Below are 72,089 nucleotides of genomic sequence, written 5' to 3'. Positions count from 1 at the left end.
TTCCCTGTTATTGTTTAGAAAAAGAAAAAGGTTTCCTAACCGATATGAAGTGTAAGTAGTAGGAGTTAGAGTATTTGCAAAAGACACCTAACAATTTTTTAAAAAATTTAAGGAATAAAATTACTTTTTGCTTTCTTATAAAAAAAATATTTTATAATAAATTCTCTTATATTTTCTTATATCAATTAAATACTTTTTATTTACTCTTATTTTATTTTATTTTTTCTTCACTTTCCTCTTTTTATCATTTTACTATTCAACCTTTACCAACAATAACTTTCCAACCGCTATACAGCATACACGTTCACACCAGTCTTTATCCTCTTTGCTTTGATTCTTTTTTTTATTATCAACTTTCCTTTGAATATCGTTTTTTTTCCTCTTTGCTTTGATTTTTTTTTTTTATCAACTTTTCTTTGAACAGTTTTTTTTTTTTTTTTTTTTTTTTTTTTCAAAAGCTCTAATAGCATTGAAATAGGAGCAAAACCCATTGAATGCCAGAGGAAATCTGATGGTACTCAACGACTAATTTGAAGATGGTGAGGCCGGAGGCGTAAGGTAACTTCAAAATTAAGGACTTGAATTAATGCATGTTTAAATTATAATTAAATTAGCCTGGGCTGGGGTTTCTTTGTATTAAACAAATAACTAGTTCCACTTAGATTGAGGGACCATTTTAGATAAGGGACCATACTGTGATTGAAGCAATTCCTTAGGATCATCCAATTTCCAAAAGATATATGTTAAAAAAAAAACAAAAGTTTGAGGACTTTTTATGAGTTGCTTGTATAAGTATCTAGGCGGTTATATATATATATATATATATATATATATATATATATATATATATATATATATATATATATATTATAATCATTGGTTGTGTTTAATTTTTACCTTGCAACATGTTAATCATAGCCTCATCAAGATGATTCAATTCTTACCTAACAATTTGGGATTTGTACACCTATTGCAGCAAACACTAGAAGCATAAATGAACAAGATGGTTGAAGCAAGTAATACATACAAGGTCGTAAATTGAATTCTCCTCGGGGCTTGCATGCATTAATGATTATAATGGTGCATGGAATATAGGTTTTAATTTTTTTAGATTTTAATTATGTATTTATATTTGAATTCTGTAATAGGTATACATGGATTTTTGAAATATGTAAGTTAATAGACCGTTGTTGTGAAGAGTTTGAATTTGGAAATAGATTTGGATTTGGATTTGAATTTGAATTTGGGATTTTGGAAATGGATTTGAAATTCTACATTAGGGATTTTTTTTTTGGATTTTTGTTATATATTAAAATATATATATATATATATACACAACTCTGGACGATTTGGGCCTAAACCGTCCACAACTTAAAATACCGACCAATTCTCCTGTACGGTTTAAAACAAAGCTCAAAATAACAATTGTTATAAATAACAGCTTTTCTCTTCACAATCAATAATTATATTTCAGCTACCTAAGAAATTTAAAACTATACTTTAATTAATGACACCACTATGTACATAATTAAATTAAGCGGGGGAAAAAAGTTATAAAAAACGTACACAGTCATGCATATGGATATTGCTTAATTGAATTTTATACACAAGGCTCAAGAAGAAACATATATAAATCTCTAGCACATAGTTGTAATAAGGCTTAGCTTGCACTTGCCTCGAGGATGAAGTTAAGCATTCGTATTCAATTTTCATCCACCATTATTTAACAGTACTTGTTCATTGAAAAATGAAGGCCGGCCAGTGTTACAAATCAAATTAACTTAATTTGTAATACAATTGTCATTATATTTTATAATATTTGTTTGTTTGTTTTTCTTTGCAATTAATTTATTTTATGATTGTCAGCTCGTTGAGATTAATGAACGATGAATGGTAAATAAAATTATGCACGTCCAGTAATATTTACTATTTAGCATTAAATATTGAATAGTTGGATATTGGATTAAAAAAAATAACAATGTATGAAAACCGATTACCTAGTTAAAAATCGGTTGTTAATTACCGAATAACTGGCAATTGGTAATAACCGGGTACCCCCGTTACGGTTATGTGAAATTAGGCTTTAAAGTTTAAGTATTTTCTGAAAAATGAATACCTTAAATTGAGGCGTTTTAAAATTTTTGTACTTTCTATAAAAAATGGTAAAAATTCAGAGATTATAAATGAAGTTCTCTTTAAAAACAAAAAACTTAAAAATTAAAAAAAATAAAATAAAATAAAAGAAGCACAAAAGTTGGTACAAAATTACTATTAATTAATGCAATTGTGGATTCATTATTGTAGTGTGAAATGGTTACCGTCATCTTTGGTATGCAATATTGGATTTGGAGCATTAACGGATCCTAATCATGCGTCCGTTGGCACTCAAAGTTCGATTAGTCGATTCGAATTGGTTGCGGTTTTGATCATCCTCAACGAACAGTACTGTGGACCCTCAGCATAACTTGTTTTGGCCGACAATTATATTATACGGCCATTTATTGTTTTTTAGAACTATTATCATATCTCAGCCTAGTTATCGTCACCATTTTTGTTTATCATTTTAAAATTGAAAATAACCTCAATTTCCAACTTCTACACCTCTCTTTCTCTATCTCTCTCTCTCGAATCAAAAAGTGTCATTGCAAAATAAAATTAAAAGTTAAATACCCTATTGGTATTTGAGTTTTAAATTTTTTTAAATTTAATATTTGAATTTTAATTTGTTTCATAGGAAGACCTGAGTTTAGGGGTAAAAACCACTTTGATACTTCTATTACATTTTTCGTCCAAATATTAACGGCTCAACACGTGTCAACCGCTGAGGTTGACATGTGACACTATCTAAAAAAAATTAAAATCTTTAAAAATTAATTATAAATAAATAAAAATTTAAAATTTAAAATTTTAAAAAAAAAAATTAAAAAAAAAAAAAAAAATTGAAGGGTTTTGGCCACAAAGGTGATCAAGCCAAAACCCTTCTTTCTTTCTTTCTTTTTTTGCCACACCCGTGGTGGCCAAGGAGGTGACTGAGCCACCCCTCCTTTTTTTTTTTTTTTAAATATATTTATTGTTTTTTTATTTTATATAATGCCACGTGTCAACCTCAGCGGTTGACACGTACGTAGCAGGTCGTTAATATTTGAACGAAAAATGTAATAAAAGTACCATAGTAGTTTTTACCCCTAAACTCAGGTCCTCCGATGAAACAAATGAAAACTTAGGTACTAAATTTAAAAACGCTTAAAACTCAGGTACCAATAAGGTATTTAACCCAAAATAAAGAGTAAAAAAGCCTTGTGAAAAATAAAAGAAGAGTGGTTGGGGGAGGAAGACAATTTCTCCTTTCTCTGCTGCTTTGTGGAATAAGAAAAATCTTTGTGTTTTTGACATTGAGAAGAAGAAAAAGAAAAAAGTGGTTGTTGGTAAGCAGGGAAATCCAGGCAGAACGCCGGGATGAATTTCAATTGATTTGTGGCCAATAGTTGTGATTTTAATTTCATGTTGGAACAAGCTAACCCGCCCGTAGTGGGTAGGGGATCCTTAAACCCCAAGGGTAAGGGGGCGTGCAATATAAGACTTCACCTGACCAGATATGTAATTGGGCAGCTCAATTTTTATTTAGTCATTCGGGTCCAATAAGTACTATCTAACAATCACCTGCCCGAATTCTCTCAAATTCGGGCATAGAATTTGAGGTGATCCTAATCCAGCATATACTAGCTGTGTCTGCATCTTATTTTTGTTTGTCGCAATTTCGATATGACAAAAATTAGCTACAAACCGGTTTAATAAGTTGACAAGTGTCCTAAAACATGTGAGATGCATATGTAACTTTTAATAGACTTTAATGGTGTTAACTTTCCATATTTTTTTTTCATGTTCTCTTTCCAATTAATTGGCTTTTACGTGATGATCAACAAGAGTTTAGTTGTGAGGGATCTTTTTTTCTAGGTTTTTTCTTCATAGTAGATTCATGATAATTTTTAATAGCAAGTTTATTTGATGGTTCTTTTATACTCATTAGTATTCCTTTTTTTAGCTAATTTTGTCCATTTTTCTTCCAAGGTTTTTTTTTTTTTTTTTTTTTTTTCCGGGTGGGTTGGCTTTCTCATGATGAGCAGTTTTAATTGTGAGTGATTTTTTTTATTATTATTATTGTCATTTTTTTCTAGTTAGGAACAGTTCCTAATTTATTTATTTTTTTTCTCCTAAACGGAGCAATTTTTTTCTTCCAGTTTTTTTTGTCCTAAACGGAACAATTTTTTTCTAGTTTTATTTTTTTCACATGCTCATCACGTGAAAGCTAATTAATTGGAAAAAGAACATGTAAAAAAAACGAAGAAAAAGGGTTAGAAGAAAGGACAAAAAAAAAAGGGGGGGGGGGGGGGGGTTAGAAGAATTAAAGGTCAAGTTGTTTTGAGAGAGATTAGATTAGAAGAATAATTAAATTAATGTTTAAGAAAAAAAAAAACAAACGGGAAGTTAACACAGTTAAAGTTTATTAAAAGTCACATGTGCATCTCACATGTTTTATGACACTTGTCAGCTTATTAAACCAGTTTGTAACTAATTTTTGTTCGCTTTGATGGGTTGATACTAGATAAACTTTTGAGATGGGTTTGATGTGTTTTCAAAAGTGTCTATAAGAATTAGTTTTTTATTTTTTCCTAATTTTCAAGGATAATATTAATGTGTAATTTCCAATTATTCCAACGGAAAAATGATCGGAATTGTTTGAAAAGAGTTACTTGTTATACATACATATTACATGGAGTTATTTGTCACTTTTGAAATACTATAAAGTTATTCGTCACAACCCTAAATCCTAAGGAGCAATTTTCCCATTTTCCCATTTACTTAATTTGTTGCAATTTTACCATGTGGACTGCCTAACAAATTAAAAAATTGATCAAACGTGCATGCTATCACAATCTAAATAAGATCTAAAGTCTAAACCCCATGGTAGGGTATGGATCGACTGATTAAGGGATATGACTTTTCAGTTAGGAGGTTTTGGTTCGATACCAATACAAAATAGAATAATAATAATAATAATAAAAGGAAAAAAAAAAAAAGAAAAAAAAAAAAGAAAAAAAAAGGGGAACCTAGGCTTGTGAAAATAAAAGAAGAGGGTTTGGGGGGAGAGGAAGAAGATTTCTCCGTCCTCTGCTGCTATATATGTGGAAGAAGAAAAATCTGAATTTTTTTTATGATGGAAAGAAGAAAAAAGAAAAAAGTGGTTGTTAATAAGCAGTGGAACCCAGACAGCACGCCGGGATGAATTCTAATTGATTTGTGGCCTGTAGTTGTAACTTTAATTTCATGTTGGAACAAGCTAGTCCACCCGTGGTGGGTAGGGGACCTTAAACCTTAAGGGTAAGGGGCGTGCATATAAGACCTCACGCTATGGTGAATAAATCAATTGAATGTCATCCAACCTGTGACCACATCCATACATTCAACCACGTTAATGTCCCACTTGGTTACAAGCTCGCGTTATTGAGCTCGACATTCGATGTGATTCATGCAATGACTTAAAAATAAAAAGATTTTGTTTTATTTTATCAATGTGGGACAATATACAACACATTAGCGCATATGCAGAGTGAGAATTTCGTATCATAATCTCGATCAGTAGAAGATGGAAGGGCGAGTCATTCATCATCTTCTTCGATAGACAGCAACAACCACTCATCTGCTGCATCCTCTTCTTCTTCTTCCCTCTCGCTTTCAATCCAAAGTAAAAGCAAAAGCGGCGGCAGCAGGGGAAGATTAGATTTGACAATTGACGACTGACATGAGACTTGGTCTAAGCATCTCACCCTCTTATTACATACAATGACGACTTCTCTGCCAGCCCAAGGTATGTACGTACGTGGTTCCCTTATTGCTTCCACTCAATTACTTCTTCTTTTTCTTCTCTGGTTTCTGACACAAATTTTCAAGAGAAAACTTTTGAGATTTTCCAGTTTGAGTTACTCGTTAATTAATGTTATAATTAACATTTCAGGCAGCAACCATATATTGAACTGGCTGCCAATCAGATCAATCTCGAGGAGCGCATATATATGCAGGGAAATCACACGATCTGCCGGAGCATCCTTCAATTCCTAGCTTGTTTATCAAGATTTACATGGAAGGCATTACTATTAATTAGGCCTTGTATTATGTTTCAATCTGCATATATTAGTCTGTTTTTATGCTCAGGAAGAATTTGGGTTTATGAAAACAAGATGCAAACGTACGTGTCTAGTACATGGGCAACGCATGCATGCATATAATACATGGGCAACGCATGAAAACAAGATGCATTAGTCTGCATCTTATTTTTGTTTGTAAAGCAATTTCGATGGTCTGGTAAAGTTTTGAGATGGGTTTGACAGTTTTGAAAAGTGTTTGGGAATTGATTCGAAAATTTAAAATAAATATTGGACAAATATTTTTACGTGTACGCGTGTGTGTATATATATTACGAAAAAGCATCAATAAAAATGTTGCTCCCTGTTGGTGATCCGATGGCCCTCGCATGAACAGTCCTTGTGGGGCTGTTGGATGGCCTTAGTGACCATTTAGGGCCGTCATACGGTGCTAGTGGTGCAGTGGCATGCGACAAAAAATAAAAAAATTGGAGAAATATTTTTATGTATTAAAAGATTTTTTATTAAAATAAAAATTATTAAGAAAAATGTTATTGCGTGTTGGTGATCTGGCGACCCTCGTATGAACGGCCCTCGTGGGGCTGTTAGACGACCTTAGTGACCATTACTGGCCGTCAAACGGTGTTGGTGGCACAGTGGCCGCCAAATAGCATTGGCAACCACTACGTGGCTGCCAGACGGCCTTGGCGATCACTCGGTCACTGTGCGTTTAATGTTCTCTAACCACCATCCCCTGTCGCAACTTTCGTCGATGTTGTTTTTGTGTTTTAATTTTAATTTTTTTTAATTATTTTATTTTTTTACTTTTGTATTTCTGTTATTCTTGTGGGTTTATGTCTTTCTGAACGTATGTGGTTTGATCTAGTAGAGAAGACTCTTGCTTCGGACGCCATGTTAGTGCCTCACGTTGTTGGCTTCGTTTCGACTTTTGTCAGTGCCGTCCTTGTTGTTATAAGGGTTTAGGAAGAGTTGAATAACCTTTCGAGGTTTGTGCCTATTGTTTGTGTCATTTCAAGTTCAATGCTTACCACCTTAACTGGCGGCCTATTCATAGGGTCATATCATTTATTTGGCATATCACCTTTTTATTTTTTGTTTTTTTGGACAAATCTGATTGTGTTGGAAGCTTATTATAAGGTTGCCCATACTTTTGTCTGTTTTTTATTTTTTATTTTTTTTCTTGTAATCATCCCTTCCCCGTTAGTGCATTTAGGGAACAAAATTACTTCGAGTGGCTGTTACACAAAAACTTCCTGGAGAAAATCAGCTGTTCAACTTGTGTAAAATCCTTGGTAGAAACCAAAAGAAATACTTTCTATTGTATTTTTTGCCATTTTTTGCCTCAAGTATCTTGCAAATAAAGAGTGTACAGAAATCTGTAAAACCTTGGGTAGTAGTTTCATAAAATATGTAAAATTAACGTTAAGAGCAGACAAATTAATGTGAGCTATATTTGGTACATCGCTATGCAGAAGAAAATCTCAGCCGTTTTCATGCTAAACTTGTTATATTTGTTGAATTAAGTCCTCCAAAAGAGACTCATGTTCATTCATATGGCATCCGACATATATGTAATTCCTAATGTAAATTGAATACATGTCAGTTTAATAGATTGGATTGAAAAAAAAAAACCGGATTCAGATTTATGAAGGACTTGCGACTCCATCACAAGTAAAAAAAATTAACATATTTTTACATTTTTAAATAAATGTCAATTTAATAGACTAAAATTGAAAGATGATAATAACTTTTATACGAATTTCGCACAAATCAAATCCTTTGTACCCTCCAATGAGAGGATTGATTACACGAACACTAAGCATAATAAACTCAAAAACACCAAAATTTTCCTGTCGTCAAAAACATGCAGATTTTTCCCAGCCTTGTTTGTTTCGCTAGAACCAAAATTGAATTGAAATAGGCCATTCGGCCATACCAAGAAAATCCCCCGAAATTATCATGAATTTGCTACTCAACTCAAAACTCCTAATCCCCAACAAAATCTCGACAAAACCCACAAAATTTTGAACCCAAAATTACCAAAATCGATCTCAACACCAAAATCGGCTAGACAAGAAATAGCTAAAAAATTCTCCCATTGCTTTGTTCCATCCTCCTTTGATTTAAAGCATAAAAACCTAAATAAAACTAGAAGAAAACTTCACCTTGATGAAATGGACCTTTCCACCTTCTCCCTCTGTCGCTCTCGTGAATCAAAAAGGAGCAGGGGCGAGGGGCCTTCTCGTTTGTTTCGTTCGTTGCAGAAGAAACAAAATAGTAGAAGGGGTTGGCTTCTTTAAATACACGCAGGGGAAGGAAGACGTGTTCTCCTTCCTCTGCTGCTCTATAGAAGAAAATTTTGGTTATGATTTCACAATTTCCTAGTGTTATTGAAAAAGAAAAAAGTGGTTGTTGGTCAGCAAGGGAACGCAGGCAGCACGCCGGGATGAATTCCAATTGATTTGTGGCCTGTAGTTGTGATTTTAACCTCATGTTGGACCAAGCTAACCTACCCGTGGTGGGTAGGAGACCCTTGAACCCCAAGGGTAAGGGGGCGTGCATGTAAGACCTCACACTGTGGTGAAGAAACCAATTGTATGTCACCCCACCTGTGACTACCTTCGTTCTTTCAACCACGTTAATGTCCCACTTGGTTACAAGCCCGCGTTACTGAGCTCGACATTAGCTGTGATACATGCAATGGCTTAAAAATTAAAAGATTTGATTTGATTTTATCAATGTGGGACAATATACAACACGTCAGTGGAGGCAGGGTGACGTTTTGTATTTCAGGCTATCAGTTACTTATGTTAGGCCTTGTATTATGTGTTTCAATCTGCATTAGTTTGTTTTTAAGCTCAGGAAGAATTTGGGTTTATGAAAACAAGATGCAAACGTGTCTAGCTAGTATATGGGCAGCCCATATAATACTAGCTCTGTCTGCATCTTATTTTTGTTTGTGGCAATTTCGATGGTTTGATAAAGTTTTAAGATATGTCTGACTTTGGCGGTTTTTAAAAAGTGTTTTTAAAAAACGTTAGAATATTGAGAATTGATTTTGGAGCGCTTACTGCACACAAAAAAAAAAGTTCAAAAGGTAAAATTTTAAGAGGTGTTTCTAAAAAATAAAAAATTGGAGAAACATTTTTATGTACCCCGTTTAATAACCCCCCTCCCCTCCCCTCATGGGGGAAATTTTTTTGTTGAATGAAAGTAAAAAGTGATTGATGTGATATAAAGTAGAAATAATTTATATGAAAAAGTGAAGAAAAAAAAAATTATATTGTAGTTGGTTTTTTTATTTAAATAATAATAAAAAATTGTTGATGTAATATAAAAAGTAAAAAATGTTTAAAATGTTTTGAAATTGATGTTTTTGGGGATATGTGAAAATACGGGGAGGAGGAGGGGAAGAGGTAATTAAACGGGGCCGTAGTAAAAGATTCTTTCTTTTAAAAAAAAAAATCATGAAAAATGTTGTTGCATGTTGGTGATTTGGCGACCCTCGCATGAACGAATATTAATTGTGGGGCTGTTGGACAGCCTTAGTGACCATTATGGGCCCGTCAGACAGTGATTGTGGCGCTGTGGTCGCTTCATAGGCTTGGCAACCACCGCATGGCTACCACACGGCCTTGATGATCGCATGGACACTGCGCCGGTTAGTGTTCTCCAACCACCATCCCCCGTCGCTCTTTTCACCAATGTTGCTGTTTTCTGGGGTTTTTTCTTTCTTTCTTTCTTTTATTATTTTTCTGTTTTTTCCTTTGTATTTCTTTATTGTTGTTGTTTGTTGTGGGTTTATATCTCCCTAAGGTTATGTGGTTTGATCTAGTAGAGAAGACTTTTGCTTTGGACACCATGTTAGTGCCTCTCGTTGTTGGCTTCATTCCGACCTTCATCCGTGTTGTCCTTGTTGTTGTGGGGGTTCAAGAAGGGTTGATAGACCTTTCAAGATTCATGCCTCTTGTTTGTGCAATTTTCTAGTTCGAAGCTTACTACCTTAACTAGTAGCCTAATGATAGGGTCGTGTCATTCATTTGTCACATCTCCTTCTATTTTTTGTTTTCTCGAACGGATCTGGTTGTGTTAGAGCTTATTGTAGGGTTGGCGAGCCATTCGTATGTGTTTTGTTTTCTTGTAATCATCCATTCCATGTTATTGTATAGAAAAAGAAAAAAAGTTTCCTAACGGTTATGAAGTGCAAGGAGTATGAGTTAGAGATTTCAATAGACACCCAACGATTTTTCTTAAATTTAGGAAACAAAATTACTTTTTACTTTTTTATAAAAAAACACTTCATAATAATATATTCTCTTATATTTCCCTATATTAATTAGATACTTTTTCTTACTCTTATTTTATTCTGTTTTTTTTTTTCCTCACTTTCTCCTTTTTATCGGTTTACTATTCAACCTTTACCAACTATAACTTTCCAACCGCTGTACAGTATACACGCTCATATCAGTCTTAGTCCTCCTTGCTTTGATTCTTGTTTTTATTATCAACTTTTCTTTGAATAGCGTTTTTTTTTTAATTTATTTATTTTTTATTTCAAAAGCTTGAATAGCGTTGAAATAGGAGCAAAACCCATTCAATGCCCAGGAGGAAATCTGACGGTAATCAACGGCTAATTTGAAGATGGTGAGGTGTAAGAGAACCTGGAGTTGCTATTCTCTGTCAGGTGCAAGGATGTGTTTTCATATGGAAGGAAAATGAAAGTTAAATGGGGACGCGTGAAGAAGAGAGGAGAAAGACGTCATTTTTATGATTATATAAACTACTGGATATCACTGTAACTACCGTAGGGTTTAGAAAAAATATACGAAAACTGATGTGAGTAACTTTATGTGGTTTTTTTCCTGATGGAAATAGGCTACTGAGTGTCTATTACTAATGTCTTACAAGTTACAAGTAAAATTGCAAAATTGAGGTCGAATAGAGGATCATTAGCTTTTTGTGATTCAACTAAAACACTGAAAGGAGGTCAGGCTAAAATTGTTAAAGCAATTCAGTGCACCATATTTGCAAGGGTTTATCACTCTGCAGGCGCAAGCATACTAGCATAGATCAAGTACGCCTCTCTTTTGTGCATGTTGAAGAACTCAGCTGGGATCTCAGCTAGAGTTATAATAAGATCTGTTTGGTTCCCGGAAATGGTATGTACATGTTTGTAAAATCAAATGTATTACAAGCTACGTGATTTGGTCATCTAAATCAAAAGGCTACAAGGTGCTTCACTTTGCATCCAAACAGATCAAAACATATTTGAACATGTAAAATACAGTAAAAGGCCAAAGCTGAAATTAGTTCCTTTCTTTAAAGGTTCTAGCTGAAGAATGTCTTTAGAATATTGGAAAGCATTGCTCACAATGTTTGTGTTTTTTCTTTTTTGAATAATAATTTATTAAAAAGAAAAAAAACAATTAAGAATGACTGTCTGCAATGTTTATGTTAACCTTGTCTGATGCAATATTATCAAATGCCTTCCATTAAGATGTCCTTGATCATCAGAATGCAACTAAGGGTTAGTATAATAATGTCAAAGCATGCTTGTAAACCAGCAATTAAGAATGGATCAATTTTAGTTTTCCATTAAAAACCACATTTAGAAAAAATGTAGGCTTACTAATCATAATTTGAGAGGTCAATCAAGGGTTTAGAAACAGAGATTGAGACATTCTTCCCAAAAGAATAATAATAATGACAAAAAACTGAATAATAAGTTACATGCTCTGTCAAAATTATAATTGAGCCAAGTTCAACAAACATATATGACACAAAACTGGAGCCCGAAACTAAATTAATGCCTCTCCCCAGCTAAAAAATAGTATATTCGCAACAAAAATTTGCGATGCCTCCCCGGGGACTCATTTTGTTTGCAGTATCTTTAGGAGATGTCACTTTACCTTCTTAATGACAGTAAAGTTTGATCACAGAATCAGCACCTGCGGTGAATAACCAGGGTTGCCTAGGATGGAACTTACAATCCATTACACCTGCAGTACAACCATAATCAATGACAATGGTATCAGTTTCTAATCAACATGACACAAGCAATGCCAAATAATACTATAACATAAAAATGATATCAAATGCAGACATAATTGTGACTCGACCGAGTACTGATATGACTAGGAATTTGACCCACTACATTTGCTTTTTATCTCTTGACAGTTGCATCAGTTACAATCCTATACTAATTGATCAAAATAAATCGCTTGTTATCTAGTTGGATAGAATTATGATGTCTAATACAATGAAGCATTTAATTAACGTTGACTTAATCCTGTCATCCACAGAGCATGCCAAAATCCAGAACCAGGTGAAACAGAATATTGTTGTGCAAGGTCATGATTTGAGCTGGGCCTGATACTCATAAAGAAAATTGGTCAATAGAATTGAGTCCCAAATCAAGTTCTGTATACTTGGTTTCCAACCAAGATTTTAATACAGAAATACATACAAGCACAGATGTGTTCGTGTGTGCGCGACTATCTTCAGTATGGTAAAAATATATATTTTCTTTAGACAGTCCAACCATTGCTATTTATCCTTGCAATCTTCATTCCCTCCCAACAAAACAACCAGAGGATAACAATAATAAATACTCAAAGCTCTCACCTCTCCCATTTGAGCTTGCATGTCCTCGGAGAATTTCAAGTGGGACAACCAGAGGATTCTGGTTAAGATCCGAATAAACCGTGCCATGGAAAACATATGCAGTGCCATCATCAGAGCATGAAGCAAATAGGGGATATGAGCGATGGAAAGCCACATTGGTAATGTCTTTTGGATGACACCTGAAATTCCAAACATCAAGAAAAATGTATCACCCTACTAACAAGATATATATATATAGCTGACGAGTGGAATCCAAAAATTTGTTGTATATTTCAAATTTAAACCATCACATCAATCAAAAACAGGATATTTAGCATAATCATTTCAGAAAAAAGAAAAAAGGTTTTTCATTTGAGGAAAGGAACAACATTTTCCACATAGAGATATATTTTATCAATTTATTTCTATTCGTCATTATTTTGCTAAGGTGCTGTGACTTACTTTAGAACTCTGTAAGGTTGAGATGAAAGATCCATGTCAAACCAACACAATTTTCCCTCTCTGCTCCCCACAATTACATTATCACCTGCACGGAAAGCACACCTCAGATATATTGCGAAGATGATTGACACTAACACTTGCTTGCATTCTAAAATATAAAAGCAAAATGAAAAACTAATCTAATAACATTAGCATTCATCCCCACAATAAAACATGCAATATAATCAAGGAATAAAAATGGAAACATACCCCCAGGATGAACAGCAATGGAAGAGACTTCACGCAATCCAGTCTCGAGCTTTTTGATGAGTTTTTGCTCCCGCAGATCATATACACGAACAGTTTTCTTTGTAGAGATGAAAAATATAGAACGAGTAGGATGGAACACTACTGAAACTGGAAGTCCGTGCAACTTGAAAGGAATTCTTTGGGTATGCTTCTTGGAGAGCTGGTGTATAAGAACAGCTTTTGATTCACGTAATTAACAAGTCAAGAAAACCCAGTAAGATGTTCAATGATAAATCCATATTATCAGTCCACACTCACCTCTAAGCAGGAAATGAGACATACTCCGATTCTCAGATGATGACATGTCAAATTAAAGCACACCTTTCTTTATTACTTGGACCCATGCGTGCAACCAGGGGGTGTCAGTATGTGTGGGAGTGTGGGTCGCATACACGTCGGTAGGTGTATGCCGGTAGGTCTAATATGACATTATCACCAAATCTCAGTTCACACGGACTCAACCGCATTCTATTGTTTTGATTTCTTTTCTTTTCTTTTCTTTTCTTTTCTTTGCTAAGTAAACTGAAGTTCTACCTTGAGTAAAATATGGTTTCTTCAAAAGCTTACTACACACAGGTAACACAGCCACTTTGTTTGAAATATCCATGCAAGAATGAAACATGTTGAAAAATGTGCCTAAAGAGCATCTCGTGAACCATCAGTGTATAACTCAATCCTATTGAACACGTCTAACAACAGCGTAGATCAAAAACGATGAACTAGTTTATATTCTTTCCCCAACCAAAAACAAAATGCCTCATCGGAGTGAAGTAGATAAGAAATAGACGACCTGCCAAGCAGAGACGATGAAAAACCATAAATTCCCAACTGCATCCAACAGTCAAAAAGGAAGCTGATGTCTTCACATTAGCAAAGTTGTCCCATATATCAAATTAAGAGGTAAAAATAATGACTGAATAATTTTAAATGACTGGTGGAACAAATGAGAAGACTGTCACTGACAAAATTCATGCATGTCAAATAATAAATGAAAAGATATATTCAAAAACACTGGAAAAAGGATATCAGCTGGCATTACTGTTGAAAGGTAGTCTCCTTTACGATGCCATTCTACCGAAGACACAGTCTGCAACAGCCAAACAAAGCAAGCAATTATATTATATTTTTCATTCCCATTAAACTTCACTTCAGCCTAAATCCACAAGAAAATTCTATTTTAGGATAAAGAAAGGGGGCGGAGGGGTACTGGGTGGTGGAGTTGGTTTTAAAGCTGAAGTACCTTAAAATGCCTTAACCTGATTCCTTCATGCTTATCATCCTGGAGCCAACTTACAATTGACACTTTGTTGCCTAAGCACATGAAAATATTGCGCAAGGGTCAAAAAAATTTGTTTAATACAGGATTTTTTTTTTTGATAAGTATTTATATTAAAAGAAAGGAAGAAATGTAGGGCAAGCCCTCACTCTGGCTGCAGAAAGCTAGAGCAGCAGAACGACCATGGCAGCCCCCAGTTTGATAATGTACGCCTATCGCACTATCGTGCGCCACGATTAAACCTCTCCCGTGGAATACCACGCCACCCCTTCCTCAAGAAGGAAGCGCTCGGCCTCAGGCACTTTTTTCCAGGATATTGAAAGTAATAGATATTTTACAAACCTGAATCATCCGGTGTTTTATCTGTCCCAATATGGAGAAGGTCCTTGATCATTTTCTGCTCTTCTCCATCTCCAAGACCAGTGTCCAAAAGAAGTACATCTTGTCCCCTGCAAAATTCTCACTAGATGAATTCAACTCACAAGCAACACAATCCCCAGCTAAGATAGGAAACCGAAAAAATAAAATAAAATTCAATGTAATGAGCCTTACACAGAGACAGCTAAGATAGGAAGCTCACGCACAGGATTCCATGCTACACACTGAACTGCTTCACCAACATCCCAGACTCTAAGACATCTACCAGTTTCAACCTCCCAGATACGCACAGTGCCATCAAGTGAACCTTTGTGGAGCAAAACAGATTATGAGACTCATATCCAACTATACTCTTTTATTGTATCTGAATGAAAATACAAACAAAGAATAGAATCCAAACCTGAAGCAATCCACTGCCCTGAAGCTTCAGTAGAAATTGACATAACAGCACCCTTGTGACCTTTGTACTCAAGATAACATGTGATAGGGTAAGGCTTAAGATCCCTTCGACTAGGTAACTTGGGCTTCAAAGATTCAGGATCAATATTAATCTGGAACATGAAAAGGATCAATTTTGATTAATTCAATCACCGTCATATGATTAGACCGTACAAAACTAAGGTCTTACAAAGAAAACCATCATTGGTAACTGTATAGCACCAATAAATATTTTCTCCACATTGTGGTCTGTTACTTACACGTTTTTTCCGAACTCGAGGGCACAAATATAGATCCAAACAACGTTCAAAAATGTCCTTAACAGCATTATCATATGCTGGGATACTTCTCAAAGACGTATACCTAACCAAATAGACAGCAATTTAGATGCCTGATGTTCAAATATTATACAAGAGAAGCAAATGGAAATTAATTAAATAGTGTCACATTGTACCTTCTAGGTATAAACTTAGGACGATCTTCCTCATACATCAACTGATAAGAATTAATCTCTTCTTGTGTTGGGATGTATTCTAAAGAAGGGTTGTACGATTCTTCGTGGCCTATTAAGCAAATATAGATTAAAGTCGGTGCTCAAATCCTTCACAGAAATTATCTGATGTAAATTTTTAAAATCCAGACGATGGTTCAATATCCGTACCAGGCAATTTTGTGCAGGAAAAAAATCTATACCTGGCAATTTTGGTTTTGGTGCAGGAATGTAAGCTAAATGATTAGCCTTTTCTGTTGAGCTGGAATCATCTCTCCACAAGGGATAGAAACGCTGTTCTTCTTTTGGCTTGTCAAACTTTATTAATCCCATGCGTATTGCCCGAACAAGCTTAACAACCTGTGATTCATAAGAGAAAGTACAAAGCATGAAATATGGATTTCTACATTTCGCCAGAAAGGAGGCCCAAGCATTTGTTTATTTTAGAACATTGACCATCAAAAGAAAATAAATCTAGGGTTAAAAATAAATAAAGCAGCCAAACTTTGCAAACTCACTACGTTCTTGCATTACAAAGAATCAATACACACTCAAGGATTCCTTACCTTCTTACTTTCCCATTTTGAAGGAATGAACCGCCTCTTCGGCTCTGGAGCATTTGAGAGTGGATGCTTGGCATCATCCCATTTAAACCAATCAACATAAGGCTGCATTTTGAATAAAAAAAATTTAACTTCAAGCATAAAATGATGTATATGATTTGTAAGAATTTAAAATTGATATCCATATATGAAGGAGCATGATATGAATGGGAACTACAGACCGCATAAGGATCAAAGTCAGCATGTGGTGCCTTTCCTTTGAGCAATCTACGAACAAGTTTGAGCTCTTGTTTTGTCACCTCTACTTCCTCATCATTATAATCATCATAGACCTTGAGCCTGAAAAGTAACAAAAGTACACCATAATCAAACATATCCGTTCCCCAAAAAGATCTTTGCTGAAAACTCTTCACTAGTACTTCCAAGGTAGTAAGGTACACCACTATTTCTATCAAAGTGATTACTGCCTAAATTAGATAATAAATAATTACGACTAAACTCACCAATTTTTAGAGTCATCAGCACTTGCAAGAAACGAATCCAATTTATCTTGTCTTTCTTTCTTCTTTATCTTCTTCCCAGCAAGATCATAGCCAATATGTGCCTCATCCTTATACCACTCCAAGGGAACATCTCCAATTGTATTTCGAGAAGGCACCTGTCAAAAGCAAGAACAAATATAGTTGCACAGGCTATACTTGATAACTAAAATTTCATTCATTACAACACTAAAACAAAGCTAAATTAATAAACAAGTCAATCAACCTCGTCTTCAGATGAATCACTCTCTTCAACTCCTTGATGGAGTTCAGAGCTATCGCTTTGACCTTCTTGAGTGTGATCATTGTCCGAGCCGTCTTCTGAGTTGATAACACCCTGCCACAGTTACTCTTGACAATATTAGAAACAGCTGCCCACAAAATCAAGATATTTCCATGCTCCAGAGGAGCATGACATTTCGCACATCAAACAAGAGAAGAAGAGAAAATCTATTTCTTTTTGTATAATTGTGAAGGAAAGGTAGAAAAAGATGAGTAATTAATTTTTTTTTACACTGTGCGTGTGTACGAAAAGTGATGTTCATACATAACAGATAAAACAAGATTCAGATGTTATTTTCTTTACATTCACTGAATTTGATCATTGTGTCTCCTATCTTCTCCAGCACTCTCTTAGCAATTAGGTACAAAAGGAAAAACAAAACCAAGACAATTACCGTGTACCTCATCTCCAGAAGATCCACCTTCTCCGGCTTCTGATTCACTCAACGATTCACCAGAGTCATCACTCTCCGAAAAAACCTAGAACCATCAAATCTAATTCATTTACGTCTTTCAAAAGGCATAGGAGTCCAGCATTCAACAAATAGTATATAAATTTTTACCAAAATACCAGCAAATTTAAAACACCAAAGACACTCATTCTTATATTGCTATCACCCGGCTGCACAATCGAATTATCTTTATAACAATTATAAAAGGAAATGATGCAGAGAAACAACGAAGGAAGCTGAATAACTGCTCGCTAAACTCCGTATGGTTCCAGAGAAAACCGAGGAAAGCAACTCTGACTTATATAAGTCAAAACACAGCTAACCTTCAACAGTTGTACTAAGCTCAATCAGTCAGAGGTCTCAGTTTCTTATATAACCTCATAATAGCTTACAAAACCTAAGCTTTGGAAGCTCTCGGGCGACGACGAGATAATAAAGAAAACAAAACTCAACTTCACACGCAGAGGACAGACAGGAGACCAACTCCTTGCTCAATATTCATGATTTTCTTTCGGTTACTCGAGAAAGTAAAAATTTTCAAGAGAAACAAACAGTGCGTACCTCGTAATCAGAATCATACTCAGAGTCAGAATCAGATGCTACTTGCTGTTGTTGCAGTTGTTCTTGTTGTTGAGGTTTTTCACTGATTGAAGGCTCTTCATTGGATTGAGACTTCGTAAGATTCTTCTTTTTGTTATTCTCCGCCTTGTTCTTCGTCTCCACCCCCATTCCTTCTCTGTCTCTGCTTGTAGACCTCTACGAGACTACAACTACGGACGAGAAGGTGAAGAAGAAGACGAAAGAACAAGTGTAGGGTTTTAGGGCTTAGAAGTACGGGGAGGGTGGTAAGCGTTGTGGGCTTGGGTCAGGCTAATCTGACCCGATATTGATATTATTGCAAGTACAGTGAGCTACGTGAAATAAAAAGTTTAATTTATAAATTACATATAAATCATTATTTTTATTAAACTTTATATTAAAGCTTAGACTAAAATTTTATTAAATGTTTAACTTTATTTTTAAAAGTTATATTTTTATTAGTTGCCTTTTAAAATTTACTTTTTCAAACTTATGTGTTCGCTAGGAGTAAATTCTAGAAGTCTTTTTTGTGTCCCTTAAAAAATGAGTTGACTTTTAAAATTACTATTTGATCAAAATTTAATAATGATCAATTACAAGCCCAATGGTAATTCTAACATTACTCGTTCACTAAACCAAAACCACCACATAAAATACAAATATTAAAGTAGGATGTCTTTTTTTAAAAAAATGATTTCCGTCGTAAAATATTTTCGGCGAAAATCATTTTTTCAGAAAAAATGATTTTATCGAAAATATTTTCAACGTTTGGCTCGTACAAAAAAATTACGAATGGCAAAAAATAGAATCTGGCACCGTCTGGTTGCCGTTGCCGAATTCTAGCAAGCCAGTTTGGTCGGATTCTGGTCGGGCTTTGCCAAATCCAGCAAGATTCCGCTATTTTGTCCAGATCAATGGCCGAGTCCTGTCAAATCCGGTCGCTTTCCAATTATTTTGGCTAGATCCTGTCAGATTCCGACCATTTTGGCCAAATCCACCCGGCATCTGGTCCGCCAAAATTTGACGATGGCAGCTGAATTTCAACAATCGGATAACAAAATTTGGGATTTTCGACGGTAAATTCGAGCTACCAATAAGCTCTAATGCCCGATAGTAGTAAATTAAAGCCGTAAATCGTTTTCCAAAAGTTAAAACTCTTACGGTCAAACTAAAAATAATTTTCGTTGACCATTATTTTCGCCCCTACCAAAAACCGTAAAATGCCAAAATCATTTTTCAGAAATCATTTTACGCCAAAACAAATGGAGCATTAGTACCAAATTAGTTCTCATATGAGTTGAAACATACTGGATATAAAATAAAAACCAGTTCAAAATTAGGTTTATTTTATTTCTTGTCTAGTTGAGATCAAAACTAAACCAGTTTTCTAGCTTACCAAACATTTCCTATAACCTGCTTTGTTTGCTTACCAATTGTTTAAAACAGCAATGAGTATGAGCTGAAAATCTTTACTGAAAATCATCATCATGTTCTACAGTATCAGCAGATAATCTTTTCTGAGGTAATTGATTTCCCGGAGAGATTTTAGTCTTCAATACATCCGTTGAACCTTTTAAAGTAGTTCTCACTGATTTCATAGTCGCCCTTGGCAAAGGCTGAGGAAATGAATTCCCATCGGACAAAACTGATTGTAGCGGTTTTCTATATTGCTGAGAAAATGGCATGGATTTTTTGGTCAGGCTTTCCTTTGATTTGAATTCGTTCTCTTTTTCTTCTGCTCCTCGCATCTTTGGGCTTATTGACTCAATAGGTACAAGCTTCCCATCCACTTGATTTGTGAAGACAAATGTCACCTGGAACAACATGTGAGTCTTATGTATCTACTTTCCACTGGACGACAAGAGTACAAAAATATAGATGTATAATGTACGAATAATGTTAGAACTACAAATCGTCTCCAACTCCTTTACAATTTGCTGACACGTGTTAATATGTGATTTGAAGGTGTTAAATCTTTTTTTAGTGGCTAACATGACTTCAATCATACGCTGATACGTGTTAGCAAGTTGTAAAAGAATTATAGGCCAGCAGTTATAATGTACATGATATCATATAGGGTTATAATTCACTAACAAGGAAAGTAAAGCTGGTTTTTAGCACAAACTTGTGAATTACGAAACTATTTAACTAGCATTAATTCTATTAGTGTTTATGTTTGCCAAAATAGACCATGCATTATATGCTTGAGGCATAAAATGCTCTGGCGCTATGCATCCATGGGATACTTGACGCAAATAAGGAAAAAGGAAAAAACTCTAAAAGCTAGTGTAATAAGTTTTCTTTTATATGAGTGATTGACATTTGTGCCAAAGCTGGGTTCCTTTTACCAACACAATGTAGAAATGACTCGCTTTTTTTTTTTTCCTTTTTTCTTTTTTTTAATGACATGGAACCTCACCAAGGCAAGGCCTTTCGGACCCACTCTTAGAGAGTAAACCTTGGATACACGATCCCGCCTGTCAGAACCGTGTAACAAATAGCCAAGAGAATTCCTAGTGCAAAATCGAACCCAGAATATCCGAATCTACGGCTCATACCAAAAGTGTCATTTGATCACTAAGCTGCACTCTGACAGGTCATGCTATGATATATGCCCGCATCATAAATTTCTCATATTAAGCAAACACATGCAGGGAGAAAACTCTCAACGCTAGAAAAAGCTCTAATACTTTTTTATCACAAAGGGATCTAAAAGGTGGTCACTGTGAATGTTGTGCGGTAGATGCTTCACTAAGGTTATTGCTGCTGATTTACATTTTCTAGTTCGGGAAATAATGGCATATTATAATACTCAAGGATCTAGAAAGTTTTCAATCATGGTAAACCTTTGTGACCAAACTAAAAGTGATATTCTTTCTCTTCATTTTTTTTCATATTTGTTTTTTTCTTTTAAGAAAACAGTTAAACCAAACATGTCAAACTATTGTCACACCTGATCACCAGCTGAAGCTCGGAAAATAGCATCTGGTACCGAAGTTGAGAGAAAATGATGCCCCCAACTACCTAAATCTTCTTCTAGAGGAGTCCCTGCCTGAAAACATCATGTCAAAGATAAGAATCAGATTAGACACCTAAAACGAAATTAGAAGCAGTAATATCTACCGAATAGATGTGGACAACCTGTTTCTCTGAGCTCTTTAACTTATGTAAGCATCCAGAAATTTCTGCAAATCCACCTATATCAGAGGTTTCTTGAGCAGATTGAGAACTAATATTTGTTGATTGGTTTCCATCTTCTTCTTCTATGCTCTCAGGCATATCATTGTAGTTTTGGCAACGGATGCAGTTCATCTGTTCATGAATTTCAGACCTACATATACATAAATGTAGATATTTACGCTGGAAGATGGACTAAAAGATTCAATATTATTATCCGAGTATGAAAAAGAAATCTTGAAGCAAAGAAGCATTTCAAAGGAATTCAACCTACAGTTCCAAAAAACAGAACAAGGTGGGAAAGCAAAATTGAAAAATAAAACAGAATAAATTTGGCATAAGGTAGGTTGTCATTACATATCATCTTAACTATTCCGCCAGTATCATCCATGTGTACCACAGTTACTGATACCGTGACCAACTTCTTTATAGGACCAAGTGTTATGATTAGTACTACGTTTGATGGAGAGAAAAAAAAGGGAGAGCAAAAGACAGATCTACTTTTATGCTTCACGAGAAATTCAGAATTGCATCAGGCCACGTGTAACGTGCAAACCATCATAGAAAATATAAAGAAATGCCCCATTGGTATCATGTGAAAACTACATATTCACAGTTATTTAGACTTTACAACCTGTCCCTTCAGCAAAATCATTCACCATGAAGTACATGCACATATAGACAACATTGCATTTGTCAATAAAATTTAACTCAAAAACTAGAAAAAATACATTACCTAACATTCTCACGAAATGTAAAAAGATCACGTAGATCTTCCATCGAAAGAAAGTTCGCCTGAAAGTAAGTTTCACACATCATTCATTTAAGAGCAAATGTCAACTGCAAAGCTGCACGCAAAGCAATTCAAACCTGGGTTGTAAGGGTATCCGTTTGCTCCTGCTGGATCACTTTTTGAAGCCCTTCTTTTGACATCTGACGCTGGTAGACCTACAGGAAATTAAAATGGTTTATAAATAACAATCTAAACACAATTGCTCTGAATTACCATGAAAATGCAGATAGGGAATAAAAGATAGTGGTTGTATTATCCAAATTACTTCCACATTGAAACCTTTTCTTCAATTGTTCCTGTACTCAAAAATCTGTAGATGTATACTCTCTTCTTTTGTCCATCCCTCCAGACTCTTGCCGCAGCCTATTAATGGGTGGGACACATTGTAAACAATAACGATTTTATGTCATAGGAGAAGATTATGCATATTTTATCACTCATATCCAGTTCATCATCTGGAGTCTAGCATAAGCTATTACTTGTTTATCATTCGCAGGATTCCAGTCAGGATCAAACAAGACTAGTCGATTTCCACCTATCAAATTGAGGCCGCAACCACCAGCCTTGCTGCTTAAGAGAAACACAAACTCATCCTGCAAGATGTTAAGTTATAATTATTTTATCATTAAGAAGCCTAGTAGAGCCCTCAAACAAAATAAAACAAATAAAAAGCCTAAATTCCAAAATACATTTACGAAGTGAGAAATGGTCCACCTTTGAAGGGTCATTGAAGCGATTGACTAACTTCTGTCTTTTACTGATCGATGTTGTTCCATCAAGCCTCAAATATGGGTATCTCCTTTCACGACACAACTGAGCAAAGAGGTCCAGTGTCTGATACATCATAATCACCTTAATTTAGGAAAACAAATTGGATTCTATGGGGAAAATCCATTGCAATAAATAATTGCTAGACTTTAAAGAGTAAATTGTAGTTGGGCCGTAACTCATAAATGATCAAATGATTTGTTTTAATTAGCCTAAAGGAAGTTTGACAAATTCTAAATTCTAGCAGGCACTTATCTAACAGACGACAGCTATGGCAGGATTTTAACTAAAATGAAGAACCGAGTGATGGTTTCTGACTCATTGAAGCAATAACACGTGAAGAAAAGAGCGAAAGAGATTCCAAATTGATGGGAACCTTGACAACCAATATGTTTAAAAAGGAAAAGAATTTACTGAGTCTTTTGGTCTTGTAGGATGACAAGAAAACTAAAAACATAAGAAACTTGAGCAAAACAATATGGGCAACTGGAGTCATATAGTTAGTTATATTGTTATGGCATTTATTTTAGAGAAATTTCAGTAGTTAAAAACTTTTAGTTTGACTAACAATGACATTCTACACAAAAATAGGTGCATGTTTCGGGTGATATAGCAGTAGGTTGATGGGCACCAAAAAGTTTGTTCGAACAAAATAATAATAATAAAAAATCAGGAATTAATTCTTATCATAAACAAAGAGTAAATTTATATCAAAAGAAATTAAACAGACTAGATATCCAAATTCCAAAGAAGCAATGTGTGCGAGGAAGAAAAACAAATATCCTAAATCCTAATGCTGTAAACCTTGAGGAAAGTACATAAAATAACTGCATGAAGGCAGTGCGAATGACATCTTGGATGAAAACAGAACAGACTTCAACCAAACATTGTCATCAATAGTTACAATTTAGACTTTGATTCATAATAGATGTTGGAGGATATTTGAATGTTACCAGCGACATAACTGAATAGACAGATATGTAAACAAAATGTATTCTACCAGGCAGGGCGCTAACTGCTATATGATAACATGCCATCAGCTCAGCCTCCTATGCAAGGTTTGTGCAATGACAACTATATTTTTAGCCTCACCAGCTTCAATACTGACAAAATATGATATGCTGCCTAATGGAATAGCACTGAATAACACATCAAGAGCTGTACCCCCTTACCAGAGAAATAGAAGGCAATAATACATACAACTGGTTGATTCTTAGTTCATTCTCCTCAATCCTTCGAGTAGCCAAAATCACTATCTTATTTACCTGAGTATAGTTTGACACAAGGACAATACGATCATCGGTCCTCTGACGTAGATGACCCAGTAACCGGGCTAAGACATGCATTTTCCCAGACAACTCCACCCAAGCCCCATCACCGCCAGTCCATGATCCAGATCTAGCAAAATAAGGAATAAGAAAACTATGAGATTATAATTGTTGAACACAAGGTATAAAACATATAAACAGAACATAAACAAGAATGCTTACCTCCCGGAGAACATCTCTGGTGGGAAAAAGCGAATACATTCCTCAAAACCTGAAGTTCCTGGGCTCCCACTTTTTATAGTATCATAGATAAGCTACAAGATAACATTATCTTCCATGAGGATGAAAGCAATACCAACACTTAAAAGTTAAAACAAAAATATAATGGGCAACATAAAAATAATAAAAAATAAATAAATAAAAAAAGGGGTAGAAAAAACTACTTACTGTGTACTTACAAAAGCCTATATGACCTAAGATTTCAAACAGAATTTAACCTTTTTAAGAAATGGATTTTCCTCTTCAATTCCAAAATGAAAAGGCCTGCTAGTTATAGCGGATAATTAAAAGATCTCCAGAGAACATCAGGAATGTACTATTAGCAAATGCAACCATCTCAATATTTGCCCTTTTTTTGGTTCTCAGAATAGGTCCATAAGAGGATATTGACAGAAGCAACATCAAAGCGAGATTATTATTTTCCCTCAGCATTGCTCATACCTTTGGATGATTGCACAACTTCTTAAGAGCTGTTATATAAGCTAAAATCTTTGATTGCTTCACCTCTTCAGTAATTGCCCGCTTAACCTGTGTTTAGGGACATGGAATAGCAAAAATGTTCAGACAGACATTCTTGTTATTAACCGGTAATAACTTTCTTTCAAAAAATACATGGTGTAGTAGCTGAAGAAGATTGAGAACCTACATTTTTGGAATGTATAAAATGGTTGTATAAGTCTGATTGGAGAGGAGTCAACTTGCAACAGACAACTTCAACCATCTGCAAGTAGGAAAGAATTCAAAAGTCACAGGTTTTAAATACCATGATTTTAAGATTGTTTACAGCACAGACGGACAAAAAGGTAATTATGTAGAAAAGGTTACTCTAATCAACCTTCTAAAAGATCAAGAAGATTTGCTATATTTTGTCCAAGCAAATACATCTGACTGGCAATGCTAAGGTAAGGTTCAACTAAATTATTATTCCATCTACTTGAATATCATGAAGTAATTAATTTTCTACTTCTCACAGAAAAGGAAATGTGTAAACAAATAAAAAGTGTATCATAAGTGGCCAAACTAACTTCTAGACCCCCAAGATTACAATCCTTAAACTCGACAGCATCAAAATCAACCAAACATCACAGTCCTAATCAAACGTGACGAGTAAATAAACTCATAAGAATATTTTCTATTCCACATTCAAATCAAACTTGGCTTTATGATTATGCTTCATAGTTTATTATGAAATAAACCTGAAACGTGTCTGTTAGTGATGTATTGATCATGCTGCCCAGTAAACTATGTCAATTACATGAAGTTAAATTAGACTGCCAGATGACCAGGATAAAAGAAAGACAATTTCATGCACAACATGTTTAGGTGGACTCGTCCAACAATGCTCTTGATAAGTTGATCTCAGACCAAGAAGAATGGCATATTTGTATGAAGAAAATGTTTGCCCAATGCTAAGAAGAAATGTTTCAAGATTTTAAGCATTAGATAGGCAAATCAATAGGTTGATTAAATTATCTTAGCAAATCTTTCAAGATTTAAAGCATTGGATAGGCAAATCAATAAGTTGATCAAACTGGATAGCAATATACCTGCCTGTCAACTGAGCTGATCAAACTAGATAGTACTTCAGAGCCTTAGGGGCTCTGTTTAAGTATCTTATTGAAAAGTACCTACTTATTCCTTTTCCCAGAGGACAACTTACAGGACACAGAATCCACACATTGTATCTGCTAGGAACTTCATATTGAATATTGTAAGGGTTGGAAACATCCGTTGAAATTCCACAACTTCAAATGACGGGACTGCTATTTCAGCACCTTTTTTTTTTAAAGGTGAAATCTAGGAATGCAGAGCATTCTTTTTTATCTTGGACTAATAAGGTACACTGGACACCAATCCAATCTTGATACTGGAAAAAGAAAAAAAGGAAACTACAAGCTACTGCCTCACTATTCTTTCTGAAGTGAACTCTAGCACCGCACCCTTGCTACACTCATATACTAAAAAGAAACCCCACCATACCATAAAAATAAATCTTCATCAAACTTCATTTATAAAATATCAAGATACATAGCAGAAAATGCCCTTGAATACAACCAGAAAGTTTCAGCTCATGTTTAAAACTTCGTATAGTACACAATCAAATAAACAGATAAATATTATAAAGCAAAATGTCATATTCAGCCAGAAAATAGAGGCAGCCAGAGAGAGAGAGAGAGAGAGATTTGCCATGTAGATCAAGCAAGTGCCATACCTTTGGTGGCAAGTGATTTGATAATAGTGCATTAGTCCTCCGCAATATACACTGAAAATAGATGGTGATGAGTTAATTGAGAAAAATAGTATACAAATGCATTCTGATTGAAGACCTATATTAGCTATCCATCAGTTCAATAGAATTAAATACTTCTAGTATCAACCACGAACTTCATATTTCTATGACGACAGTAGTGAAAGATGCTGATACAACTGTCTCTCAATCATTAAGTGATAAAGCTGACTTTTACAGTTTTCATGTCAACTAGAAAACATTACCTGATTAACTACCGCACTTAGTTCTGCAGCTCGCTCAGTACCTAGCTTCTTGTCTTCTTCACTGGCAGTAGGTTCTCTTCCACAAATAATAGGCGCCTTCACAATACACATGTGTCACAGTTTCAAAACAGAATGAACATGCATTGAAAAAAGAAAAGGAAGAGGAGTTTAAAAAAAAAAACAAAAACAAAAAACAAAACAAAAGACGACTTGTAGTACACCATTAGCATTTTAAGACAGCATCAGAGTTAGCAGCAAATTTGTCTTGTTCTTAGCAAGGAGCAATACCAATTTCCAGAACACATAGCTATAGCAACCAGTAAGGCATCCCTAATCCCTCTACGTCAGTGAAAAGGAGGAAAATAATAGAGAGAAACAAATGAAAAACAACCTCAGCTAGTAGAAAACTGATTAACTCAATTCAACAATATAATCTCATTCTCAACAGCTATAAATAATATGTAAAAAGTAAATCAATCAGATCACCTCATAATAACGGCGAAAATATGCAACATCACCCAGTATTCCAGGATTAGTAAAGTTAACCATTGCAAAGAACTCTTCCAGGTCATTCTGCAGGAACATGCATTGAGAGACAATTATGATGCAGGAACCAACACTAAATCATGAGATCTAAAAGAATCTTGTACAAGTGCCTTGTACCTGCATTGGTGTTCCTGACAACAATATACGGCGCTTGCATGAAAGAGAAGCCAGTGCCTGATCCATAGAAATGTGTATTGATAATTATAGAAAAATAATAAAAATTTGGCATCTAGATAAAAAATAATAAAAGGAAAAATATAACTTCTATATGTCATATACCCGATTTGTTAACGTCTGATCATTTTTCAGCCTATGAGCCTCATCACATATGAGAAGGTCACAAGATTCACTATGACTAAATTTTGATGAATGCAACCGGAATGTCTCGTATGAAACAATCAGCACCTGGGGAAGTATTCATTGAATAAGTGCACCTTTCAAGACATTTTTTTTTTTTTGTGATAAGTACATCTTTCAAGACAATTTCCAGAGTAGTTGCATAAATTTACCTGTAAGGGACTGCAGGGACTTGTGAATCTGTCAATTCCAGAGACAACATCATCTCTGGTGCTTTCACAGAGAGAAACAAGTAGAACTCTCTCTCCAACCCACTTCTTGATTTCAGCCTCCCAATTGCTTACTAGACTGGTAGGAGTGACGATGATGGCCTTTTTAACCATCGGCTTCCCATCAAACCCTTGACGAAGAAGTGTATACAGTAAGGTGATTGACTGCAATGTCTTTCCCAAACTGCAAAGATCAAGCATAACCTTCTGAAGATATGAGGAGACACAATATCACAGGTTATACCCAGAGTAAAAAGATAAAGAGGAACCAGGAAGAGAGATATTCACCCCATATCATCAGCCAGAATGCATCCAAATATATTCGCTGCACTACATAACCCCGAAACGCATTCAAACATAAACCGAACCCCTTCTCTGCAGTTAAAGTAAAAGAACTATCTCAACAATTAAAAGAAACCACGACCAATTGAAAACATGATTCAAATTACTAAAAATCTTGGACACTTTAACATTCAAATTGCAATAGATGTTTAAGGGACAGATGAGTAAAATTAAATAAAGATTCTGTTTACACTCATAATACATGAGGAATAGTGTCAGTTAAAAATATGTCTTGTGACCAGAAGAAAAAAGCTTTTTATACAGTAGCCAGAAGGAAAAAGCTCACCATATAAACCCTATGCTGCATATAAAATTTTTTAGATTTAATATCATAAGCATTACCTTTGATGGGGTCGAAGGAAACGAACAAGCAATGGGTCAACTTCTATTGACACCAAATTAGCAGCCCCATCCTCAGATTCTTCAGCTTGCCACAATACCAAAGGCTCAATTCCAGGTGGCAGAGTCACATTCTCTTCGATTATATCCTTCTCAGCAGTACTTGGTATATTCAGTATATTGGTCATTGCAACCCATGCTGGCCTTGAAGAGCCCCAAGGGACAAACCGTTTGCGGGCACAGAGACGACGAGCAAGCTGTTCATTCCTGTTGTCATAGCCATTAGAGCATGGAGGTTTAAAGGGTTTTCTACAAGTTGCTGCTGCCTCTGTCACCGAAAGAACACGTGGAAGGAGTGACTGTCTTTTCACAACGAGGTTGCCCCTGATATATACGACCACAACATCCAACTGTAACTTAAGCAAATTTTACTTGAAGTAAAACCATTTTGAATTGGATAAATACAATTAAAAACCCTATATCAACATTTACAACTACCAACTACAAACCCTTGAATCTATATTCAGTACAAAAACCTATAATTTTTCAAAAAAAAAAAAGGATAATCAAAAGCGCACACAGAGAAAAATTGGGGGATGCTTGAGATAAATTGCAAGAACAAGTTCACTTAGTGCTCCGATTGGTTTCAGTAAAATAAAACCCGGCGACAGTAATACAAGCATATAGCTTAAGCCAGCTAAACACATATTCCGGAAACCAAAAAAAAAAAAAATCGTAAACTTCGATTTTCTTCAGTTTTCCCCCATTTTCTTTACAACCAAACGGAATTTCGCGTTAGTTAAACTCCAATCCGTAAATCGAAATGTTAAAATTTGACGCTATAATTGGAATTCCGATATCGACAAATCTTCCAGCAAAAATACAAACACCTAAGTAGAAATGAAAGAGCTCCTACTTTTTAGAAATTTAAGATTCACAGACACATAAATCGCATCTTAGGGCTAAAATCTTTGATTCACAAAATCAGATGGTACCTCACGAGAGCGTCGACGTTCTTAGATTTCCGATCTTCATCAGACGGAGCAGAATGGCCCAGAGACGGTTCATCTTCGTTGTTGGAGTCTTCGAGCTCTTCTTCTTCTTCTTCGCGGTCGGCGGTGTATTCATCACTGGAATCGCTTGCATCAGAAGCTGAGAGCACCTCGTATTCGTCGTCCATGGAAAACCCCTCTCCTTCTCGTTTCTCTGAGTTCTCAGACAGTGTCGCTCCGTTATTTTGGATTCTCACACAGAGAGAGAGAGAGAGAGAGAGAGAGTTGCAGATTTAAAGGTATGGCATTTGGCGGTAAAATGTGCGCGAGCTTTTGTTTCGAAAGGTGCGGCCAAAGTGGGACTCTAGAGGCTGCCCAAAAATGTGTTTTGAAAAAATAATTTTTGTATCATTTAAATTATTATGATCCATATATAATAATTTTGAAAAGTATTTTTTTTTTTTAATTTATGTTTTTGATAAATTATTTTTGCTGTAATATAACGAGATCGAAATTGAATTCCAATAACTCATCATACACTATTCTTTTTTCTTTTTTTTCTTTTTTAAGTGCATCATACACTATTCTAAGTTAATACTAAATACTAAATCTTACACCCATATGCTTTATTAATAAGCATAAGACTCACGGTCTAAGGGGGTGATTTTGGTTTTAAATCTAGTTTTTGTTTAGAGAGCTTTGGTTGCATGCCAATTTTGTTCTTTCATTATAGTTGCTATTGACTTTCTTTGTTTTCCGGGTGTTGCCCTTTCTAATAGGAGCAGTGATTCACGGGGGAACCTTTTTCCATCCCCCAACCGGCACTTTTTAATAAAAAAGTAATATCTGATGTAACATTAGAGATTACTTTTTTATTAGAAATCACTTTTTTATTAAAAAGTAACGGTTGAGGGACGGAAAAACGTCCCCCGTGAATCACTATGCTTCTAATAGAGAACTATTATAACGGTGACTTGCTTTCAATAAGTCTTGTGGTGGCCCCTCTTGTTTGATTAGTGGAGATGATTCAACTCCACTTATATTGGTTCATTATTTCTTTTCTTAACCACGTTTTTTGTTAGAGTTGTACTTTATGGATAAGTAATCACTTTACTTTATTAAGAAGTATCTTGCACTTTTATTCTTATAAACGATTAGAGAAATGAGAGGAAAGGGAGTCTTATCGCACTTAGCATAGAGTGAATTTTTTTTTTATTTTTTATTTTTGGGTATATTGGAGCTTTTAGACTTTGAGTAATTTTCTCCTTGTAATCGTTATGATAGTGAATTTTCTCATGCATCTCGTACAATAGATAGACCTCACATTGAAAGAACCATTAAATTAAATCTTAGTGTCGTATGTGATTAATTCAATTTTTTTTATCTTTTTTTTTTTTTTTTTTGGCATTTCACGGATTTTGGGATATAATACATATTTCCTAACAAGAACAATGAATATTTTGTTGAGGGCAGTTGTGTAGAGTTTGGATAACCTCAACACTATGAGATCTCCATCGTATGTTAAAAAGGCTTCTCTTGTATTGGGTGCAGGAATATGAGACTTCTTAAGGATGTTGTAAAAGACTAGTTCAAGAATCTGGTTTGCTACTCGTCCCTCTAATGATACCATATGCTATATGTGACATTTACTTTTTTAGTCTAAAATTTTTACTACATTTTATATGATTCCATGCTCGACCTTCCAAATTTTACAAAGAGCATGGAGCTAATATCATATGTGTTGTATGTGCTCAGGTAAGTTTTAGCTTATGAATCTTAGATTGTATACTCTTAAGGGAGAATATTGGCCTCCTCGGGTACCAGGCTCAACTCGAACACCAAGCCCATTGGGTCCACCCGACCAAGTCAAAACGGTTCAAGAAAAATTAATCTATCCAAGCCCATCAAGATCATTTGGGCCCAACCGGTTCACTCGATCCGACTACCCGACACTGGAAGCTGACCCGGGTACCTAGTGACACCTACGTCCGCGTATATCTCGGGGTTACCCGGGATCTAAGGGATACGACGCATGATACAAAACTAAATCGTGCGCCCGAAGCTTCACCAATGACATGTCACCCATAAAGGATCGTGCGCCCAAGATAAGCGGTCGTGAAACTTGAAATATCCGTATGCCCGAAACCAAGTCTTCTTCAACTATCGATTCCTGCATATTCCGAGAATTATCTTAACTACTCCCTAATCTCTATAAATACCAAGATCTCTTGAGAGATTGAGGTACACTCCTGATCTCCTTAACATTACTCGAAGCATTTACTCTCAAACAATACACTTACTTAAGCAACGGAGTGGAATTGTCGGCATCCCCCGACACAGCTTTCACTTGCAGGTTTCCAAAAAGGAGCCCATCGGCGAATTATCGATCAACACGTCACCTACCGGAATACTGTATCAACATATACGGTTCTATATCTTGTCATCTAACCTGTAACGACTCATTTCAACGACATAATATTGTCTACTTTTGGCTCTCCTAAATCATACTTCCCAAAAAATCACTTATCCTGGTACTGCTCTTGCATTAGCACACTTAACTGTAAAGTTTTGATAAGTTCATAGTCATCACGGTTTTAAAATACTTTGTGTCAAAAAGGATGTGAAATATACATATAAGCACATTTACATACATTTCCATACACAGGTGATGTAAAACGTCACATAACCTATGCTTGTGGATCAATAGATTTCTAACGAACCGTGAGGAAAGACGTGTTGATAGACCATTGATAAAGAAAGTAATATCCATGCTAGAAAAGATGGAGATGGAGGATTTTGAAGCGAAGATGCTTCGAAATGCTTTTTCTTACGAGTAATGCTACATATCACTATTGTATATTCCTTTTGTCTCCTTAAAATTGATACGGCTTTTAAAATCACCATTAAACTTATGATAGATCACTATTAGATTTTGATCCAATTGTAATTTTAATGGTTACATCAATTTTAAAAGGACAAAATAAAGATACAATAGTGATATATAGCATCACTCGTTTCTTACCATGTTGAGAAAGCATCTATTAATTTGGATTTAATGGTTTGTAGGTGCAGCTACGTGAGTTGTTGCTAGAGCCCGATGATCATGAAGTGAAACTAGTCTATGGATTTTGATGTTCTATATACTAGAGATAATAAAGTACTTGACTTTTAATCTATTTCTTTGGCAATATGCTTTCTTTTTTCCTTGCTTTTTATCTAGTTCGTTTATCTTGCAGAATGAGGATCTTCGTCGAATTCATAGACTTTTGAAGGAAGTGTCAAATGTCTTACCTCTTCTTATTACTGCATTTATTGCTGAACTTTTGGTCGAAGAGCTGGAACTTATACATACTTTCTTTGTATGTATTGATCATAGTAGTAAAAGACTACTGCATGTCTAAATTGCAGAAAGTATTAATAAATGAAAATTAATGGGACAGCAGTCCCCTGATTAAACGTCCACTTTGAGCCAATTGCAGCTGTATACTATTCTTTGAAACACTACTACTGAGCCAGTCGATCGAGATTATAAATTTTGTCCAAAGTCTCAACGATTGTTGCAAAATTACTTAGAACTTTAACAGAGAAAACCTCTCCCTTAGATTTTATGTTAGTACGATTGTTTACCAATGTGGTATTTCACAGGAAAAAAAAAATGTATATCAAAAGAAAGAAAAATTACATTTAAGCCTCTAAAATACTGGCCATTTTGAAAGTAGTTTTCAAACTATTAATTATTGGACTCTGACCCTTAAAAGTACAAAAAAGTTTCAAAAAGACCAATATTATCGAAATATACATATAATACTTCTGTCACGTGTTATTTTTTAATTAAATAATAATAAAAATTAAAATTAATTTAATTTAAAAATTAAAAAATTAAAAAAAAAACTAATATATATATATATAGGGGGGGTGGCCGGCCACCCCCATATTTTTTTTAAATTTTTTTTTAGTTTATTTTTAATTTTTAAATTTAAATTTATTATTTTTTAATTAAAAAAATGACACATGACATGAGTATTATATTCTTATTTCAACAAAAATAGTCTTTTTGAAACTTTGTGATAGTTTGGAGGGTTAAAATTCAAGGATCGATAGTTTGAAGGGCTACATTCAAAAGATCCGGCTTCAGTACTGTAGTTTAAAACTACAGCACATCTGCTGTAAAAAAAATAGAGGGCCAAGATTATTTTTCTCAAAACACCGTCGTTTCACTTAAGTGAAACAAAACTGATGGCTGACGTCCAAGAAAACGTCCGTTTGAGAAAGGATCCAACTGTAATTTTCGTTGAACACCGGTTTTTTTCCTTTAATAAAAAACATACCCTCTTTGATATCTCTTGTCCGATTTGAGCGAGTGCCAAAACAAAGCAATCTAAATCTGCTTTATAATTGCAACAATTCTTCGCTGCTTCACAATGATTTACAATTATGCTGGTTGTGATGGGGAAAACATTGTGGCCCTATCTGAAGATGACCCGAAGCTAGAGGACGTATCAAAGGACTACACGACTTGGGTGGTGGCACCCGTTGAAGCTAGGGTGAGAGTGATGGGATTAGAGGGGTCCTGGAAAATGGGTTTTGGCTGAAATGGAAGGCCGCCAATTGCAGCGATTGGGAGAATAGTGGATGGTTTTTTGGATTCGTGTTCGACGACGACAACATTAATGGTATTGGAGACTTCCTGGGCGTGCTTTCTTTTTGAATCTGCAAAATCAAGCTGATCAAAACATGCTAAAATGGACCCTCTGTTTTTAGCTACAGAGGTCTTCCAAGATTCCCATGGCAGGTTAGTTTATGTTTTGTGTATTGGGTTTATCATTTTGGAATTTCTTTTTGTTTTTGAAAGCAAAATAGATTTCTTTTTGAAATGGTATTGTGTGAAAGAGACGCAGATCGGCAGATGGGCAGGCTGAAGCTACAGAAAGCATCGCCGAAGCCATCTGAATCAACAAAAAAAAACGATAAGACCGTTATAGAATCTGGGAATCACTGAAATCGCTAAAAACAAATAGTTCAACGAAAATTACAGGCGGATCCTTTCTCAAACGGACGTTTTCTTGCCCGTCAGCCTTCAATTGTGTTTCACTTAAGTGAAACGACGGTGTTTTGAGAAAAAAAATCTGAGCCGTCTATTTTTCTACGGCAGATGTGCTGTAGTTTTAAACTACAGCACTGAAGCCGGATCCACATTCAAAATGGTTAGTAGTTAAGGGATTAAAATGTAATTTTCCCTCTAACGAAATTGGGCCAGTAGATAATACCAACTCATTCTATATTTTGGCCTTAAAACTGATGACGAATGATTTTCACGCTACTGTTCACGGTAATGTGTGTTTTAATTCCTCTATTTTCTACAAGTTGTAAAAAGTGTGGGAGCCCCATCAACCTGTTTTGAATACAAATTAACAGACAAATTTCCCAGATGCTGAAGTTTTCCTTTGAGGAGGGAGAAGCTCCCGTTTTCTTCCGAGAGAGTCTTCGGGAGGTTTTTTCGCCGGGGGAGGATGGCTTTATGCCTCCCTCCTCCCAGTAAAGGCTTCCTCCTAGCCTTTTGGGCTATGGAGTAGTTTTTTGTTCATCCATGGTGTGAACTAGTGGAGGTTAGGTCTCTTCCAGCCATTAGGGCTGTGGAGTTTTGTTTCTCCTGGTAGATTCGGTGGTGGTTGTTCTTCCCCTAGCCCTCACTGGGCTATGATGGTTTTATGTTCTTTGTTTTTCTGGTTTATTTCTTTTGTTCAGGCAGGAAGACTCAACTCAAGACGTCCAATTGGGGGAGAGACCAATCTGTTCAATGTTGTCGGCGGTGGGTGTTCTGGCCGACCTTTCATCTTTTTCTAAAATTTTTGGAGCTAGATCTACGCATCTCCGCTGATTTCTGATAGACACGCCTCCCAGCCGCAATCACCATCGTTCTTTGCTCCAGCTACTGGAAGTGTTAGTCGTGTCGAACATCGGAGCACGACACATGGCCATCACGCGCTAGGGAGCTTTTGCTTCTTGGGCTGCGTGAGAGGGTCACGCTCAACTATTTCAGGCCAAGCACGGTGGTGACCGGGGTTTAGGACGGCCGATCTGCAATTTGGGTGTCGCCGATGGCGGCGCGTGTCCCACAGGCACCGTCGTCTAGCGAAGACAGTCTCTGCCTCACTGCTGCCGGCCTGGATTGGGTGTTTTCTGATTGTTGTGTTTGTGTATTCTATTTGTTTCTCTGATACAGTCTGCCTTTGTAGTACCCAATTTTTACTGAAATATTTGTTGGCTTGTTGCTAGATCGACTCTCTTTTATTTTGAGAGTGAGTGTTATTGTAAAGAGATGTTAAAATGTTATTCTTGTAAAATTTGTGATTCTGCCTAGACAACTGTTTTTTAAGTCAGATCCTTCTGACTTAGAGTGTAAGGGTCTTGTACCTCTTTTCTCGAGATGTAAGTCTTCGAACCTTTTCAGCAATATATAGTAGCACATGCTACATGTTCTTAAAAAAAAGAAAAACAGACATCCCACTCTTTCAAACCATCAATGCCTACAACCTAGCCAATGCTTAAGAGGCATTCAGTGCTGGCAGGAAAGAAATAGAGACTTACAAGTCTTTCAATAATATATAGCACAAATCCATTTATCTAAAGACCAAAGAAGTTGAGGGAATCAAGCTTTCATAATTGATTTAAAATACAGTTTTGAGTAAAAATATTTGGTCTAGGAACAGAAGCTTTTAAATCCTCTAAATTGACAAGTACATTTTAACACTTGAAGCTGCAATGTAAAAATCTTATTTTCAATGTCAAAGGCACATCTTCAAACTGCCCCTTCCTTGTAATTAATACTTAAGTGTCCATGAACACACTTCAGGGACCTGAAGCTGTCAATAGATGGGCTTGAAGAGAGGCTAAATCAGATATAGCACCCTTCAAATATTCCTTTTGAGTAAACCTCTGAAACTTGAAAAAGTAAGCAATCCCAATGGCCAAAATCGTTTCATTCTCTTTAGAATTTTTGTATATTTCCATGAAGAGCTGAAAAAGTAAATCATGATTTTCCATACCAAAGAATAGACAACAACTGTAGGCAGGGAATTGAAAGAGTTTTGCTTAATAGACATCACCCACCATAAACATCATACACATCAAATTTTCAAACAGAACCATCAAGAAACTATTCAGAATCAAGAATTTTCAAAATCGAAATGGATCAAATTCATGTAACTACGCATCATCTCACTCACAGCCATTAAAGGCACACCACACATCATACCATCTAATCACCTCAAACCCAAAAAGAACCAAGAGTAAAATTAAACCATTCGCATACTTGTGGCCATATTCATAAACATGATTTTAGGAATTTTTATTACATGAAGTCTAAATAATCATGCATTAATTAAATTAGTAAACTCTGAATTTAATCTTACTCCTATGCAAGTAATTTCTGTGTTGAGAGTCACCACACTTTCCAGCCCAATACCCACCTCTTGGCTCTAGCTGTCTTCGTTGCCGTCCGATTGGATTTCCATAGTTCTGACTGTAGCGCTGAGAAAAAGTTCGGAGGCGTAGCCAATCCAACAAGAGAGAGAGAGAGTACCAGGGAGCTGCAGATGATGGCGGAAAGGAGAGGAAGAAACCGCTAGAAAGAAAGATGAAAAAGTGTTCGTGTGAAGCCTCGAACCCGAGATCTGAAACTGTGCACATAAGTTGGAGAACGGTTTTAGCGTGTTTTCTTTAGAAACAAGAAAATTGTTTTCAAAAACAGTTGATTTGGCAATGAAAAAGAATATTGATTATCTTCTACTTTTTTTTTAAAAAATCATATTTTATTTAATTTTTTAAAATTTTATTTCATAAAGTCAAATTTCGAAATTCTAACAATGAATTAGAATTGAATTCTGATTTCAAAAAATCTAACACCCAAACAAACACGTACAGTTTCCATGTTTCATGTTTTTCCTTGTTTCTGTTTTCACTTGTTTTTGTTTTGAAAACAGAATCATTTCCATTACAACTGAACCATTGTTTGAACCCTCTAGTTCAACAAGTTCCACAACTTCAATCCACTTCTCTATAAGAGAGATCAATCTGAATTCACAGTTTAAATCAAAATAAGTTGCAAAATGTAGTACAACTTGTAAGTGCAAATAGTCAATCTTCTTCCCGAATATAAACTTCTACGTACATGATAAAAAAAATTTTAAAAAAAAAACTCTAAAAGAAGGCATAATTCCCATCCTATTCATGCATGAACTCATAACAGATAATGCACCTTTAATCCTATTAAAGAAGCATGCTTGTAAATCTGTTGGACCTTGATACATTACTTGATAAATATAATAGTCTCAAAATGCTGAAGCTTTTTATGGACCTAAATATCAGTTTGGACATGTTTTTTCATCAACCAAATGCAACTACCATTATCACTCAAAGATAGCAATCCATCAGAAATCTCACCTGGATTATATCATGCTCGCTCTAATTACTTTCTATAATCTGCTAACAGCTTCGCTATCTCGTCCAAAGCTTGATGTGAACTACCCCCTCTGCCGGCAGTGAGGGCCGCATCACTCAGCTCTTTGGCTCGGACCCTCTCTGGCCTACCTCCCCCAACCGAGATTCCCAACAGTCGAGCCAACTCGGTGGACTCCGGTATGTTCTGACGGCCCCCACCAACCGGGATTCCCACCCCTAACTGCTCCACCAGCAACCTGGAATTCGTGAACTGCTCCGCACCCATCGGCCACGTCAGCATCACAACGCCCGCCGCAATCCCTTCCAACACCGAGTTCCACCCGCAGTGAGTCAGGAACGCACCCACGGCTCGGTGCCTCAGAATGGCGACCTGCGGAGCCCACCCCTTGATCACTAAACCCCTGCCGTCCACGCGATCTTCGAACCCACCAGGAATCACGCCGTGGTCGTCACTCGCGTGCTGCTGCTGCCCAGCGGGCTCCCCCACGCACATAATGAACTGGACGCCGCTAACTTCCAGCGCAGCGGCCACCACATCCATTTGCTTACTATTCAACACTGCATGGCTCCCAAAGCAAACGTAGACAACCGAGTTGACGGGACGAGACTCCAGCCACGACATGACCTCATGACATGGCACAGAGATGGCCCCACCTCTATTGGCCGGTTGCTCCAAATCACCGTCATCCGGAGGCAACACAGGTCCCACGGCCCACACCCGATCATGCCCTACTTCTCTCTTCAAATGGTCAAAGTAAACGCGTTCCAACTCCGTGAATGAGTTAAACACCAATCCCCAACTCGCCGTATTGGCCAGCATGTTCTTTTTGTAAAATTCCCAATCTGGGTCTCCTTCTACACCGACTCTATACTGCTGGGGGACCTGCCACCAAGGGTAAACAGGGGAACTCGGGATTCTCGGAAGCGAAACTAGGAAGTCGATGTTCTCTGGATCATCGTTCTTCGGTGGGTCGCGACACATGGAAAAAGCCACCGACATCCCAAAGGCACCGGAGGGAGAGAAGACGAGACGCGGTACGCCGAGCTCACACGCGAGGTGGTGGGTCCAGCCGAGGAAGAAATCTGAGAGAATAGCCACAGGCGGCGAGGAATGGGATTGGAACCACTGGAGGAGGATAGGATAGTGAAGGTCACGCAGGGCGCGCATGTTAGCGAGGAACCTGTTTTGTTGGGGAGGCGCAATATCAGGGGCGGGGAGGACCAAGTGGTTGAGAGAAGATGGGTGGGAGGAGATGTACGGGTCCAGCAAAGGGAGGTTATTGGTGGTGACTAAAACAGTGACGGTTAGGCCGCGGGTGAGTAACCGCTGGGTGAGGTCGAGGATGGGTATAATGTGGCCCGCGGTTGGGTAGGGATAAACGACGATGTGCACGCCGGGGGTGGACATGGTTAAGAAAGCTGGGAGGGAGGCTATTCGTGATTGCTGGGCAGTGGTTGCTAAAACTGGTGAAGGGGCTGTTGCTTTATCTAGTCTCTAGACGATGAGCTTCTCGAGTGAAATTTTCTATTCTTTGACTAATATAATGGCTTGGTAATGGTGCCCGGATTCTTTGGCCTCGTTTCACACGTAGGCACTGACGTAAGTGGTTGTCGACAAATTGTACAGGGAGCTTTTCCCTTACACGTAGCACTGTTAATTATTAATTTTTTTTTATTTCTTTATTTTTTTATTGATGGTACGTTTGGCAACTCAATTTTTTAAAAATAAATTCAATTAATTTTTTTTAAAAAAACAATCTTTTTTATCAATTTTTTTTTCAATTTTTTCTCGTAAAGTCAAATTTTAAAATTTACATACCAAATAATAATTGAATTCTAATTTTAAAAAATCAAGCATCAAATGTACCATAATTATTGAGCTAAAGAGCTTTAACAAATATGTAACAACTTAGCAATTCATTAGTTATTTTATAGAGCCGGGTGTGGAGCATTTTTTTTTTCAATATGACTAGTCAAAATTAAGAGTTTTAAGGATATGTTTAGTACACAAAATAGTTATTGCATTAAAAAAAAAAAGAAAAGAAAAAGTCTCGTTAAGAATATAGAATAAAAGTATAGATATGCTCTTACACATGGAACAACCATTTTTTTTTTTATAATAGAATATTTATTTCTCATACGCGCATACCAAACGTGACCTAGGGTTTATTTGAATTTATGGTTTTGAAATATGCAATTGAAAAAAAAAAAAAAAAAAATTAAAATGTGATATTTAAAAACACAATTAAGTGTAAGGTAAAAATAATAGTTTTACTTTTAAAATTACAGTTTAGTTAGTAGAATCATGCAATTTTCAAAACACACCCATTACCTCCAGTTTAAAAATGTAAAATTTCCGATGTTTTCAAACGGTTATTTTTAAAAAAACTCACCCTAAACAAGACACTTTTTTTCCTCATTTTGTCTTTTTTTAATTTTTAAAATACACTTTCGACTTATAAAATTTTAGGAAAATTTTCACTCTAATTTTACTCTTATCTTACCCTTGTTTACGAGGACCAATAATATAAGAAATGTTAGAATAGTATAGTGAAACCCTACATTTTTAATAACATTATTAATCTACATAGATAAAAATAAAATAAAAGTGAAATAATAGTGGACATAAAGCATTTCTCAAAATTTTATTTGGCAGCACACCAACAGAGAGAGCTTGAAGAACCCTACTGTGTGGCTAGATGGGATTAGGCCGATCCGGTGGGTGGCCACGTGTGGAAGAGAAAAGTAATCGGCTGGAAGCCATACAACTGACAGAAGGGAGAAAGAAGAGGATTCAGGCGACATGCAGTAGAAGGAAGAAGGTTCCAGCGTACGTATCGATGGCATTAGGAAAACTGCCTTTTGTTAACAAACCACCTCATGTCCGTTAGGGGTGGCTCGGCTACTCCAAGGGCCACTGATTTTTTTTTTTCAAGCGTGGGGTGGTTTGACCTCCTCAGGATGGTCAAGGGAGTGGCTCTTTCTTTTTTTATTTTTTCAAAAAAGAAATATATATTTTTTTTAATTTTATTATTTTTTTTATATAGTGTCACATGTCAATCTCAGTGACGGGCCGTTAGTTTTTGTACAAAAAACTTAACTGAGATACCAATTCAGTCTTTTCCCAAAATTGAGGTACTATCTATGATACGAATTGAAACTCAAGTACGTATCAAAAAAATAAAATTTTCAAAACTCAGGTACTAAAAAGGTATTTAACCCTTTTTTTAAGCATTAAAATAAATAATTTTTTTAAAAAAAAGTGGCAGCCACGTTAGCGCCTATGTGACTACTGACGTGGCACCTGGGGATAGGTTTCGTAATTTTAGGTGTATTACGTATCGGATGACGTGGTAATTCGTTAGTTTGGATAGAAAGTTGGATGGATTTACCATCTTCATCTTTTCTCATAGCCTAAATATCATCTGTAATAAAATGAAGCACATGAGAAAAAAAAAAATAAAAACTTAAAATCATAGGGAACAAAAAGATATTAACCCTTTTTTTAAATAATTTTATTGGCCTTGGTAACAGGTAAATTGTCTCGAAACGGATGGGTCTTAAATCTTAATGAAAAATCAATACGGGTAAGTCATTAGTGATTATGTATTTCGCCTTGCTGATGATTGCTTCAGCGAAAATAGGCATTTGAGATTATTTGAAGGCCCTTTGCTAATGCAAGGAAATGTGCAATTTAAAAATATCGATTTTAAATGTGTGAATTGAAAATGAGATTTGTAAGTTCAAGTTTGCAATAGATTTGTGGTGTGTAAAATCTTTAGTTAATTATGAGCCATAATCTCAAACATATTAGCCAATTCAAAGATAAAAAAGAATCTTGTCGGATAGCAATGACTATATTTAAAGGGGGGGGGGGGGGGGGGGGGGTGGGTGAAGAGTCTGAGGCACCAAAGCAATTTTTTATTGTGAAAGCAAACTTATATTTAAATTGCCTTAAGTGATGATTTGACTTTGCAACTAACAATGTTGAGGTTCCATCAAAATAAACTAACAATAAAACTCTTGTCCAAATAATGTGATGATACATAAATAAGCACAAAGGAACCACAGAATGATAAGTTATTACGTAATTAACGATTGGTAGAAAGAATTGAATAAGTCATAATTTATTGGAAGGAAAATGTTAAATTTACAATACCAACACAACAACCCCTCACATGAGGGTGGACCTCTGTTGTGATGGTGTTGTGTATGAATCAAATCCTTAATTGAAAAAAAAGAAAGAAAGGAAAGAACAATTACAACTGTCCAGTGACATACCTGAAAAAAACTGCTTCAACCGTTCTCGCCCCTTAAATCAATAGTGTCATTCTCACCCATTAGCGTGAGTCGCATCATTTTCTAGATTAGGATTCTCTTAAATTATTTGTTCGAATTTGAGAGAATTCAGATATATAAGTGATTACGATAAACCATTTACACTTATTCGATCAGGTGAATCTCATGAGTGATCTCTCACAATCATCTACCCGAATTCTCTTAAATTTCTCATTCCCCTTGAAGAAGTCTAGTACTCTCGCACAACATTTACTTGATTGAGTAAACTAGACTTTGAACATATGTATTCATAATACGCACACTGCTATATTTCTAATTCCAAGATGAAGGAATTTATTATTTTTTTTTTTTTTACGTGTCCACATAAGAAGGGGAGGGAGGTTCGAACTAGTGACCTCTGCTTCATGAAACGTAGTCCCTAGCTGATTGATCTACCCCTTGGGGACCATATAACACTAATTTTTTTCCCTTGCTCACAATTGGAAGGAGAAATATTTTGTTCATAAAACTAATTGTCTCCCATGGCTAGGGGTGTAAACGAGCCGATCTTGAGCGAGTAGTGCTTGTTCGAGATCGGCTCGTTCAAGTTTTATTCGAGCTCGAGCTTGGGACGAGCCAAGAAACTATGATCGAGATCGGCTCGCCAAGGGTTAAACCTTGTGCGAGATCGAGCTCGAGCTCACCAATTAGACGAGCATGAGCTCGGGTAATTGGCTCGACTCGGCTAGGTTTAAGCAACAGAAACGGCTGGCACCCAAACGGTACGAGTTCACCGCCCAAAGGTCGGGAACTGTGTGATGGCTTCTCCGACGTGCTCTCTTGTCGGAGACTACTGCGATGGCCAGCGACACGCCTAGCTTTGCCCCTTTAGCCCCTTGAATCTCTCTCCCAACCACGTTATACCCAACGCCGGAACATTACCCGAAGATGGCGGCCCACGGAACGACTGAGATCAAGACCTTTGCTTGATGTTTTGTAAGAGGTAGAGGAAGAAAGGCGAAGAAGGAGGAAATTGAGTATTCGGCAGGTTGCAAAGAAAAGATAATTTGGAGAGACTTGTGAAATTAGACGTTAGGCACTTAGGCGTGCGTGATGTGAAGTATTGAGACGTGTGAAAGCCAACCTCGAGCAGTGCGATCAGATGGAGAAATGTGCCGTTGTGTTCAACAGTTGGACTAGCGTACTGCGTATCTAAGAAGCATCTTGAAATAAATGTAATTAATAGAAGACTTTTGTTAAACGCACAGTTTTGTGTAAATGTTTATAGTTGAGCTAGTGGGCTTGTACAGCTAAAGGTGGGGATCTGTCGGTGGTGAGTTGTTTTTTTTATTAGGTAGATTTGTCTTTTAGGTTTTAGGTTTTTAATTAATGTAATTTTTGAAATAAATTTTCAAAATTTTAATTTTAGTTTAATTTTTAAATGGTTTGTGACTTTTAGAAGGGGGGGGGGGGGGGGGGGATTTTTTCAAAATTAAGGGAGGGCCAAAAAATAAAAAAAAAAATTTGAGAGAGATTTTAGTGAAAATTTTAAAAGATAATTATTTTTTTTATTAGGTGAATTTGGTCAATACAATTACCATATTTGCATTTGCCCATATCCTTTATAATTATAAGATTTCAATTTAATATCATCAAATATTTGAAATCAATAATATATCGTATTTATTTTTGTTAAATCAAATTTAAGGAATGTGTTCAATGCAATGAAATAATGAGATTTTAGGTTTAAGTCTTTAATTAATGAGATTTTTTAAAGAAATTAAGAATAATTTTTCAAATTTTTTATGCAACGTGTGTGACTTTTAGAGGGAAGAATTTGGCAAAACTAAGGGCTTGCTGATTATAGGAGAATTTTGAGAGAGCTTTGAGTGAAATTTAATGAGATTTTAGTGAAATTAAACTTAGATTGTTTCGTTCAAAAAAAAAAATTATTTTCCTTTTGATTTTGTCTTGTGATTTAAAAAAATCAAGAGTGAATGAGATCATGTAACTATGTAAAATAGAATTTTCCAAAAAAAAAAAAAAGAAGAAGAAGAAGAAGAAGATTCTTTTAGATAATTAAGGAAAGTTTGATTGTAAAATCTTTAATGAAAAATTTGAAATAATAAAATCTTTGTTTATTAGGTGTATTTGGTCAATCCTATTTCCATATTTTCATTACCAAGATCCTTTATAATTATGAGATTGCAATTTAATATCAAATAATTTTTGAAATCAATAATTCATTAAATTTGTATTTAATCTTCTTATGAACTTAGACTTTTAATTTTAAAATACATTTTTTTTTTCTCTTCCCAAGTGATCCAATTAGTTGAATTATACTTGATTAGGTTGCTTTTAGCACCTACTTAATTGTTTAATATTCATAACTTAATTTGTAATTATATGAATATTATAATGTGATTGTATATACTCAAACCTATAACTAATTTTCTAATTATACATTTATAAATTATGATACAAACAATTCATAATTTATATACCTACTCATAATCTATATACGAAATGTATATAATTACATACTTAATATATAACTAATGATCGTATCATATGATCTCGAACAAAAAAGTATTATCATTTGATTTTGAATCATAAAATGTGATATAATGATTCTTAAGTATCTAATGATAGAAAATTGTAACAATAGTCAATATAAATATTAACTATCATATATTGAGTTAATAACATTAACAATGATAATTATTATATAATCATATGATCATATGTATTTAATGATAATACTTAGGTCATATAATCATATCTAATGATTATATGGAACAATTTTAGATTATATGAGCACGTGATCTAAATTGTAATGATAATACGTAATTTGTGATTATAATTAACAAATTGGTGATTTTAATCCTAATTACTTAATCTGGGATTATATGAATCAATTTATCATCTAGACATTCAATCATTGTATTAGTATGAATTTATTACTTAATTTATGCTTATATATAGTATATTGTTTATTAATATATTATATTATAAAAATAAGTTATATATTAACAAATTAATATATATATATATATATATATATATATATATATATATATATATATATATATATATATATATATATATATATATATATATATATATATATACGAGTCGAGCCTTAATAAACGAGTCGATCCTTATACGAGCGGGTTCACGAGCTTTAGTCGAGTCGAGTCGAGTTTATATGAGTTTGCATCGTTTAATAATCGAGTTTGATTTTTGTGTTCACGAGTTGCTCATTTAATAATCGATTCGAGCACGAGTCGAGTTTATTCGAGCCGATCTCGAGTAAGCTCACGAGTAGTTCAGCTCGTTTACACCCCTACCCATGGCCAAAACCCTCCCCGATCCCTCAAATCAATAGTGCATTGTTTAGTCCAAGATTCCATTACGTCATAATTTTTTATGGGTTAAATATATATAACTCCCTCAAACTACTACCTCATTGTCAATATCTTCCCAAATTATCAATTGTGTCAAAGTCCTCCCTAATGACGAAAATACTATTCATAAAATTATTAAAATTTTTTAAAAAAAACTAAAAAATTATTATTATTTTTTTAAAAAAATCTAAAATAACAAAAAGTTATAAAAAAATAAAAATTGTTTTTATATTTTTCAGTTATTTTTTTTTAAAAAAAAAAATTATATAATTTTCAGTTTTTTTTTTTCATTTTTTTTCCCTTTTTTCTTAATTATTTTGTTGGTTTTAGTTTTTTTTTATAAAAAAATTAAAAAATTATAAGGACTTTTTGTCTTATTGAAAAAAATTTGTGGTCATTTTTGTCTTTTTGTTGGTCTTAGGGAGGACATTGACATTTTTGTTAACGTCTTCCACATCGACAAAATTAACTTGACCTGGGCATTTTATAAGCCATAGACACCTCTCATCTCTCAAGGCGTCTTCTGAGAGTGAAATGAGCCCATGAACTTCTACATGGTATCATAGCGGGTCTTTTGTGATGATGGGTCTTTCCCTCTCGTATGTTGAACACGTGCTTGACCAAAGTTGCCACACATGATGGGGCATGTTAAAGTGTTCCACATCGACAAAATTAACTTGACATGAGCACTTTATAAGCCATGGATACCCCTTCTCTCTCAAGGTGTCTTTTGAGAGTGAAATGAGCCCATAGACTTCTACAATTTTTTGGTAGTTTGAGGGGCGACATTGATACAATTTATAGTTTGGGAAGACATAGACAATTTAATGGTAACTTGAGAGAAATATGGGCACTTTTCCCTTTCTTTCATCAACCAAATGGGTAGCCCCATTTACGAAAACTTGCGAAGGGCGCGTATCTTCAGCTTCAGGTATAACATCACTAGCAACAATAACCCTATATTGGTTCCCTTCCCTATATTTAGGAAAAATTTCATGAAAAACACAAAAAAAAAACCTCCCACAGCAGATGTCCTATATTTAGATGAGAATGTTGGGAAGAGTAATTCTACACGGTGCTTAAAATTCCATCAATCGTCCATCGGTGTTGACGTGGCGTGACTTATTTATTTATTTAAAAAAAAAAAATGAAAAACCTGCGTGCTTTGAAAAGTAAAAGATCAAGCCATTTTTCTTTCCCAAAATCATTTTCCCCCAAAAAACCTCCCTCTCTCCATCTCCTCCCTCAACGCCACTGTCAACCACCCATGAAGCCGCCACCGGTACATCTAGCTCCATCTTCGGCCAAAAGTCACTGGATCTCTGGCCGTTCTCCATCTCCGGTTTGACTCCGACAGTTCTCCATCTCCGGCCAAAAGTTACCGGATCTCCAGCCGTTCTCCACACTTTATCACAAGGTGCTTCCACACTTTATTGGGTATAAATTTTCTCTGGGTATAAATTTTTATTTTCTTTTTTGTCGGGGAAAAAAAAATTCCACACTTGACATTTTTCACAAGGTGCTTTTAATATTTTAGATAATCTGTACTTACAAATTGGAATGATCTTTCCTTTATATGTGATGGTTACTGAAATGACATAGGCACTTGAAAAACTGAGGAAAGTAGAATAAAGAGATGGTTTTTGGAGTTGATAACTCCTTTTATGAAAGAAATACTCCTAAAGTTGATTTTGTTGTTGAAGATTATAGTTATTTTGATTCTTTTTTCTTTTGGTGTAGGACTAAACACTTATATTTGTTTTTGTTTTTGTTATTTTATTTTGTTTTGGGAATGTTTATTTCTTGCTCATCAATTGATCTCTATTATATACTTATTCAAAATATCATGCATTGATTCTCTCTCTCACAAAAAAAAAAAAATTAAATTAAGATTAGAAGAAAAGTTTGAAGCTTTATTTTGATGCAGAAGTTTCTTATTGTTGAATTGTTCACCCTTACAAAATAAACTTCTTTTTTGCCACTAACTTGTCATAAAGTTTGTATATTTATTTATTTATTATTTTTTATATTAACTAGTTAGATGTTTCCGTGGAATAACTCATAGATGGACTTGTCGCTATCTGTATTGGGGAATGAATGCGAAAGTGATCATTCGTTGACACAACTTCCAATTGATGATGTTTTGCCCCTTGAAATTGACTCTCAAAGTGATATATTAGGTGTTTCATTCTTCCTTTAGTTTCGCTTCAAATATTAGTGCATATTATTATTCATAGTTGTTTTCTTTTAACTTTGTTTTATTCGTTTTGATATAGATAGAAATTAACAGAGGTAAGCTGGTTAGAAGTTAGTTGGAAATAGTAGCCATTCAAATAGAGACTAAAAGCCATAATGTGCTGATCTAAGAGAAAGAAGAAAAGAGATGCTGAAGACCTGTATATGGTTTAAGGAGAAACGAGAAATTTAGACTTTGAACATGGTTGTAGATATTCGAACATGTACATCACCATGTATAATTGATGTGGATTTGAGAAATCATTTTCAAGCAGAAGGTTCGCTTCTGGCCTTCGCTTCTTCTGCAGTTGAGCAAAAACTAATATTTTCATGCATGTTGAATTAAGATTTTATTTCTTATATGATCTCACAACTTTTTCTATGCTACAACCTGCTAACTAGCAGCAATGTTGTTTTAGATACATCTTTACATGGGGAAAATTTTGAGTTCCTAAAAGCTTTTGAGTTCACAACAACATAAATATTGTTGAGAGAAAAATAAAATTGCCAATTTCTATGTTTACTCTTGATACAAATATTGAATTTCATGGAAGAAAGATTCACTTGATAACCTTACATGTTAGCAACATGTGCCTCATGGGAGTTTCTATTTGCATCATTTGCGGCAAGGCATAAGTCTTCTAAAAAGTTGCTCTCATGTTTTAACTTCAAAACACTACCTAAAAGTTGGATGCTGACTTACTAAAAAAAATAGATGTTGCAACCGATTAACATTGCAATCAAATCACAAATTACAAACTCATATAACAATTTGCTCAATTAAGCATCCGAATGATGAGATTACCATTACGAATCGTTCTTCATGTGGACGACAAAACAAGAAACAATTATGAAGATACTCCATTCTACGTCCTTAAGGTCCAAGAAATAAAATTACAACTAATTACATAAAACAAAAAGCATTCACGCTCATATACAATCATGACCAATTTTATTTGTTGCTACTAAATAAACAAACGTGATCTAAAATGAATACATAAAAGCAAACAAAAGTACAACATATAATCCCCATGACACACAAACAAAATGATATTTGATCGCTTCTCTTTTTTGGCATGTTTACGAAGTTCTTCTTCCATAGTCTTAATCCTCGCCCTCATTTCGTATACAAGCTTACTGCCACGTTCACAAATGCGCGGTTCAAACCATTCAAAATACTTGCAATGTGGGCTTTTGCTGTATTGAGCGCATCCAAAGAACTTTCTTCCCGGATTTTTCTCCGTCCATGAAATCCTCAGATATGTTCTCATACCACAATAGCATTCCCGCGACTCTTCACTGCCATTTCCCAAGAATGACCAATTCAACGACATCTAAATCAACAGACAAATGATTTCAAATTAACAAATAAAGCATGTGATTTCTGTAGCTCATACTCATCCTATCACACATCAAACATAATAGTTTTGATTTATTCTCAAATATAAAATACCATTTCCTTCATTTCCCTCTTACCAATATTCGATAGTCAGTTATATGGGCATTTTTTAGAATTTCTATAAGCCTCATTGTACTATATGTGAATATGTTGTTTAGTGGTTTTCTTGAACAAAAGTTTGAACTTTTATTAGAAAAATCATCAACTCAGCAAGGGACATGAAAAAATCTGAATGAAAATATCATATTAAAACTTGGAGGGTTTTTTTTTTTTTTTTTTTTTTTTTTTTTTTTTTCCCCTTTTCTTTCATTTTTATTCGATTGCCAAAAAAAGAAAAGAACTGAAGACAGTTTAACAGTCTTTGCTAGCCAACAATTATGAAACTTTTAATCAGAAATCCCTAAATGACTCACAGAACAAAACCAATTTCTAAAACACTCAAAACTGAACTCACCAAATTCATAACCAAACCTCCATAAATTTTTGTTTTGTTTTTTTTAAGAAAAAAAAAAATCTGACTTCCAAAATACTCCACACAAAGCACAGAATACCAATTTCAAATAACCAAATTGAAAATCAACCCATAATCAAAAGAGAAACCAAAAACCTCCATTTGACAAAACAACATCAGACCAACACATACCTCTTTTTTCGTATCAGCCTTCCTGGCCATCACAGCAGCGGAGAGCAGCCTTAGCACGCAATCATACTTGGAACAATTCAGAGCATGTTGAAGCAAGTGGCAGGAAGGCACTGTAAAAATTTAGAGCAGCAGAGGACAACAAATTTAACCCAAATAAATATAATATAAACAATAAGTTGAGGAACATTTTTCCTCTGCAGTGTTCTTTTTTTCTTCATAAAATTAACAGATTGACGCCAAGAAAAACCAACAGATCAATGCATAAAAATAACGAATCGACGCCAAAAACCAAAATCCAAAGAGAACACAAAAAAAAAAAGAAAGTAAAACAGATACAAGTTTGGATTCTCTGATTGGCGGTACGGTGTTTGGGTCATCGGATCCGTTGGAGATGAACAGGAGATGGAGAACGGCTGGAGATGGAGCTTCGACGTTCTGGAGATGAAGAACTGTCGGAGTCGAACCGGAGATGGAGTTGGACGTACCAGTGGCGGCTTCATGGGTGGTCAACGGTGGCGTTGAGGGAGGAGATGGAGAGATCGAGAGAGGGAGGTTTTTGGTAAAGAAAAATGGCTTGGCCTTTTAGTACTTTTCGATGCACGCAGGTTTTTCAATTTTTTTTTTCTAAAAAAGAAAAAGAAAAAGTGTTAACATGGCATGGTGCCACGTTAGCACTGATGAACGATTAATGGAATTTTAAGCGCCGTGTAGAATTACTCGGTTGGGAATGAACAGTAATTCCTTATATATACATGTCTACTATCCATTTCAAATCTAATATTTTAATAAAAAAATTATTTAATTGATAGAGTAAAAAGTAGGAAAGAGAAAAAAGAATAAAATAAGAGTAAGAAAGATTATTTAATTGATATAGAGAAATATAAGTGAATTTATTGTGAATGTTTTTTTATAGGGAATCAAAAAGTAGTTTTATTTCCTAAATTTAGAGAAAATGATTGGGAGATTGTGCTAGTGCTCTAACATAGTGAAATGACTCACTTTTATTGTGAAAGCGCAAATAAAATATGGGGAATATCATTCATGAAAAATTGCCTTTAGTAATGATTTGACTTTGCAACTAACAATAAAACTCTTGTCCAAATAATGTGACAAAACATAAATAAGCACTAAGCAACACTTTCTCTTTCGTTCGGATCAGAAGTGGGTTGGATCCTCCATTGTAACCCTTTTTCTTATTCAATTAGAAAAAAAAAAAAAAAAAGAACAAACACAATTGTCCAGTGGCATACCTGAGAAAAACTGCTTCAACCGTTCTCAATCCCTTAAATCAATAGTGTCATTCTCACCAAACCCAAACTTGCTTCCCTTGAAGAAGTCTAGTACTCTCGCACAACATTCACTTGATTGAGTAAAACTAGACTTCACTACAAAAAAAACTCTCATTTATTGAAGGTTTTTTTCTAGACGGTTTTAAAAAATGTCTAGAAAAAATTTTTTACTGACGGCTTTTTGAAACCGTCTAGAAAAAAAAATTTACTGACGGTTTTTTGAAACCGTTCGTAAAATAATAAATTGCAACGGTTTGGAAAAACCGTCTAGAAATTTGAATTTCCAGACTTTTTAAAAAAACCGTTTGAATTTTTTTTTCCTTTTTTTTTTCCAAACTATTTTAGGAAAACCATTTGGAAATTTAATGAAATCCTTACGTTTGAACTTTTTATTTTTTATTTTATTTTTATTTTTTTAAAAAAGAAAGACCCAGAACGATCTCTATCCCTTCATAAAAAAAAATCTCTCTCTCGAGTCCGACCTTATCTCTCCCTCTCCCTCTCGTTCTTCTTCTTCTCTCTCCGGCCGACGACTGAGATGGGCGACGGGAACGGGACGATGGGATCTGGACACGAGTCGGTGACGTCGTTGAGGTTCGATCTGAAACGGAAGGTCGGATGTCCGGCCGAAACCCACGCCCGGCCAGATCTTTGTCTGGATACAGAGACAGATCTGGTCGGAATACATGGATTTCCGGCCGATTCTCTCTTCCTCTCTCTTTCTCTCCCCCTCTTCGGCCTCCTCGACACCACTCTCTTCCAAACCACCGTACAGATCTTTGAATTTTTTTTTTTTTTGGTAAGTGAAATTCTTAGGTTAGATTTACATTTTGTGTTTGTATTGGGTTTGGATTGTGATTCTTGGGTTTAGATTGTGAATGATTTTTCCTCTGTTTTGGGTTTGGATTGTGATTCTTGGGTTTGATTTGTGAATGATTTTTTGAATCCCGGTGACCGGATCTACCGTTGATTTCCGATGGAACCCGAAAGACCGGTAGTGACCGAAGAAGCCTATTTTTCCAATGGATTTTCGGTAGAACCGGATCTGATTTACGCTGGTAGACGAAGCTCGATCTGACCACTAGACATAAAAATAAGAGTAATAATTATATTAAAAAAATATACAATTTTTTTTTTTTTTTTTTTTTTTTTTTTTTTTTTTTGTAAAAAAAAAAAGGAAAAGAAAAAAGAAGAAGACAAATTTTGGACGGTTTGGCTCAAACCGTCTAGAATTGTGGACTGTTTGACCTAAACCGTCCATAATCCGGATTAACGATCTATATAACTGTCCAGAAAAAACTGTCTGAATTGTTTTTCAGATGGTTTTTTTCAATTTCTAGATGCTTTGAAACCGTCTAAAATTCTTAATTTTTTTGTAGTGCTTTGCACATGTATTCATAATACGCAAACGGTTCATATTTTTAATTCCAAGATTAAAGAATCTATTGGTCTTGAGATCATATAAGACCAACTTTTTTCTCCTGCTCACAGTTAGAAGGAGAACTCTTTTGTTCCTAAAACGTACTGATTGTCTCCCACAACCCTCCACGATCCCTTAAATCAATAGTACATTGTTTAATCCATGACTCTATTACGCCATATTCTTTCATCAACCAAATACAACAGCTATAACCTGGCCCACTCAAATAACCATGTTCTCTTGGATCATAGTTTTGTATCATATATAGAGAGCAATCCACCAGATACCACAAGAAAAATATAAATGAAATCTGTTCTAGTTAGAATATCTGGAAGCGTCTTCATTCGGAGTTCCTCGTCAGATATATGAAACAACAGGACCACCAATTCTTTTTCAAAGTTCGAATGAGATCCAACCCAATGGGTAGCCCCATTTACGAAATTAAGCCTGCGAAGGGCGCGTATCTTCAGCTTCAGGTATAACATAGTACGGAGTTTAAACAGCTCCGCCATCGTTCTACCATTATATCCATAAACCATTCTCAGCACCTTGTAATCATTACTTTTATCGTCAAAACCGAACCCGTGAGTAGAGTAGTTGAGGATGGGTATATCAATGCAAGGTGTAGGGAGAGTCATAGTCAGTCTAGCTGCAGCCTGCAGGGTTCCATAGAATAAAGCGTTCGAAACGATCACCATTCAATACGGATGGATTGGTGAAAAGTAGCAATCACTAACAGTCAAGGAGTTCTTGAAAAAATTCATCTTTAATTTAGCCTGAGATGGAAATTCAATTTTTTGAATCTCACGGAAGGAATTATCGAACTGGTGTAATTTACGTCTGAAGTCTATCTCCTCCTCATTGCCAGTCCGATATAAGCACCCCTGAACTAGGTGAGCATAATTGTCGGTGCTCTCATTGTGGTTGGTGTACGTGTGCATGGAAATAAAATCAGGGCTACGGATTAAAGATTTCCACGATTTGGAAACACATTGGAATCGTAAAAGTGATTTCACGGGTAGTCTTACCAGGATGTCAATCTGAAGATCTTGGAGGAGTTGCTCCGACATCTCTTTCCGTACAATTGGGGCGGCTTGGAGATCGATGAAGAACTCGTGAAAGTGATGCCTGAAAGACCCTTATATATTTCTTTGAGTGCTGTTTACCGTATAACAAGTTTTTATTTTTAAATAGTAAAATTAGATAATACGAATAGACTTTAACTATAATTAGATAATTGAGATTAAGTGATAGGTATCAATTGTAGTTATGTTACATTAGGTGATAGTTTTTAACTGTAATTAAGTCACAGTCTTTACTTATGAGTAAGTGATAGTCTTCGTCTATAGCTTAATTTCTTTATCAATTATAGTTATGTTACAGCTGTTTTCTCCGGTCTTGGAAGGTGCCGATCTATGCTCATTAAGGTCATCCATTGCTAAGGGGGTTCCTGGAGAAGGCATGTGCTTTACACGCGCCGACTCCAGCTGTCGTTTCTTTCCCGGAGCTTGTTTTCTAGGTTCTGTTTGCTTTTTGTTTGTATATTCTTGTTTGTATTCACAGTCTACCGTTTGGTAGTTGCTTTAAGTCAAATTTTTCCTGGTTTTGTGGGTAAAAATTCTTTATCTCTAGTTCACTTTGATGACTTTTGCGCTTTGTTTTATTGCCTTTGGGCGTTAAGATTGTATTTGTGCTCTTGTGATTGTATTGTGCTTTTCTGGTTGTGTAAACTCTCCGGAGATTATTTCTCAGCAATGAAGAAGATAAAGGCATTGTGTTCACAAAAAAAAAAAAAAAAAAAAAAAAACCTGTGCCTCATCAGAAACAGTTATTTTTTAAATAATTTTATTGGCCTTGGTAACAAGTGATTGTCTTGAAACGAATGGGCCTTAATGAAAATCAGTATGGGTAAGTCATTAGTGATTATGTATTTCGCTTTGCTGATGATTGCTTCAGCGAAAATGGGCATTTGAGATTGTTTGAAGGCTCAATCTAAGGGTTTGTTTGGGTTCGTAGTTTTAAAAACTATTGATTTCAAACGTTTGATTTGAAAATTAGTTTTTTTTTTTTTTTTTTTTTTAAAAAAATGTAATAAACCATTTGGTAAAATAGTAGTTTGCATTTAAAATAACGCATTTTTAAAAATATATCCCCTCACTTATAATTTAAAAACATAGATTTTTTCATGTTTTAAAAAACGAGGCAATTTTCATAATACTGTTTAAAAATGTACTTTTTAGCGTGCAAAATCACAAGGCCAAACAGATTCTAATTATCCCAATATTGCTGATAACATTAATAAGTAGATGCTACATCTTTGGGTTCCACAAGTTTAGAATTCCAAGACTATATATCTAATTCTATGAAATCCAACAAGGACTTGAATTGTTTGTTTAATCGTTTTGCACTTGCCTAACTTTCCTAAACTTAAAATCTTAGCAATAGGGATTTTCCGAGGAAGAAAGATATCTTAAATTGCTAATCATACAGTGCCTCATTTAGAGAAATGCCCTAATTAATTAATTGTATCCTATTAATCATCAGGAGAGTTCAAGTGTCAAAAATCTAATATGGTTCCACAAATTTTTATAACCTAGTTGTGAACTTAATATGTCCCTATGTGTGGCATGTAATCTCCATTTTTGTGACAGCCATTAAGTCAATGTTTGTTTGTGTTTGTGTTTTTTGTCTTTTGTTTTATGTTCCTAAGCCAAATACCCAAATTGACAATTCAAAAAACTCCTAAAAATTCATAAAGACTTTTCAGATTTCTGTCACATCACAATACTTTTTCAGATCAAAAATAATAAAAAAATTTCCCAAAACCCATTAACCAACATATCCCACAAGTTCCATCATCACCATAAGACAATTTTCATGTAGTGAATAATTCATGTTATTCGTGGTCTACAAGTTGACTCACACAAGTGAACCGTTGCATTATGTGGAACTATTAATTAACTATAGTTATGCACAACAATGGCGGCTGTCACTGATCAAGTGGTCCAATGAACAATAGCCCAAATATAGGTCATTGGGACCTTACTAGTATCAATCTTTCTCAATCATCCAAAAAAAAAAAACAAAGAGGAAAAAAGTCTGCTATAGATTTGTAGTGTGTAAAAACTTTAGTTAATTATGAGCCATAAACTCAAACGTATTAGCCCATTCAAAGATATAAAAGACTCCTGTCTAATAGCAATGAAACTTCAAGAAGACTATATTTAAAGTGAAAAAAAAAATGGCTGAAACACCATAGCAAACATTTATTGCGAAAGCAAATAAAAGATGGAGAATATCATTCATGAAAAATTGCCTTAAGTAATGATTTGACTTTGCAACTAACAATAAAACTCTTGTCCAAATAATGTGACGATACATAAATAAGCACTAAGCAACAACACAATGCGAAGTTATTACCTAATTAACGTTTGATAGAAATAATTGAATAAGTCATAATTTATTGAAAAAGAACAAAGAACAAATACAACTGTCCTGTGACATACCTGAGAAAAACTGTATCAACCGTTCTCAATTCCTTAAATCTATAGTGTCATTCTCACCCAACTCAAAGATCATAATAATCGCAAGGGGTTCTAAAGAGTACCAATTGTCTAAGCCTTTTCAAACCATTCTGCGTGAGCCGCATCCTTTCCCCTTGAAGAAGTCTATTACTCGATCTGGCACAGCATTTACTTGATCGAGTAAAACAAGACTTTGTACATATGTATTCATAATACACAAACAGTAGTTTATATTTCTAATTCCAAGATTAAGGAATCCATTGGTCATGGGATCATATAAGACCAGCTTTTTACTCATGCTCTCCTAGGAGAACTCTTTTGTTCCTAAAACTGATTGTCTCCCACAACTCTCCACGATTCCTTAAATCAATAGTGCATTGTTTACTCCATGACTCTATTACGCCATATTCTTTCATCAACCAAATGCAACAACTATAACCTCGCCCACTCAAATCGTCATGGTCTCTTGGATTATAGTTCTGTATCACAGAGAGCAATCCACCAGATACCACAAGAGAAATATAATTGAAATTTGTTCGAGTTAGAAAATCTGGAAGCTGCATCACTCGGAATTCCTCGTCAGACATATGAAACAACAGGACCACCAATTCTTTTTGAAAGTCGGAGTACTCCAGAAAGCTCGAATGATGTCCAACCCAATGGGTAGCCCCATTTACGAAAGCTTGCGAGCTATAACATAGTGAAAGTCGTCGATGACACTGACAGTCTCCCAAGCGCCTGTATGGAGTTTAAACAGTTCCGCCATCGTTCTACCATTATATTCATACACCATTCTCAGCACCTTGTAATCATTGCTTTTATCGTCAAAACCGAACCCGTGAGTACAGCAGTAGTTGTAGTAGAAGTAGTTGCTGTTGGGTATATCAATGCAAGGCGAAGGGAGAGTCATAGTCAGTCTAGCTGCAGGGTTCCATAGAATTAAGGGTTCAAAACGATCACCATCATATACGAATCGATTGGTCAACAGTAGCAATCCCTTACAGTCAAGGACTTCATCAAAACATTTAGCTTTAGTCAGAGATGGAAATTCAATTTTTTGAAGCTCACGGAAGTAATTGTCGAACTGGCGTAATTTACATCTGAAGTCTATCTCCTCCTCATTACCAGTCCGATATAAGCACCCCGGAACTAAGTGGGCATAATTGTCGGTGCTCTCATTGTGGTTGGTGTGCATGGAAATAAAATCAGGGCTACGGATTAAAGATTTCCACGATTTGGAAACACATTGGAATCGTAAAAGTGATTTCACGGGTAGTCTTACCAGGATGTCAATCTGAAGATCTTGGGGGAGTTGCTCCGACATCTCTGTGAATTTCCTCCTTCCGCTCAATTAATTGGAGGTACTTTGGAGAAGAGGGAGGACGAACAGAAGAAACCCTAGTCCTTGTGTTTTTGTAGTATCCAGTTGCAATGGGCCGAGTAAGCGTTAGTGGTCCGGGCCCAGAGATAGTTCAAAAAGAAGGACTATTAGAAGCCTCACCTGGAAAAGGATTTATAACTGAACCGGATTTCTCATCCCAATTTTCCAAACGGGCCAAACCACACATCCTTGCCTGCAATCACTGGCAGCATCACCGGTGCCGGAAAATCGAAATGCCAGGTGACTGGAGGGGGAGACAACGTCATCGAGCTCGAAGGGCCACCCTCGTCGTTGAACCTCCTGCACGAGCAGCTCTTGGACTTGTTAACGTTAACGTTAACGCTCGGGGTGTATCTCCCACACTGCTCGCTCTGCTGCCGTTCGCAAATGGAGCCGGACACCTCCGATGACGACGACACGCTGCCCATCCTGATTCCCATGATAAGACGGTCACTACGTACAAATCCCAAGCCTCTCAGGCGCACATTTGGTACAATGAGGTGTAGCGCAGGCGAGTAGAGCTCTCGCTTTCGCTCTGAAATGGTAAACGTTCCTTGCCTCCGTGTACTTGTTTTCTTAAGTTTTCCTTGTTAGGGTGCCCAGCCATAATTTGTTGTAAACAGCACTATCACTCGTACATTTGTTTAAATCTCATTTTCTTTCTAATATATATTTAGCGAAAATGTCTAAAAAATTACTAGAATCAAAAAATACTAAAAAAAATAAAAGTTATACTCTAAATTTAAGAAAGTCAAAATGATTTCCTTCACATAATTTTAATATAGAGAAGCTTTATATTTCTTCTCTCATTTCTTTAGCATTTATTTAAAAGAATATTTAAAATATTTTTCTTTCATTTCTTTTTTCCCTAATATTTAAATTAAAGAATATTTAAAAAGTATTAGAAAAGGATAAGAGAAGTTATTGTGGAATGTATTTAAATAGATGAGCAAAAAGTGACTTAGTTTCTTAAATTGATGAAAAGTTTAAGGGAAGCTGCTACTTAGTGTTCTAATTAAGCAGCAGCTTCTCTAATTTTTCCTAAATTTATGCATGAAACGAAACTACTTTTTGTTTCTCTATTTAATTAATACACTCTTTAATAGAGTTATTTGTTTTCTCTTATACCATTAAAATATTATTTCCTTACATTATACAAGTTTCTTACATATTTTTACATTTTTTACAAAATCTCAACACAATCCCTAATTAAAGGCAAAAATGAGAGATGAGATTAATATTTTGTGTTAAAATAATGGATAGGGAAGTTAAAGTGTTATCTTGCCCAATATATTGGGTAGTACTATACCATTCACAGTGCTTAGGAAGCTGCTGAAGGTGAGTTTTAGATTTTTAAATTTTTTTTTTTTCTTATGTTTAAGGAATAAGATTGAGAGGTTATAAGGAAATTGTTGCTAGTGTTTTTATAACCTACCAATGTTCCTCATGTGTGTATATCATATACCCGATTTGTTAACGTCTGAACAATTTTCAGCCTGCGAGCCTCATCATATGATCAGATTATGCAATATCAGAAGAAAACTCAATGAAGAACAAGAAAGAAATCAGGAAGATGGAGAAGAAGATTTCTCTGTATTGCAATGAAATGAAAGGTTCTGCTACATTAATTGTATATATACCCATCAAACTGATCAAAGAATGAAGTAATCGATTAACCAATTACAATACAATAAACTAATCATTTAAACAATCTTAACTAACTCCCAGCTCATCCAAGTTCTATTCTGACTCTGAAACATCACACGATTCACACAAGGCTATGTGCATGTTGTCAAGCTTTAAAAGGAATGAAGAAAACTTGCTTCTTCTTTGTTTTTTTTTTTTTGGTCAGTTGTCTTTTGTATATTTGCTTGTTGGGTTTTGTTTGTTTGGCTTCTGTATATTTTGTGCAGATAGCTGTGTTTGGTAGTCTGATGTGAGGCTTCTGGTTTAGTTGCTGTTGGAGAACCAGGGGAGGAGCCTTTGGTGGTGTCCGGCGGCACTCGACAGACGAGAGGGGGTGGCATGGGCAGTGGCTTGGTGAGGTGGGAGGTGGGTTCTATAACTTCTTTTATACCGACTAAATGGAAAAACAATGGGTTTTGTGAGGTGTAGTAACAATCTTGTGTTTTTCTCTTTATCACATTTGGTGTAATATAAGAATGTGTCCATTCTTTATTGGATGATACAAAGAACCTGATTTATATCAGGTCGTAATATGAAGTTATAAGATTTGAGGTCTATTTGTCCCGAATAACTTAGGATATCAAGTCCGATTATCCATGGAAAATAAACTCCACAACCTTCCCTAATTAAAGGGGATCCTAATCCGCACTCCCCATTATGTAGCCAACATCATTACCCATTTTTTCACAAGCTAAAAATCTATACAATTATGCCCTCACTTTTGCTATGATCTTTATTTTTAAGAAATGCATAATTAAGATATCCATTGTCGCATCCACAACCCTTACCTACATACAATAGGTTGAGGGTGCAATGATGCAATCATTCTCTTGTAAGCATGTGCGCAGTGAAAATTATAGCTCAAAGAATGTAACGAAAAATTTAAAACTTAAAATTAAGAGAAATGCTACCCTTACACCTATTGTTTACTCCCATCTATTTACACCCTAACGTGGCAATGATGTGGCGCTGTCACATTAGGAAAAACAAATATAGAAAAATTAGTTACAAAAAAGTGATGCGCTTTTTTGTGTGTGTTGAGAAACGTGTTTTTCCCGGCATAGTAGGATGAGGTGCAGTCGCATCAATCTGCTAAGACAGAAAAGACACGTTTCTCAACGCAAAAAAACGCATCAATTTCGTAATTAACTTTTCTTTTCTTTTTTTCTTGTCATGGTCTTTTCTTTTTTTAGTTATTTATTTTCACTTTTTTATTTAAAATATTATTATTTTTACCTATTTTTTCTATTTTAAGTGATTGGTGCACAATAGTTATGCAACTGTTGTGTACCACTCTAGAGATATAAGATGAGTCCTACGTGGGACTCATATGGGGGAATCCATCACATGAGGCCCACTCCATATCTATAAAACCTTGCAATAGTCATTTTCCCATATTCAAATATGTTAAACAATGTAGCAACTTAGCAAATCATTAGCCATTTTGTTGTGTTGGATGTGGAGCATTTTTTGCTACATAACTAGCCAAAACAAGCCCAATGTAAGTGCTCTAAGAAAACTAATTAAGGATAAGTTCTAGGTAGAAATATACCAACACATGGAATAGTCATTTTCTTATGGACTACAAGAATGGCTATTCCAATGCTATTTCATTCCACTTTGTTTTATTTTCAATATAATTTATTCCATTTTTCTAATGAATAGTCATTCCGTATAGGCGCATATTTTGAATTTATGGTTTCTAAATAAGCGATTGGAAAAATAGTAATTTTAAAATGTGAAATTTAGAAATACAATTAAATGTACGGTAAAAATAATAGTTTTGACTTTTAAAATTACAGCTTGATCTTTAAAATCGTGCATTTTTCAAAATGCACCAATTGCCTACTATTTAAAAACTAAATCTTAAATTATTCGATGTTTTCAAACCGTCAATCTTTTTAAATAAACTCACCCAAACATGACACTTTTTACTTTTTATAAAAAAAAAAATAAATTAAAACACACTTTGTAAAATTGCATTTGGCAGCACACCAACTGAGAGAGCTTACAGAACCCTACTACTGTGTGGCTAAGCGATGGCAGCTCGTGGGATTTGACCGATCCGGTGGGTGGCCCGTGGCCACTTGTGGAAGAGAAAGGTGGTCGGCTGAAAGCCACATAAGAGAGAAAGAAGAGGATTCCGGCAGCAGTAGAAGGAAGAAGGTTCCGACGTATCGATGGCATTAGGAAAACTATGGATTTTATTGCTTTTGTTAACGACAACACACTCCACCTTCTTGTGGAGGATTACTATGTAAGAAACTTGTGCCTCATCAGAAACAATTCTTTTTTTAAAATAATTTTATAGGCCTTGGTAACAAGTAATTGTCTTGAAACGGATGGGCCTTAATGAAAATGAGTACGGATGAGTCATTAGTGATTATGCATGTATTTCGCCTTGCTGATGATTGCTTCAGCGAAAATGGGCATTTGAGATTGTTTGAAGGCCCAGACTAAAGGTCTGTTTGGGTTTGTAATTTTAAAAAATATCAATTTCAAATGTGTGATTTGGAAATTAGTTTTTTTTTTTTTTTTTTAAAAAAAAAAAAAAATAATAAACCATTTGGTAAAATAGTAGTTTGCATTTAAAATAGAGCATTTTTAAAAATATACCCCCTTACTTACAATTTGAAAACATAGATTTTTTCATGTTCTAAAATACGAGACGATTTTTGTAATTTTATTTAAAAATGCACTTTTGGCGTGCAAAATTACAAGGCCAAACGGATTATAATTATCCCAATATTGCCGATAACATTAATAAGTAAATGCTACATTTTTGGATTCTATAAGTTTAGAATTCCAAGACTAATATAATTCTATGAAATCAAACAAGGACTTGAATTGTTTGGTTAAGAGAAAAAAAAAAGTCTGCAATAGATTTGTAGTGTGTAAAAGCTTTAGTTAATTATGAGCCATAAACTCAAACATATTAGCCCATTCAAAGATATAAAAGACTCCTGTCTGATAGCAATGAAACAGGCTGAAACCCCGGAGCAAACTTTTATTGTGAAAGCAAATAAAAGATGGGGATTGGGGAATATCATTCATGAAAATTTGCCTTAAGTAATCATTTGACTTTGCAACTAACAATAAAACTCTTGTCCAAATAATGCGACGATACATAAATAAGCACTAAGCAACAACACAATGATAAGTTATTACCTAATTAACGTTTGATAGAGATAATTGAATAAGTCACGATTTATTGAAAAAGAACAAACAACAAATACAACTGTCCATTGACATACCTGAGAAAAACTGTTTTAAATCAATATAGTGTCATTCTCACCCAGCTGAAAGATCATAATAATCGCAAGGGGTTCTAAAGAGTAGCAAATGTCCAAGCCTTTTCGAGCCATTCTGTGTGAGCCGCATCTTTTCTCCTTGAAGAAGTCTAGCACTCTCGCACAACATTTACTTGATTGAGTAGCACTAGACTTTGAACATATGTATTCATAATAAGCAAACTAGTGCCCACATTTCTAATTCCAAGATTAAGGAATCTATTGGTCTTGGGATCATATAAGACCAGCTTTTCACTGCTGCTCTCACTTAGAAGGAGAACTCTTTTGTTCCTAAAACTGATTGCCTCCCACAACCCTCCACGATCCCTTAAATCAATAGTGCATTGTTTACTCCATGACTCTATTACGCCATATTCTTTCATCAACCAAATGCAACAACTATAACCTGGCCCACTCAAATCGTCATGGTCTCTTGGATTATGCTTCTGTATCACAGAGAGCAACCCATCAGATACCACAAGAGAAATAGAATTGAAATCTGTTCTAGTTAGAACATCTGGAAGTTTCATCACTCGGAATTCCTCCTCAGACATATGAAACAACAGGACCACCAATTCGTTTTCAAACTTCGAATGATATCCAACCCAATGGGTAGCTCCATTTACGAAAGCCTGCGAAGCGCCACATACTACAACATAGTGAAAGTCGTCGATGACACTAATAGTCTCCCAAGCGCCTGTACGGAGTTTAAACAGTTCCGCCATCGTTCTACCATTATGTCCATACACGATTCTCAGCACCTTGTAATCATTGCTTTTATCGTCAAAACCGAACCCGTGAGTACAGTTGTAGTAGTAGTAGAAGTAGTTGCTGTTGGGTATATCAATGCAAGGCGTAGGGAGAGTCATAGTCAGTCTAGCTGCAGGGTTCCATAGAATAAAGCGTTGGAAACGATGACCATTCAATACGGTCCATACGGATGGTAAATAAGTGGTCAAAAGTAGTAATCCCTTACAGTCAAGGACTTCGTCAAGAAATCCTTCTCTAGTCTGAGATGGAAATTCAATTTTTTGAAACTCACGGAAGGAATTATCGAACTGGTGTAACTTACTACTGAAGCACTCTATCTCCTCCTCATTGCCAGTCCGATATAAGCACCCGCGAAGTAAGTGAGCATAATTGTCGGTGCTCTCATTGTGCTTGGTGTGCATGGAAATAAAACCAGAGCTACGGATTAAAGATTCCCACGATTTGGAAACACATTGGAATCGTAAAAGTGATTTCACGGGTAGTCTTACCAGGATGTCAATCTGAAGATCTTGGGGGAGTTGCTCCGACATCTCTGTGATTTCCTCTTTTCGTTCAACGGGGGCGGCTTGGAGATCGATGAAGAACTCGTGAAGAGGATGCCTGCAGCCTATAGAAAAAACCCTTTTGTAGTATCCCAGAGAGGAGCTTAGGGCTTGGGGCTTGGGGCTTGAGGCTAGGCCCAATACCCAGAGATAGCTCAAAAAGGAGGCCCATTAAAAATCTCTACCTGAATTATTAACTTTGAAGGTCCAATAGAATCTTCAGATAACGACGTCGTTATAATTTAGTTCCGTCAACAATAAAAGCCTTCACTGCTTCTATGGCAAAGAAAAGGGCTTTGGGGCTTTGCATTGTGCTTGCTTTTTTGCTTTGTAGTGAAAATAGAAATCATCTTGACGTAGTCCAGGCCATGTCCGGGTAGTTATGTTAGTTATTTGTAATAAAAGGGCTGGATTGGGGAGCAACTCTTGGAGAATAAGCCCGAGCCCACCTAAACTAGGGTTAGGGTACTAACTAGGGTTCCTATGTGGACCTATTTAAGACTCAACTCATGTAATACGATGCATGCAATAAAACTATGTTTTCTCCCAAACGTTTGGACAGTCGACCTCTGGCTTGGTGAGACGCCAAGACCAAGTTTTTTTCACGTTCTGTGCAATTTTCTTCCCTTAGCTGCGTCAAAGTAGTATCAAAGCTCACTTCCGGTTGTTTTCTTAAACGATCGGCGGCCCTCGAGTACCAGCAATCCTTTAAACCCTTGTTTTTTTCCTCCTTTGCACCCCAAATACTATTCCTTTTTCCCACCAATTCACGACCCACCAACCACAGATTTGACACTCTATCAATACCAGGAATGTTTACCCGGAGTGGACGTTCATATGGGACTGACCACCTTAGGCACCCCCACAAAATGATCGCATCCAGGAACTGATTCAACAGATGACAGCCATGAACAGACGGATTGATTTCCTGTATAGCCGCAGTGTTGAAGGTTCGGACGGATCGGGCAGCCATAACAAGGAGGGCGAAACGGAAGGGAACTTACAGAGGGATAATGTCGAAGGAGAGGAGCCACCACCCGTCGGGGGGGAACGGGACCCACCCCCACCCTTCCCTACTCGGGGGGTGCACCAACCACCACCGATGAGGCGCGGGGAGAACGCGGGCTATCAGTTCTACGAAGCCCCACCTCCCCCTCGAGGAGGATTCCATCAACCCCCCCTTGTGAGGCGCGGGGAGATGGCCGATTACGGCGTTGATGAGGCCACTAAACGTATCCGTATTGACATCCCGGACTTCCATGGTAAGCTTGACCCATATGCCTTCTAGGATTGGATCACATCCTTGGAGGACTACTTTGATTGGTTCGGTTTGGCCGCAGAGCGCAAAGTACGGTTCGTAAAAATGAAGTTAAAGGGCCAAGCCCGTGTGTGGTGGCAGAGTGTGGAGGACCAGCTGTATCGTCTCCGCCAACCAGCCATTACAGACTGGGATGAGATGCGGCTGAAGCTGCAGGAGAAATACCTGCCGGTGGATTATGAAGAGGTACTCTTTGAGGAGCTCCTCTTGTTGCGACAGGGGACCTCAACGGTGGAAGATTACACCAATAAATTTCATGAACTCAGCATACGCAGTCACATCTCTAAGACTGAACGACAGACCATCGCCAGGTATAGGGCGGGTCTCAGGGAGGACACCCGCAAGGACCTCTTAACTATCAAGCTGGTCAGTGTGGAGGAAGCATACCAGCTAGCTCTGCGACTGGAACAACAATCGCGGGGGAGTCAGATACGGAGGAATGTGCAGTACCAGGGAGGAGGAAATCCACGAGGGAATCATGTAGGAGGCAGCAACCGAGTCCCTCCTAATGGGGTGGATCGTTTTCCGCCACAAACAGCACCCCAAGCGAGTCGTGGGGGAGCAGACAAGGAGGACCAAAAGGGCAAGGCAGTAGTGAACAGTAGGTATGACAAGTCAAAGGAAGAGTGTTTCAAGTGTGGAGGTCGAGCCATTTTGTCGTCGTCTGTCCCTCAAGGGACCTGAGGGACCAGAAGTTTACTTTGGTGTGTAGCGACACTACCCCAGAGCCAGACGGGGATGTGCCCCTATCAGAAGACAGTGGCAGCGATGATGAAGTACCTGAAGAGGTGTTGGAGGGTTCTCGACTGCCCATGTGCGTGATTCAGCACGCCTTAACCAAGAAGCGTATGGAGGAGCGTGAGCAGGAGGACTGGCTCAGGAACAACATATTCCATACTCAAGTCGAACATAAAGGTAAGGCCTTGAACCTCATTATAGATAATGGGAGCGGGATGAACGTTGTCTCGCAAGAGATAATTCGTAAGCTGAAGCTGCCCCCTGAAGCACACCCGAGCCCCTACAAGTTGAGTTGGGTGGATGATACGTCGATCCCAGTACGACAACGCTGCTTAGTCTCATTTTCGTTGGGCCAGCATTACCACGACGCCATCTGGTGCGATGTGATTCCAATGACGGCCTGCCATGTACTGCTGGGGCGCCCGTGGTTATACGACAGGAAGGTGAAGTATGATGGCTATAAAAATACTTATTCTTTTCTGTTGAATGGTAGGAAAATTGTGATGCAGCCTTTACGGATTAAGGAATTTGAGCAACAAAAGAAGGAAAACAGAGTACTCACCATGAGAGGTTTCTCTCAAGCTTGTCGGGAAGTGGGGCATATCTTTGTTTTGGTGACTAAGCCTATCCAATCCAATGAAGCCGCAGAGTATCCCCAGGAGGTACAGAGTCTCTTGCAGGAGTTTGTAGACCTCACGACAGAGGAACTTCCCCAGTCCCTACCACCTCCACGGGATATCCAACACGCCATCGATTTGGTGCTAGGTGCATCTCTCCCCAACTTGCCCGCATACAGGATGAGCCCTGAGGAACACCTAGAGCTGCAAAGACAGGTTCAAGACCTCTTGGACAAGGGTTTCATTCGAGAGAGCCTCAGCCCGTGTGCAGTACCTGCACTTTTGACTCCTAAAAAGGATGGCACCTGGCGTATGTGCGTAGACAGCCGGGCTATTAACAAGATCACGGTTAAATACCGCTTCCCCATCCCTCGGCTCGATGATATGTTAGATGAGCTGCATAGGTCGACGATCTTCTCCAAACTAGACCTCCAAAGTGGCTACCATCAAATCCGAATCTGGCCCGGTGATGAGTGGAAGACAGCCTTTAAGACCCGAGATGGATTGTTTGAGTGGCTTGTTATGCCATTCGGCCTCACGAATGCCCCAAGTACTTTTATGCGAGTGATGAACCAAGCACTAAAGCCTTTCATTGGCAAGTTTGTGGTCGTTTATTTTGATGACATACTCATATACAGCCGGGACTACGATGAACATGTGGGTCATCTTCGACAAGTGCTCCTCACTTTACGGTTTGATCGGTTTTTTCTACATTTGAAAAAGTGTGCTTTTGCCCAATCCTCTATTATTTTCCTTGGTTTTATAGTGTCTGCGCAGGGCATTTCTATCGACCCCTCCAAAGTTCAAACTGTGACGGATTGGCCTTCCCCATCCAACGTGCATGAGGTTCGTAGTTTCCACGGCCTCGCCTACTTCTACAGGCGTTTTATCAGAAATTTCAGCTCCATTATGGCACCAATTACAGAGTGTACCAAGAATGGGCCCTTTCAGTGGACTCCTGTGGCGCAACGGGCATTCGAGAATGTTAAGAAGAAGCTCACCGAGGCCCCGGTACTGCGGCTGCCCAATTTTGAACACCCGTTCGAAGTGGCGTGCGATGCTTCCCACGTGGGCATAGGTGGAGTTCTTAGTCAATAGGGGCACCCAATAGCTTTTTACAGTGAGAAGCTTAATGATACCCGGCGCCGGTACTCAACCTATGATCTAGAATTTTATGCCCTCGTACAATCTCTCAAGCATTGGCGGCACTACCTCATCCATAGGGAGTTTGTGCTCTACACAGATCATGACTCTCTGCGCCACATAAACTCCCAGAAGCACCTCAACGCCCGCCATGCCCGGTGGGTTGATTTCTTGCAGCAGTTTTCCTTCGTGCGTAAGCACAAGGCGGGAACAGAGAAAAAAGTAGCCGATGCCCTTAGCAGGAAACAGCAGCTGCTTGCTACCCTCACCGTGGGGGTTACGGCTTTCACTGAAATCAAGCAACAATATTGAAATGATCCTGATTTTGGTAAGCCTTATGACCACCTGTCTACAGGTGCAACACCTGCACTGGCCAAATTCACCTTCGTTGAAGGGTTCCTTTTCTACAATAATCAATTGTGTCTGCCCAAGACCTCTGTGCGAGAATTCGTAGTCACTGAGCTGCACGCTGGAGGTATAGTAGGACACTTTGGCAGGGATAAAACAGCTCACCTAGTGGAGGACTGATTTTACTGGTCCGGGCTGAGGCGCGATGTCAACACCGTGGTGCAACGCTGTCATGTGTGCCAATTAGCCAAGGGAGCCAAGCAGAATACGGGTTTGTATAACCCACTTCCAATCCCGGACGGCCCATGGGAAGATATCAGCATAGATTTCATTTTGGGGCTACCACGGACGGTGCGGGGCCATGACTCCATATTTGTAGTGGTGGATCGTTTCTCAAAGATGGCCCATTTCCTGCCTTGTTCCCGCACATATGATGCATCACGGGTTGCGTCCCTGTTCTTCACCGAGGTGGTCCGTCTGCATGGCTTACCTAAAACCATTGTTTTCGACAGGGATGTGAAGTTCGTAAGCTACTTTTGGAAGACACTTTGGGCAAAGTTGGGGACCCAACTAAAGTTCTCCAGCGCTTTCCACCCCCAAACTGACGGGCAGACCGAAGCTGTTAACAGGAGCTTGGGGAACCTCCTGCGCTGCCTTGTCCAAGACCACACCCCTACGTGGGACCTCCTCCTCGCCCAGGCTGAGTTTGCGTATAATAATTCTGTCAATCGCAGCACGGGTCGCTCTCTGTTTGAGGTAGTTACCGGCACGACTCCACAGACACCAGTTGATCTCTTATCATTGCCCCTTCCCATTCGTGTTAGTGCAGAGGCCGACGACTTTGTGGCCTATCTCCAGTCGATCCATGCTGAGGTGCGACGACAAATTGCTCTCCATAACGACAATTATAAACTACGGGTGGACAGTCACAGGCGGCATGTTGAGTTCCAACCTGGCGATTTGGTGCTCATCCATCTCCATCCAGAGCGTTTTCCCAAGGGCTCTGTTCACAAGCTCCACCCTCGAAAAGCTGGCCCGTTCAAGATCCTCAAGCGTCTAGGCCTCAATGCCTATCTACTTGACCTACCACCTAATGTGTCCTACAACCCCATCTTTAACGTGGCTGATCTCACTTTGTATCCTAGCCATGCAGTTGATCCTCTGCTCGATCCGTCTACCTTTCCTGCACCAGCCACTGTTAAGCCCCGTGATGAGATCGAAGCCATCCTTGATGACCAGCTCGTGTCCACCAGAAGGGGAGGCTATCAGAAGTTCCTTGTTAAGTGGAAGAATCGGCCTATGTCCGATTGTTGCTGGCTTCAGACCGAGGAAATCCAGCGCCTGAACCCTGATCTTTATGAGTTTTACCAGGCCCAACATTCGTCGGAGTCGAATACTTTCCCAGAGGGAGGGAATTGACGTAGTCCAGGTCATGTCCGGGTAGTTATGTTAGTTATTTGTAATAAAAGGGCTGGATCCAATCCAGCCCATGGGGGAGCAACTCTTGGAGAATAAGCCCGAGCCCACCTAAACTAATGTTAGGGTACTAGCTAGGGTTCCTATGTGGACCTATTTAAGACTCAACTCATGTAATACGATGCATGCAATAAAACTATGTTTTCTCCCAAACGTTTGGATAGCCGACCTCTGGCTTGGTGAGACGCCAAGACCAAGTTTTTTTTTTCACGTTCTGTGCAATTTTCTTCCCTTAGCTGCGTCACATCTCATCCTTTGCTTGTGTCTCTTAGGACTCAAAGTAAGTACAAGCAGCTTCTTAGATTTTTTTTTTTTCTTCTATGTAGGGAATTAAACTACTTTTTACTACTCTCTTCAAATAAATATCATAATAGCTTCCATTATCCTTCCCAATACTATTTAAATATTTTTTTAAAATTAAATGCTAACTAAATAAAGAGAAAAGAGAAAGCCATTTAAATATTGTTTCAAATAAAATTTGGAGGAAAAAGAAAACCTTTTATTTTAAAAAAAAAATGTCAAGGGAACCAGGTTCCTTGGTGTTCTATAAACTTAGAGCATTTTCACGCCTTAGGAAGCGAATGTTATTAGTTCGAATCTCCCTCTCCTCTCTTGCGTGGACATGTCAAAAAAAAAAAAAAAAAAAAAACTTAGAGCATTCCTAGCAATTACCCTAAAACTGCTCCCCTTCCCTAAATATAGGAAAAATTTCAAAAAAAAAATTGACTCAAAGCAGCTTCCCTAATTACAATATATATAAACTCAATACTCTTTTCTCCTGTCACACTTCTTGATACAACTTCATCCCTCTTCTTCACCAGTGTCTCAAGCAACACTCATCCCTCTATTGCACACATTTCTGAGAGAAAGGACACTGAAGAGAGAGAAAGAACAAGATTGAGAGAGGCTGGTCATCGTGTTGTTCAAGTCGAGAGAGAGAGAGAGAGAGAGAGAGAGAGAGAGAGAGAGACTAAAGTACAGTGGTTGAGCCACCGTCGTCATGCAGTGGGCAGCAGTTGAAGCAGTAGATCTTAGCCTTCTTCTAACAAGCTCTACTCGGCTGACAGAAACAATGTCTTGCCAAAAGAGGTGTTGGAGGCCTAAACGAAGAACGTGGGTTGCGAAAGGGGGAGGTTGAGAGGTAAGCGCGTTGTGGTTATTGTAGTGGAGAGGTGTTTGAGGTGACGGTGGCCATGGTGGCGCGGTGTAGGAGTGGGCAGAGGGTGAATATGGTGGTGCTTTTGGAGGAAAAAGAGGTGGTTGAAAAAATGGGAAATTTAGATTGGGTCACTATCGTCTTGCAATGGGGAATTTTGGTCATTTTCTCTGGATTTTTTTTCTCCAAATTTTCTTTTGCTTTCTATCATCTTTTGAAAATATAGTCAATGTGAAGCCCGGAATACCCCACTTATAAAAATAAATAAAAATTAAAAAAAAAAAAAAGAAAAGAAAAGAAAAGAAAGAGAGAGAAAAAGTATCATCTATTTAACTAATTGTATAATACAAATCAGGAAAGTTCAATTGCAAAAAATCCAATATGGTTCCACACATTTTTTTATAACCTAGTTGTGAGCTTATTATGCCACTATAGGCATATAGATAGTCTAGTTTTTTTTTTGCGACCGTCTCTATAAGTCCATGTTTGTTTGTGTTTTTGTTTTGTCACGTCGTTCTTACGACAAATACGTTAACAAGCACTTCTCTTGTTAAATAGGATTTCAAACTGTTGGTTCTCAGCCACTCTCCAGGTCTTGAATATGAATTTTGTTCTTCTTGTATTGGCTTGAAGAAGAGCAATTTTGAAATCCATTCAGTTAATTAAATTTACCTTATGGGAAAGTACCAATGAAATTCTATAGAAATTTATAATACTATTCCAGCTTTTGGAGCCATATCATGAAACTGTCAATTTGAGGCATTTTAGTCCTTTGTATCATCTATTTTATTAAGAACAGAAATTTCTTACGAGCCATATCATGAAACATGTTTTTTTAATAGCATTAATAAAAAAAACAAGTGATTCTCATATGTTTAAAGGACACGTGTTCTT

The 72,089-nt window shown here is 36.5% G+C and overlaps 5 protein-coding genes across 6 annotated transcripts; all 5 read right to left on the bottom strand.

The window, feature by feature from the left end:
* Positions 1-11,819: 11,819 nt before the first annotated feature.
* LOC133882257 (ribosome biogenesis protein BOP1 homolog) lies at positions 11,820-18,776 on the bottom strand. The gene is made up of 18 exons (XM_062321386.1): positions 18,494-18,776; positions 17,883-17,960; positions 17,425-17,535; positions 17,163-17,317; positions 16,881-16,998; positions 16,663-16,764; positions 16,300-16,456; positions 16,061-16,169; positions 15,867-15,969; positions 15,569-15,719; positions 15,343-15,475; positions 15,133-15,239; positions 14,755-14,825; positions 14,541-14,601; positions 13,476-13,703; positions 13,227-13,311; positions 12,786-12,964; positions 11,820-12,160 (listed from the first exon to the last, which is right to left on the bottom strand). Exons 1-18 carry the CDS (start codon positions 18,659-18,661, stop codon positions 12,075-12,077), a joined length of 2,202 nt encoding a protein of 733 aa, XP_062177370.1. The 5' UTR covers positions 18,662-18,776; the 3' UTR covers positions 11,820-12,074.
* A 1,188-nt stretch (positions 18,777-19,964) lies between these two features.
* Positions 19,965-30,351, bottom strand: LOC133881924 (protein CHROMATIN REMODELING 25). Its single transcript, XM_062320998.1, has 21 exons — positions 30,078-30,351; positions 29,086-29,466; positions 28,690-28,776; positions 28,345-28,585; positions 28,115-28,240; positions 27,953-28,009; positions 27,776-27,862; positions 27,290-27,385; positions 27,009-27,059; positions 25,443-25,517; positions 25,238-25,324; positions 24,740-24,831; positions 24,515-24,647; positions 23,196-23,315; positions 22,961-23,074; positions 22,761-22,844; positions 22,559-22,636; positions 22,425-22,483; positions 21,653-21,842; positions 21,465-21,563; positions 19,965-20,325 (listed from the first exon to the last, which is right to left on the bottom strand). The coding sequence occupies exons 1-21, from the start codon at positions 30,260-30,262 to the stop codon at positions 19,981-19,983; spliced, it is 2,787 nt and encodes a 928-aa protein (XP_062176982.1). The 5' UTR covers positions 30,263-30,351; the 3' UTR covers positions 19,965-19,980.
* Positions 30,352-37,349: 6,998 nt separating this feature from the next.
* On the bottom strand, positions 37,350-40,066 carry LOC133882685 (UDP-glycosyltransferase 89B2-like). Of its 2 annotated transcripts, none has more exons than XM_062321889.1 (2): positions 38,517-40,066; positions 37,350-37,753 (listed from the first exon to the last, which is right to left on the bottom strand). In XM_062321889.1, exon 1 carries the CDS (start codon positions 39,940-39,942, stop codon positions 38,542-38,544), a length of 1,401 nt encoding a protein of 466 aa, XP_062177873.1. In that variant the 5' UTR covers positions 39,943-40,066; the 3' UTR covers positions 37,350-37,753; positions 38,517-38,541. The 2 variants fall into 2 exon arrangements, with proteins under 2 accessions (XP_062177873.1, XP_062177874.1); XM_062321890.1 differs by having other exon boundaries at positions 37,350-37,698.
* Positions 40,067-57,402: 17,336 nt separating this feature from the next.
* Positions 57,403-58,053, bottom strand: LOC133881309 (putative F-box protein At3g16210). The gene has a single exon (XM_062320234.1). The coding sequence runs from the start codon at positions 58,051-58,053 to the stop codon at positions 57,403-57,405; it is 651 nt and encodes a 216-aa protein (XP_062176218.1).
* A 4,877-nt stretch (positions 58,054-62,930) lies between these two features.
* On the bottom strand, positions 62,931-64,440 carry LOC133882299 (F-box/kelch-repeat protein At3g06240-like). Its single transcript, XM_062321439.1, has one exon. It carries the CDS (start codon positions 64,385-64,387, stop codon positions 63,197-63,199), a length of 1,191 nt encoding a protein of 396 aa, XP_062177423.1. The 5' UTR covers positions 64,388-64,440; the 3' UTR covers positions 62,931-63,196.
* Between the last annotated feature and the right edge of the window lie 7,649 nt (positions 64,441-72,089).

This window comes from Alnus glutinosa, chromosome 11 (assembly GCF_958979055.1).
Source record: "Alnus glutinosa chromosome 11, dhAlnGlut1.1, whole genome shotgun sequence".
Lineage (NCBI taxonomy): Eukaryota > Viridiplantae > Streptophyta > Magnoliopsida > Fagales > Betulaceae > Alnus > Alnus glutinosa.
This window is presented reverse-complemented; position numbering and strand designations above follow the sequence as displayed.

Excerpts from the sequence above, each read along its gene's own strand:
- LOC133882257 (XM_062321386.1), bottom strand. The coding sequence starts at position 18,661 with ATGGGGGTGGAGACGAAGAACAAGGCGGAGAATAACAAAAAGAAGAAT. Across the intron at positions 15,970-16,060 it reads CCTAAGTTTATACCTAGAAG|GTATACGTCTTTGAGAAGTA; the intron begins GTACAATGTGAC and ends CTATTTGGTTAG. Across the intron at positions 13,312-13,475 it reads CATTGCTGTTCATCCTGGGG|GTGATAATGTAATTGTGGGG; the intron begins GTATGTTTCCAT and ends CTTTCCGTGCAG.
- LOC133881924 (XM_062320998.1), bottom strand. The coding sequence starts at position 30,262 with ATGGACGACGAATACGAGGTGCTCTCAGCTTCTGATGCAAGCGATTCC. Across the intron at positions 24,832-25,237 it reads AGTTGTGCAATCATCCAAAG|CTTATCTATGATACTATAAA; the intron begins GTATGAGCAATG and ends GTTATCTTGTAG. Across the intron at positions 21,843-22,424 it reads ACATTTCGTGAGAATGTTAG|GTCTGAAATTCATGAACAGA; the intron begins GTAATGTATTTT and ends ATGTATATGTAG.
- LOC133882685 (XM_062321889.1), bottom strand. The coding sequence starts at position 39,942 with ATGTCCACCCCCGGCGTGCACATCGTCGTTTATCCCTACCCAACCGCG.
- LOC133881309 (XM_062320234.1), bottom strand. The coding sequence starts at position 58,053 with ATGTCGGAGCAACTCCCCCAAGATCTTCAGATTGACATCCTGGTAAGA.
- LOC133882299 (XM_062321439.1), bottom strand. The coding sequence starts at position 64,387 with ATGTCGGAGCAACTCCCCCAAGATCTTCAGATTGACATCCTGGTAAGA.